This window comes from Leopardus geoffroyi, chromosome X, assembly GCF_018350155.1.
Source record: "Leopardus geoffroyi isolate Oge1 chromosome X, O.geoffroyi_Oge1_pat1.0, whole genome shotgun sequence".
NCBI lineage: Eukaryota > Metazoa > Chordata > Mammalia > Carnivora > Felidae > Leopardus > Leopardus geoffroyi.
Window position 1 is genome coordinate 114,655,778 of NC_059343.1, and position 72,089 is coordinate 114,727,866.

The window sequence follows — 72,089 nt, forward strand, 5'->3', positions numbered from 1 at the left end:
CTCACTGATAAAGCCATTTACCCTAGTGACAGCAATGATCCTTGCTGGGGTCAGTCTAGGTAATGAATGTTCCAAGGGACGCATCTGGTACCCGGTGCCACAAGCAGTGAGCTGCCTCCATAGCAATTATTTGGCAAGACCCTTGGCCTCAGAGTGCTGCACAGCAGACAGAGAAGTACATTAGACAGATCTCTATCATCAGGCGAGTTGACCTTTGGCATCCTGCCTATTTGAGATCCATTTGTTAATGTTGCTGAAAGGGTTGGAATCAGGTTCCAAACTTCCACGGCCTCCCACCCCCCCCACCACCCCCCCCCCGCCCAATTGTATAGCTTCTAACAATCCTCCAGGATCCTGGCAGGGTGTTATCTTCAACAAGCCCATCCCTTTTTCTCTCCCTGGTCCTAGCCAGCTCTTTGTACTCTCTGGATATCAATATTTCTGAGACAAATTGGAGCAAATTAATGTAAAGTTGTTTTTTTTTTTAATTTTTTTTTTCAACGTTTTATTTTTGGGACAGAGAGAGACAGAGCATGAACGGGGGAGGGGCAGAGAGAGAGGGAGACACAGAATCGGAAACAGGCTCCAGGCTCTGAGCCATCAGCCCAGAGCCCGACGTGGGGCTCAAACTCACGGGCCGCGAGATCGTGACCTGGCTGAAGTCGGACGCTTAACCGACTGCGCCACCCAGGCGCCCCTAATGTAAAGTTTTTTAATGATTCTTTTTTTCCCATTATTACTAGAAAGAAAAATGAAAAGCATTGATGGGCTTGACAACATAAAAATTAACCTGCATAACAAATTTATCACGAAGACAGTTAAAGTTCAAGTGATAAAAGAGGAAAAACTTTGGCCATGCACGTGATAAAAGATACAGCCTTGGGGTGCCTGGCCGACTCAGTCAGTAGAGCATGTGACTTTTGATCTTAGGGTCATGAGTTCGAGCCCCACGTTGGGCATAGAGCTCACTAAAACAAACCAAAACAAACAAGCTATTAGGCTTAATATATAAAAATCACTTGGAAATCAATAAGGAAAAAAGTAAACGTGCCCGTAGAGGAACAGATAATAATAATATAATCTGGCAATTAAAACATAATAAAGTAAAAGTGGCAAAAAATGTTCAACCACAAAATAATCAATGAAAGGAAAATTAAAACCACGAGTTACTATATCAAGGTGACACAGCATTGATAGTATATATAGTTTTGCCAATGTTGTATGTAAGCAAATGCGATCAATGCTATTATTATATACATTGAGTAGGACTGTGAGTGACTAAAGCTTTCTGGAAGAGTGTCCGTCTATTAATAAAAACGTCATGCCGTATCCATATGAGAGAATCCTAATCAGCCACTAAAACCCATTCCAGTGAAAAATATTAACATGGGAAAGTTTTCAAAATTGAAAAATAATGATAAGTAATCCGTTTCAGGTAAGATTTAAACATTTATAAATATGAAGAGAAAATATTTTTGGAAGGATATATAGCAAAACACTAATCGTGGCCTTCGGTGGAAAAAAAGGAGTATTTATTTCCTTCTTCTTTATGGTTTTCAGTGTTTTCTTCAGTGAACCACATGACTTTGAAATTAGAGGGGAAATGTTCATTTAAAGTAGACAATATGTATGTAACCCTTTTTTGATATCTGTCACAACGGATTAGTTTTATTTTTTTTGTAGGATTTCATATACATGGAAATCTAAAGTATCTACTCTTTTGTGTTTGACTTCTTCCACTTTTCGTAATGGTTTTGAGACTCCTTCATGTTGTTGCATATATTAGCAGTTAATTCCTTTTTATTGAGCGGTAGTATTTTATTAGATGAATATAATACAGATTGTTTCCCGTCCTCCTGCTGATGAGTTTTTACGTTGCTGTCATCCTTTGATGTTATCAAGAATAAGGCTGCTATGAAGGCTCTTGTCCAAGTCTTCGTGGACAAGTTTTTCATCTCTCGAATACAACACTAAAGAGTGGAATTTCTGGGCCATCGGGAAGATCTATGTCGAACTTTACAAGAAATTGCCAGGTGTTTGAAGAGGTTGTAAGTCTTTACACCTCCCCCATCAGTGTCTGAGCCTTCCAGCTGTATCACACCCTTGCCAGATCATTATGGTTCCCTCTGGGCTATCGACATTGAGCACTTTTTCAAGTGCTTATTGGCCATTCATGTATCTTCTTTAGTCAAGAGTCTGTGCAAGCCTTTTGCCCATTTTTGTTGGGTCGTCGTCTCATGTTTGAGTAGTAGGAGTCCTTTGTACATACTTCCCACGAGCCTTTTATCAGATAGATGTATTGCGAATAGTTAGTGTCTCCCACTCTGAAGCGTGGCATTTTCTTCCTATTTTTTGATGGGCAAAAAAAATTAATTTTGATGAAGTCCGCGTGGTCACTTAAAAAACAAAGTCCACGTTTTCCATTCAACACGAATACACAGTAGTATCCTCCCCCGACGTAGGTGGTTCCCTCACTCAGCTAGCAGCCCAGCTAGCTCACTCCTGAGAAGGTACACTGAGCCTTGCCACCCAGCATAACATGGGAACGTGTTAAAAAGGCACCATTTCAAGCTCCACCCCAGACTAGCTGGGTCGAAATCTACATTTTAACAAGATCCCATGTGCCTGGCAGGCACATTAAAGTTTGAAGAGTACTAATCTATGCAAAAGTCCCACAACTCACAATTAGCTTACAATTCCATCCCGAGTCTCTCCCCGACTGATGCCATGAAGAGATTCCACCAAATATGCAGTATTCACGTAGTTTTTTAACCTCTAACATTTTTTTAAAATTTTTTAACGTTTATTTATTTTTGAGACAGAGGGAGACAGAGCATGAACGGGGGAGGGCCAGAGAGAGAGGGAGATGCAGAATCCGAAGCAGGCTCCAGGCTCCCAGCCGTCAGCCCAGGGCTCGAACTCACAGACCGCGAGATCATGACCTGAGCCGAAGTCAGACGCTTAACCGACTGAGCCACCTAGGCGCCCCTAACCTCTAACATTTTTAACATTACGGCAAAAGAATTTATGTCAGGGTGTGGCTGGGTAGGTTTTCAGACTCAGTATTTAGTTCAACTCCAGACTCTACTGCAGCCAGAGAGCCTAAACAGAACAGCTGGGTTAGTTTATATATTTCAGAAAACCTGTTTCCTTACCTCTCCTGAGAGACCACTGAGGCAAGCAATGCCTTGTCCCCACCATCTGGTTACCTCCTGCACTAATTCATTTTGTCCCTGCTCTGAAAAAGCTGCATTTAAAACTCAGAATCTGGTTGGGCAATTGCTTTCTTTCCTTCTGTGTTCTTGGTCACCCTCAGGGGAACTCACTGTAATAATATACATTTTCCGCCCAGGAATTCGCCCAACAACACAGTCTGCATAGACAGGTTTTCTCTTCCTTTAAAGGCTTATTTATTTTTGAGAGCGACAGAGCGGGCACACAAAGGGCAGAGAGCGGGGGAGAGAGAGGATCCGAAGCACGCTCGGCGCCGACAGCACAGAGCCCGACGCGGGGCTCGAACCCACGAACTGTGAGATCATGACCTGAGCCGAAGTCAGACGCTCAGCTGACTGAGCCACCCGGGCCTCCCCTCATAGAAAAGGTTTCTAATGGCGCTGTATTAAACTACACCGGTACATCTGCGGTTGAAAACATCAAACGGATATAGTGCCATGCGAGGCAACTATTATCCTACTGGAGTGTTTGCTGATCACTGCGTGAGACCTGTACTTGCCTTCAGTTGTTCCACAGTGGGAGTTGCTAGAGCCTCGAATAACCCGCCAAGTCTTGAACAGGGTTGCCATGTTTTCTGTAGGCAGTGAAATCAATAAAGAATCTGTACGGTGGGTCAGAGCCACCTGGGCTACGGGCCAAGTTCTCCAGCTTACCAGCTGTGTGAACTTGGGCAAATTACTTAGACTCTCCGAGTCTCAGTTTCCCTCATATGTGAAATGGTGATAAAGAAAATGCGAGGATCAAATCCAATAATGTTAGGAAAACATCTTGACAGTTGGCCCAGCCCATAGTATGCGTTCAATAAATGCACGTTCTAATCATTGTTTCATAGGACACAGTTAGCCTGGTCTGATGCTTAGAACTCATCTTTTTCAAGCATGGAAGCGAAGACTGCCTTTCACGTAGTAGGAACGTATTTGGGATCTGGGCCATCAAGGCGAGACTTGAAAAGCCATAGACGACTGCTGAGGATTAGAACAAACAGACGTTTCTAATCATTGCACATCCCGTTTTTGTTTTAAGGATCTGTGCAGAGACTGCGGGCAGAAGTGCTCAGGGATGAGACAGGTTTTTCAAATGCCCCCGCTCATTAGGCCAGCTGAAGGGCCAGGGACAGATTGAGGACTTGCCATCACACCGTTTTTTTTTTTTTTTTTTTTTTGCTACTTTTTGTTTGCTTCTGCTCTTTGTGTGTTCATCGACGTATAGTTGACATGCAAGATTATATTCGTTTCTGGTGTACAACGTAGTGATCCGACATTCACGTACATTACAAAATGCTCACCGCGATCGGTCTGGTTACCGTATGTCAGCACACAAAGTTATGATGATATTAGTGACTATATTCCCCAAGCTGTGCTTTTCATCCTCGTGACTTATTTATTTTATAACTGGAAGTGTGTGCCTCTTAATCTCCCTCACGTATTTCACCCAGCCCCCTCCCCCCTCACGTCATTTTTTGAATGTGCTGTATCAGAAATCCTGGGAGATCTCTGGACGTAGGCTTAGAAAGGTGATAATTAAGCATGTGAAGAGTTTTCTCCCTGCCGGGAAAAGATGAAAAAAACCAAGAGTGGCTGTTGGGTCAGATACTATTCCGCATGAAGAATTGATTGGTAAAAGCACAGAGAGAGTTTTCATTTTCTGATACCAGCTCTCTGAGCTGGGCTTGTCCATAAGGCTCCTTAAATTCAGCCGATTCCTGGTAGGGGCTGAAAGGTCGTTGCAGAAACACGGGAAGGCAACAGACATTTTCCTGCTGTTTATTAGGACAGTGGAAAGTCAGAGACTGAAGTCCTTTAGGGTGCCACCTGAGTGAAGAAGGCCGCAGACCCTCCCCGCCCATATTCCCCTTCCTCTTCCCCCGGCAGTGCGTTTCGGGTAGGTTACACGATGTACCTGCCTGTTGGGATTTTATCTGAGCGTAAATTAGCGAGCTTCCATTGCAAAGGTAACGGCCTGATAGGCAATCAGCTTAATAGCGAAAGGTTGCTCTTAAATATTACATTGCACATTTATTTTTATGTCCACCCTGCAAAAGTGCTTTACCAAGGACGTGTGTGCCAGAAAGCACTATTGATTCGAGAGCCCTCTGCCGCATTGTGGTACGTAGTCTCATTAGGCCAGCATCTGCGATGTGATGGACTCTCTTCCTGCGGCAGGAACCGTGTGAAAACGGCCGGGAAAATAGCGTGCTAATGACATCACACCCTTGCTCCTGCTTTTTCGGTATCGAGTGCGAACTGTCTTGGCCTTTGCCTGTGTCGTTCCCGGGAATTCTGAGGCCAGTGGGGAGTGAGGGGATATTTATCGGCCCGAATGCTCTCAGCATTCTGCAGCTACACTGCCTTCTTTATCCCACCTCCCTCCCGGACTCTGGGTGGAGGTGATCAGGGGACTCTGGATGGAGGTATACATGCATCAGCACTTTTCGTTCCCTATCCTTGGAGGCAGCTGAGACCGTGAAAAGAACTATAACGTGAGGGGCGCCTGGGGGGCTCAGTTGGTTGCGCGTCCGACTTCGGCTCAGGTCATGATCTCGAAGTTCGTGAGTTCGAGCCCCGCGTCGGGCTCCGCACCGACGACTCAGAGCCTGGAGCCTGCTTCCGATTCTGTGTCTCCCTCTCTCTCTGCCCCTTCCCCGCTCATGCTCTGTCTCTCAAAAATGAATAAATGTTAAAAAAAATTTTTTTTTTTTTTAAAAGAACTGTAAAGTGAAACAGACTTGGGTTTTACTCCTGGACATGGCCGCTCGCTAGCTGTGTGCCCTCGGGCTAGTGACTTCATGTCTCTGAGCCGTGTTTTTCTGATCTCCAAAACCAGATAGTAAGAACTCAGAGAGCTGACAGGAGAATTAAATGAAAGAACGTGTCTAACATTTGGCACAGTATCTGGTACCTAGTAGTCCCTTTGCAAATATTACTCCTTACCCGCTATCTCTCTAAGCGCGAAGCAGTCCCCACACCTGCCCAGGATCCCTTGGATGCCCCAGAACTCCCTACTCCCCTGACCCACGTGAGGATTGCAGTGTATACATGCCATCTGTCTGCCTTCCCTAACCCTGTCTCAGGACTTGCTGCTAAGATTTCCCGTCTCAGCCTTGACCCTCCCGTACTCCTTCTCCATCAGGAACCCAAGGACTTACAGAAAATAATAGTAGCCCCCTGTTCTCACAATCGCTGAGGACTCTTGGCCTGTAGCTTCTAGAGATTAATTTTTTCTTTCACCCGGAACCCTCTTTAATGGAACCGATGCCTTTGGTACCTTGGCAACTGCTTTAAGCCCTGATTTTTTGTTTTTTCCTTGCACCGGCCGATCGTTGATTCTGGTTGAGCTGGTAATAAGGGAGGGGGAGGCATGCTGGAACTCATGGCCTCAACCAAATCTCTAACCAAATGCCACAAGGCTCAGGCATGGCCAAGACCCAGCTCCAAGGCAGCAGAGGCACTGGGCTTTATTTCACTCCCTCCACAGCTTTATGAGCTTTAGCTCGGCTAAGGCATGGCTGGGATCAATGTCAGCCTCACGAGGCCTCACGGGGGGCACAGCAGATCTCCTAGGAGCAGTTGCCAGTTTCCTGAGGCCGAAGCTCACGGGGCCCTGTGTTTAGACTGTGGCCTAGGCGCCTCGGGCCTGAACAACCTGAAGGCCCCCCAAACTTCACAGAGCTTCACAGAGCTAGGAGGGGGTAAACACATTCCCTGGACTTTACTGAGTTCCCCGGCTGTGTCTATACAACCCTAAACCAAGTAATAGAAGAATCCCTCCCTCCCCATAATTATCTGATTTCTTTTGCCTTTCTCACTACAGTCTCTGTAGTGCCGTCTACACTTGCAAGAGCCCAGGAAAGGAGCCGCTCTACCTGTCTCCCCCAAAGACATACTTTTGATATTATTGCCGCAGAGAATGGGGGCAAACAGGAAAGTGCCAGCTCTGCGGCCCCCAACAAGTCTTTCCCCCACAAGCGCGGCTTCCTCGTCGAACAAGGTATGTGATGATGCGTGTTCACCGAACGGATGAATACATGAATGTCCCTGTTCATTTCGGGCCGTCTGCCCTCAGCGCCTCTAGAGACTGCCTCCCACGCAGCTCGTGTGCGCATTCAGACGGCCAGTGACTCAGGGACAGTGTCGACAGGGTGACGGCAACCGCAGCCAGACGAGAAGGGGGTCTGGAGGCAGAAATCGCTCCCTGAGCCCAAGGTTCCCACGGATGCCCGCTCTCAGCAGGCCGAAGAGGTGCAGAAACCAAAGCTCTTAGGATATTTCGAGATTCCTACTCATGTCGACACTGCCAAATCAGGGAAATCCCCGCAGAAGCACACCTGCGTGTTTACACACGGCAGCCGGAGGTTGTGAACCAGGCGTCAGGTTTCCCGGAGAGCTGATACGTGCTCGGTGATGTTCTGGGAAAATGGGGGGGGGGGGGTGGCAGGGGAGCCGCTGGTGCCACGGAAGACCACCCGGCCCACCCTGTGTCAATGAAACGTAGCCCCCTCTTTGGTCTTGGGCTCCTTAGCGGCTTCTCCATGACTTGCTTCCTCCCCACATTTTTTCTGGCCTCTCTGACCCTCTCTGCGTCGTTATCTGAATTTTCTGTCCTCTCCTTTCCTTCCCTTTTCGTGAACTCACTTCTTTGAGGGTTTTTTGATGTCCGCCCCCCAGAACATGTTGTTTATTCTCCCGTGTCCGGTGCAGCCTCCAATGGGATCCGCCAAATTACCCGTGATCTCATCCAATTCCAGAGGTCGGCAGCCACAGAGGACGTCATTGGAGAAAACAAGACGGCCCAGGCGTTGGACTGGCACGAAAAGTAAAGGAGGAGGTATACAAGCAGCAGCTCAATGGCTCGCTGATACAGACGTTGGAGGGAAGGGTTGAAGAGCTCGTGGAGTCTCTTAAGAATTCTGAGATTCTACACACTTCAGCAAGACCAACGTTCTCATTTCTCAACTGACAAAATTAAGGCTAGAATTTTACAGGGATGCAGGTCAGTACATGAACAGGGAGAAGAGCCTCGGCGTTAATGACTTCTAGTCAAGGGTTTTCTTCACTGGTGCCCCAACCGCACCTTCAATCTCACTCCTTCTGGAAAGTTCTCTTTGATTAAATGCCTTTCAGACTAAGCTGTATTCTACCTCAAGTTTAACACCTTACCTTCCAAAAAATTCCGCCACCACTATGAATGACCCCTACTCACATACCCATAATGGGAGGGGGGCATTCAATTTTTTTTTTTTTTTATCAAGAATGGTCTTTGTGCCAAGCTGACTTGGAAGGAGGTGTCTAGGGAGTTTAGCTAATACTTTTAAACTTTCAGGTGCTGTGGATGCCTCCCTTCTTGATTACTTATGGTTACTTAGGCAAAAAGCTTTAACTGAACTCGTGGGTTGACCCTGCCAATATTGTGCAAGGCGAAGAAACCCAAAAGGAAGTACTCAGTCTTGCCTTTGGGGAGCTGGGAGGCTCATTGGGAAGACAGCACTCATGTGAGAAAACGACTTGAGAACAACTACATGGTAACATGGCAGGGGGGAAGAACAGAGAGAGAGGAGAGAGAGAGACGGAATCCCACGCAGGCTCTGCACTGAGAGTGGGACAGAGCCCAACACGGGGTTCAGTCTCATGAACCGTGAGATCGTGACCTGAACAGAAACCAAGAGTCGGACGCTTAACCAACTGAGCCGCCCAGGCGCCCCTACTATGACATTGTAGGAGATGACAATGAAAACCCCAACTGTGAAAGACCACAGATGACATGTTAAATAAGGAGTTGGTAGTTTATCTACAGCCACTTGGGTACCACTGAGGATTTGTGCAGGGAAAAAGGGACGGATAGACTTTGCAACAAGTTTTTTAGAAGCATTCATTTCGGGGGTGCCCGGGAGGCTCAGTCGAAGCGTCCGACTTCGGCTCAGGTCATGATCTCGCGGTCCGTGAGTTCGAGCCCCGCGTCGGGCCCCGTGCTGACAGCTCAGAGCCTGGAGCCTGGCTTCGGATTCTGGGTCTCCCTCTCTCTCACTGCCCCTCCCCCGTTCATGCTATCTTAAAAATAAATAAAACATTTTTCAAAAATTAAAAGAAAAAAGAAGTATTCATTTGACTTCCAGGTATGATATGTTAGTGCGAGACGGTGGGGGAATGATCACATAGCTGTACGTACGGAGCCACAGCCTGGAGATGTAGATTTCAGGGAGAAGAAATGGGAAAAGCTGGAGTCCTTGTCTCAGTGTGGGTATTTATGGAAAACAATACACTACATTTTAAACACAAAGATCAAAGAATGGTGTTTACTTAAAATCAATAGGCAGTTCCTCAGTGATTTGGGGGTATTTGACCTCTTCTTCCAGTTTCATGTTTGAAAGGAAATATAAGAACAAGGTGAATATTGATTTCTTCTTTTAATTATGCATGAGTATAAGTGTCTTATATTCCTGTGAATATCTTGACTTCTTTAAACCCAAATACACCTCAAGCACCATTTCTTGCTAAATTAACAATCCTACAACATTAAAGTGAGCTTAAAAATTTTCTTTTAAAGTTTAGTTTTATTTACTTATTTTGATGCTTAACTGACTGAGCCGCCCAGGTGCCCTAAAGTGAATTTTTTTTTTTTTTTTAAATCAGTTCTTGCCCCTGGCAGTAAGCCCTTTTTGTTTTCCGCCTTCCCTTCCAGACTGAGTCCCTGTATCTAATTTCTTTCACATGATTGCCATTGCGGTTCTTTATGTATCTGTCCTTAAAACCGACCTATTAAATGAATGCATTTTCATCGGAAACGCACAGAAACAAAGGCATTGCAAAATGAGTTTAAAACACAACGCTATGCTGACGCAATTCGGTCATGATCCCCAAACGCTCTCTGAACTACACCCGAAGTCACGCAAGCTGTTAGAAACGCCGCTCGTATCTCACCAGCCTAAAACTTGTCCAAAGAACATTGATATTTTGAGGGATCATTGATCTTTTGGATCTCGTTTGATGGAACGTTGAGATTTTCCAGGATCATTAGAGATAAAACGGGCTGTAAGGGAGGTAGGTTGGGGGGATGGGTCAAAGTAAAGGGGATCAAGGCGGGTACTTGTTGGGATGAGCACCGGGTGAGGGATGGAAGCGGTGAATCACGTCTGCAACTAATACGACACTGGATGTTAACTAACTAGAATTTACATACAGACTTTAAAGAAGGGGCTTTAAGATCTGGCCCTAAAAGCAGCGAGGCTTACTTCATTCTCCCAAGAATAACAGCAGTTGCGTTTATTGTATACTTACCATAATGCCAGGCACCGTGCTGAGCAATTTGCATACGTTAATGATCTCGTTCATCTCTTACAACATCCTGGCGGGGTAGGAATTAGCCTCATTTTATAGAGAAGGCGGCTGGATGCTGGAAAGATTAGTGACTTCTCCAAGACCACAACAGTCTAGGTTGGCCTCATTCCTGGGTCTGAACTCTCAACTGACACTCAAGATAACTATTTTCAACTTTAACAGGAAAGAAGCTATTTCTGTTCCTATTAGGTGTCTCGCGCCCAGCTCCCATGTCACTTTTCCTTTCAGTGGCAGCAACCCTATAGAATCCTTGATCAGAGCCATCCGTGGGGTGACCAGCCCCGTGGCTGACTTCAAATGCCTGAATCCCAGGGAAGCCGGCACGTTGAGAACTTGCCCTGGCCGAGCCTTTGGAGGATTCTGCCTCGTGGAAAATTGTTTTCTTCCCCCAATGATATTGACCTCAGGTTCTAAGCTGCTGAGATCACTTACCCGCAGAATCCGTCTTCTCATACTTCCGTGTTACAAAACCTGCTGGGCTTAGGCGGGGGGTGGGGACGTGACAAAGCCCACCCTCCATCCTGTTAGGCCTCTGACAAATATTCTTTGAGTGCCTCGCCTGTGTCTCGCATCATATTTGATCAGCCTTTGTCTCTCTCATTTGTGTTTGCACAGATGTCTTGTTTCTTTCATTGGGGCTTCATTTATTTTGTTTTCATCTTGTTGCCTGTTTTCCTCTACTGTATATTTGGAAAAATAGAAACTTCCTCAGCAGTTTGTCTTAGGCCCTCTTGGGCTAGTTTTTCTTTCTTCTTTCTTTCTTTCTCTTTCTTTCTTTTGTCTTTATTGAGAGAGAGAGCGCGCGCACAAGTGAGCATGAGGGAGGTGGGGCAGAGAGAGAGAGGGGGAGAGAGAATCCCAAGCAGGCTCCACCCTGCCAGTGCAGAGCCCGACAAGGGACCCCATCCCACAACCCTGGGATCATGACCTGAGCCGAAATCAAGAGTCAGATGCTTCACCGACTGAGCCACCCGGGTGCCCCTAAGGAGCCTTGCATTTTCCTTTTACACTTGGCCCCACAAATTGTATAGATGGTCCCAGATGGGGCCCTGGCCCACTGCAGCCAGGGGGAGCTGTGCTCACACAAAAGATCCTTCCCAGGCTCACCTAAGTCCCTCACAGAGGATTGGAGGAGAGTGGGAAGCCGAATGGCCAATTCCCTTCACTCAGTGGAAGTCTACTCTCCAGTATCCAGCGGTTGTGGGACTCAAACGAGAGAGTGTGTTTGCCTAGCACTGAATGCCATCCAAGCTTTTGGGATCTGTGTGCTTCTTCTTTCCAAGGGTGCTGTACCGTAGCTGAAAAGTCCCGTTTAACAGAGCAAGTAGCAGTGATTATTAAAGATAAACTGCAAGAGGTAGGAAAGGCACGAAGAGAAAGATCAAAAGAAACAGAGAACCTTGCAGAGAACGCCTGACGTTTTCTGTGGCGGAGGTTATCGAAGTGACTAACAACCATGATATTTGCAAGTTCCGGTCGCACGCCTCGTTATCTCTCAGTAGCAATTAAGAGCTCAGGAGTATCCCCTCTCAGCTGCAAAATCTATGGTGTTCCTGCGCCTTGGGGGTTACGTGTGCCTACTTGTCTAACTTCCAAACGCCTCGTACTCCTCTTTCTCCTGTCCTTCGGTTTGTTGACAGCTGATATTAAATTCTTGTTGTTTTTTGAAAGAAATACTTAAAATAGGATCTCTCCTGCATGTCAGAAGCCACCGTCAATCTCCCCCTCCCCCCCTCCCCCCGCACACCCCACCTCCATTTCCAGCCAGGGATGGGCAGTTACCTGGTACCACTCTTAAATAAGCTTCCTTTAATCTTCCCCGGCTGTTCCGACAGTTTTCTGCCAAGTTGGCTCTTCCGATTTATACAGTGAGTTCATTTGGGGGCTCGTTTGCCACATTTCCAGAGTAACGTGCATCATGTGCATTCCTGATTTACAAGCTGGGCTCTGTATCTATTTCTTGTAAGTCTAGAATGTGCTTCTTGGTTAAAGACATCATATTTCCTAGTTAGTAGACAACTAGATGGGCCATATGCGGCTCCAAAAAGTTAGGGAGGGGCTATCTCACCGTCACCGTGGGAGTTACTTTCTCCCCACCCCCCCTCCCCGGGCAGCTCATTTCGGACGAGGCAGCCTTGCCTAATCTCTGCATAAGTTATCCCAGCATCCAAGCCGTCCGTACAATTTGGCCATTAAGATGGCCAAAAACACTGATCAACCATTTGTGGTCCTGTTTTGCTTAGCCTATACACATGGCTACACAGTGTAAAATTTAGAGTTAAAAAGCAATTTTACAGTTCCTTATACTTCATTTCCTTTTTTCATATCACCAAGAGCCATTCATAAAGGCATCTTCATATTCCTGTGGCTTAGCCTCCAGTCTTATCACAGATTCTGCCTTAGCACTTTGGCTGTTTTTTTTAATAAAGGCAATAACCCTCCTGGATTAGTGTCCTGTGAGGTGTTGCACTAGATTTGTTGACCTCGCTTGCCCCCTGATACTCCAAGGCTGATATACTGGAGTACTTTGAAAGGTGCATATGTGTGCAGGTTTAAGCAAAATATACCCGGATTCACAACATTAACGACAAAGGAGAAACAAAATGGAACGATTCCAATTCCTCATCTACAACAGGAGAGGTTTGGGGTCCTCAGAATAGTGGGCTTTGGGGGCACCTGGGTGGCTCAGCTGGTCCAAGTCTTGATCTGGGCTCAGGTCACGATCTCACAGTTCATGAGATCGAGCCCCGTGTTGGGCTCTGTGCTGTCAGCACAGCGCCTGCTCGGGATTCTTTCTCTTCCATTCTCTCTCTCTGCCCCTCCTCTGCTTACAGTACCTCTCCCACACATAAAATAAACTTTATTTAAAAAAAAAAAAGAACTGTGGGCTTTGGTAAGGAGGCGCTAGGTAAGAGACTATAGAGGACAGTGACAAAGAGCATGGGCTATGGAGCCGGGTTGCCTGGGTTCAAATTCTGGCTCTGCTGTCTCCTAGTTGAGTGGCTTTGTGGAAGTCACTTAAACACTCTGTGCCTCAGTTTCCCCCTCCACAGACACTCGACAAGTAATAGTGCCTACTTCCCAGCACTGTTACAAGAATAAAATGCGCTCATACGCGGAAAGAGTGCAGCACAGTACATGGTAAACGCTCAGAAAGCCAGAACTAAAGAGGCCAGAGACAGCATGGTGGCGTGGAAGGGGGCTGGCCTTGCGCTTGGAGGCCTGGGCTTCTGGTCCTGCGAGGCCACCTGCCTGCTGGGTGACCTGTTCGCATCTACTCGCAGGAGGCTTGTTTTTCCCTTTTTAGACAGAGAGAGTTGGACTAGATGTTCTCTAAGGTCTCTTCCAGGTTTGATATTTGGTGTTTCTCCCTAAAGCTTCTCTGTCGAATATAAAACCCATTCTAGAGTCACACACTCTGTCCCCAGGCCTGGGCCAGTGTTTCGTTACCAGGGGAAACCGGCAAGCGGAAGTGTGTAAGGGTCCCTCCTGTCCTCACCAGCCGCCACACGTATGTCTACACTGCTGATGGTGTCACAGGGTCACGTTTGCGCCGGGCGACAGCATATTTGTATTATTGCTTGGCAGTGGGTCCTTCATGACTGCATTATGTGCTCCCACGGTCAAGGACACTGGCGATCTGATCATGTGACCTGGCAGAGGCGGAGGGGCTGGGTGAGATGTAAAGTATGGTAGAGGCAAGAGCCGTTCCTAAAATAGTAAAACGTTTATCCAGATGGCAATAGTGATGTAGCACGGTGGTCAGTTCTCGCCATTTTTGTTGAAATAGGAGACTGAAATTCACATCCCCCTTAACCACAGGAAGAGAACCCAGCCTGCTGTCTTTGCAAGCTCCTCCTTACCTGAGTGAGGGGGAAAGAAATCAGTTATCCAGCCTTTATGTTCCTGGGGCACTTTCAGGCAAGCTTTCAGACCTCCCTTAATAAGAAAATGCCAGCTTTCCTAGCCCGTAATCTGGTTATCTAATACCTTGCTAAAGTGATTAAAATTGATTAAAATGAGGAGGGAATATGCTCTTTCGAAAGAAGCAACAACAAAAAAATGATTGGATTTCTATGCTTTAGGTTATACTTAGACACAGATTAAATTAAGTTGATCTTGATTGAATAAAGGACACTCTAAACTTATTCCAAGTCTGAACATTGTTTTCTGGGATGCTTCAGCACAAAATGTCACCGTCACTTTTGTTTCATCAGCACAGATATCTTTGAATGCGTAGGTAATGCGCTTTATGGAGGCTCTAAAAGCATTCGCACGTGCATAGATATTTATTTGCAACTATTTCTGCTAAGCCAAAATAGAAAAAGGTTTGGTTGACTTGTAAGCACTTGCATTTTCAAATTTGAATGCAGAGAATTATGACTGCAGAGCACCTCATTTACATAACCAAGACGTGGTAGTATCCCATCCATTATGTATTCACTGCACCATGTATCATTTAACAATAAAAAAGTGAAATGTGTAAATAAAGATATGTGACAAATATTTCTGTCCCTTCTAAATGGCTGCATCAGTGATAGCCACTAAAAAGCACTCATTACAGTGTGATGTTTCCTTGTAAACAATCACCACCTCCCCTCCCTCCCGCCCCCACAAAACCCAAAGTTACGAACCACAATTTATTACCACCAGTAATCATTTGTTTTCTGGTAAAACATTCACCTCCTTCATAAATATAGATAAGAATCCATTTAAAAAAACAATCACGAGACTCCCCAAAGTAAGGATCTCTATTTCTGTATAAAAAGCAATTTAGAGGGGCAGCTGGGTGGCTCAGTTAAGCGTCCGACTTCGGCTCAGGTCATAATCTCGCGGTCGGTGAGTTCGAGCCCCGCGTCCGGTTCTGTGCTGACAGCTCGGAGCCTGGAGCCTGCTTCGGATTCTGTGTCTCCCTCTCTCTCTCTGCCACTCCTCCACTCATTCTCTCTCTCTCTCTTTCAAAAATAAATAAACATTAAAAAAATGTAAAGCAATTTAGTTAGAGAAAGACAAAAATCATATGACTTCACTCATATGAGGACTTTGAGGAAACAGATGAACAGAAGGGAAGGGAAACAAAAATAATATACAAACAGGGAGGGGGACAAAACAGAAGAGACTCATAGATGTGGAGAGCAAACTGGGGGTCGCTGGAGGGGTGGTGGGAGGGGGGAGGGGCTAAATGGGTCAGGGGCACGAAGGAATCTACTCCTGAAATCATTGTTGCACGATACACTAATGTGGATGTAAATTTGTAAAAATAAAAACATCAAATAAAAAAAAAGCAATTTAGAAAAAAGAAGTCAAAGAGTGGAATATAGATCAACAGCCTCATGCAAACTGATTATTACTACTAATTAACTATTTGAACAAACTCTCTTGGTTCCTCCTCCCAAGGTTGTTTTGAGCATCTGCTAAATTATGGCTTGTGGCTTGCGACTTGGGTTACAGCCCAATTAAATTTTACCTAAGCGGTACCTGAATCTGTTCTGTTGGATTTGTGGTTCTCTAGTTCTAACCAGTTGCAGAGATCAAAAACCAATAACAGCAGAAGCAAAAACCATTTAAAAACTTGAGCCCATGGGGTCACCAGTTTCCTATAAAACTACTCTTAGTAAAAAATCAATACCATAAATACATCTGAGCAGAGATAGGTATCTGGAATAGAGGTTCTTAGAAAAATAGTTTAAGTAGGAATTGAGTACTTTACATTTGGCTTGACAGAAAGTCAGGGAGACCGAATTTTCCATCGCTCGTAGGAAAATATGTTATTTTAAACCATGAACTACATTATGCAAGATTTCTAAAGGCCCACCAGCCCTAGAACTCAGCCATTTGGGTATTTGGACATATTTTGATGTTCTTTGGACATTTCTGTCGCCGATTACAGGCAGCACTCAATCTAGAATGTTTGTTGTACAGGTTCTAAAAGTTAACAGACTTCAAGGGCATTTATTTAGAGCGTTAATGACACACCAAAATATTATCAGCTTTCAATTTCCAGAAGAGTATCCAATTGATTAGACATGAGATTGGCAGCTCTTACTGACACAGGCACTTTTTTTTCATATGTGGCACAAACAGCAAACACTTTCTCAATGGGTCTCGACTGAGTATCTAGTGTGGGAACAGTTGATCTACGGGACAGGACTCAAAGAGTGTATGCGAAGACTGTGTTGTAGGATGACAGAGAGCAGGGTTGTGCCAGGGGGCGCAAGAGTAGATCAGATACTCCCAGTGACTTCAAAGCAGAACAAGGGTTTCAATTCCTGAAAAGGGGTGGGGGAATTAATTTAATGATTGTGACGAGTCTTTCAGTTTTATCACTTTGTGGAATAATTTCTAGTCTCGATTTCGTTCTTAATCCAATTTGATGCATTCTCTTGTCATTTCCCACAACATGAAAATTTTAAAAAAGTGTATTTTCGTGTTTTAATTGAATTCCTATTCTCTTCCTGTGTAGGAATTATGTGCCTGTATCATGATATTCGATGCTTCATCAATCCCTCACCTTTCTCTGTACACAGACACCACGTGCTCAGAGTTTCCCCCCCACCCCATCCCTCTGTTTTCCCTACTAAGAGATTTCTTATTTCAGAGAAAAGATGTAGGTTGGTCAAGACGATGGGAAAAGCAACAAGAATGATATCAGCATATATTTATTTACAACAGGCCACATACTTTGCAGTGACTCAGCTTGACTTTATGCTTCTGGTTGGTAGCTTCCCTTCCAAAGTAGAGCCTGGGGCTCTCTCCACACACAAACTCGCATGTTTCCCCCACACTAGCTATAGCGTTTGGCTCTGTCCTGTAAATAAAGGGCAATCCAGGAGGAAACATGCTAATGTCAACCTTCAAACTCCAAAAAATTCTTACCTGACCAATTTCATCAAAGGAGTTGAAGATCCTGCCCATACAGACACGCAGATACAAATGATTCCTTGCCAACACTCATACCATCAAAGCACCATGGATAAAATAGATCCTTTTGGATTTCATAGACCCTTTAAAGCATGGTGCTGGTTGAGAAGGGAGAGGACTCTGGCCCTGGACATTTGCATTCAAAGGGACGAAGAATTGAAGACTGATACCTAAGAGATCCAAAAAAAGTGAATCAGAAGTAGTAGAATTTCATACACGTTGAAAGACACTGTCTGGACTAGGGTGTAGACCTAAGAAGGCAGAACATTCTTTTTCTCAGGAAGAAAAAGGCTTTTTGGCACTAATGCCCCATGAGGCAGAGCTATCTACAAAAGACTGCAATTAAAGAAAACTTTCTTTTACTTTGTACCAGAGAAATGATTTCTCTCCTAGTCTCCAAAGATTAAAAAGCTCATGTGCAAAGATAGAGACATGTATGCCTTGAATTATTAAAGTTGTCAGTCCCTATTTTTAAAAAGTCAAATTAATGTGCAGTTCTGGAGGTCTGTGCCTCACTTCCATTTATGGGAGGCAGTAGCAAGGATGCTAGCTGTGTCTCTCCACTTCTTTAAGTAATCTACAATCCAAAAAAATGAGTTATTTGTAATTTGCTTATCCATTAAAAAAAAAAAGACATGTCTAAGGACAAATCCAATCATCATCAGTTGAAGTTTGGGTTCGGGAACAAGCTTGTCTTGGGAAAGCTAACTATTAAATCTCATCTACTGGTGTGGGCATTAGAAATTTATTGCTAACTCTTCTGCTGGGCTTTGCTTTGTGCTACACTACGCAGTATATTGCTGTTATTTATAATGAAAGAGCTTGGTGATACGGCCTTACCTCAGAGGTTTTCTGTTCAAGCGTTGTGCATGAGATGGTAATTTCAAACAGAGTAAATACACAGACGGAGTCAAAACTCCGTCAACGTGACCTTGGACAAGATGACTTCACTTCTCATGCCTCAGTTTTCTCTTGTGTAAAATAGGATGTCTGATTTCTTCATCCCACAGGTGTTTCTGGGTACCTATTATATGCTGGGCACTAAGGTTGTCATGGTGAACAAGACAAAGCCCTTGCCTTCATGTTGCTTATAGTCTAAGTGGAGAGACAGCCAATAAATAGATAAACAAATAATATAATGTCTTTCAGAGGATAGTATGTTCTATGAAAAAAATAAAGCAGAATAAGAGAATAGAGAGGCATGGATACAACGTAGTTTTGATAGAATGTTCCATGAAGACTTCTTTGAGGCAGGAACTTCTGAGCTGAAACCTGAATGAAATAAGGAATCCACCCATCCAAGATTCGGGGGGAAGAGCTTTCCAGAAATAAGAAGACAGCACAAAGACTCTAAGGTGAGTACGTTTAATGTGTTGGAGGCTGGAACAGAATATGGAAAATTGAGAGCAGTAGGAGATATGGTAAGGTCATAAACAGCCTTCTAGGCCATGGTAATGATTTGGGGTTTTCTTCTAAGTGTGATGGAAAGCTCTTGGGGGGTTAAGCAAGGAAGTGATTTGATATGACTTTTACAGTTTTAAAAAGGTAACACTGTCTGCTATGCAGAGAATGGGTTGTAAGTGGGGCAAGAGTGGAAACAGAGAGCAGTTAGGAAGCTATTGCAATACTCCAGGCAAGAAATGATGCTGGCTTAGATCCAGATTTTCAGTGGAGAATCGGTCAGATCTGGACATATTTTGGAGACAGGGCCAACAAAATCTCTTGATAGATTAGATATAGTGTGTGAGGATGATCCTGAGGTTTTAGGCCTGATCGAGTGGAAGGTTCAAATGGACATCCACTGACATAGGAAAGACTGAGAGACCACAGTTTTGCAAGGGGGCGGGGGAGGATCATAAGTTCTTGTGGACATGTGAAGTTGGACGTTCTTACTGGCTATTTAAATGAAAATGTCAAGTCAGCAGTTACATATACGTGTCTGGAACTTAGAGCTTAGATATGGAGAGACAGGTTCGCAAATTTTCAGTGTAATGGTGGCTTTGGAAGCCCCAGAAATGGAAATATCAACTCCTAAAGGAGAAAGTGTAGGTAAAGAAGAAGAGAGGTTCCAGGACTGAACCTGGGCTACTCCTACATTAGCAGATTAAGTAGATTAGGTGGAATCGACAAAGGAAACCAAGAACGAACCGCTAGTGAGGTGGCAGGAGAAGTAAGAGACAGTGGTGCTTCAGAAGGAAGCATTTCAAGGAGGGGGAGAAGTGGAAAGCCATGTCAAATTTTGCCGAGAGATTAAGTAAAATGAGGACTGAGATTTGGCCAACAGACCTAGCCATATGGGGTTACTGAGAAATATAATAAGGTTGGTAGCTGAAGAATGTTTGGGAACGTCCGTTGAAGTCAGTTGAGGACACAATGGAAGCTGAAGAAGGATTGGCGATGAGTAGACAACTCTTTTTAGGAATTTTGCTATGAATAGGAGCAGAGAAATTATGTGATAACAATGCTGATCTTATACTTGATAACGAAGGTGCTTTGCAAACTGTCAAGTTTATACACAAATAATTAGGCTATGATAAAAGGCCATCACTTCCTAATCTCCATAGCTAGAAAATTCACTTCACACGTTTCTATGCATTCACACTTTAAAAGGGTTTATTGACATTTTTTTCTGACCACCTTCACCTCTATTTTAAGCACGTGACAGTCTTGACTGAGTCAGGGACCCCCTGATATGAAATCCAAACCTTTGCCACATGCTTATTGGCATCATAGATTCCCTTGTTCGCTAATAGCCAGAATCTGAGAGGATGTCTGTAAGTTTTCCCATCAGCCTGTGTATCCCTTGACACGTACTACCCAGAGAGATTACACTTTCTCTTCAGTCTTCAGTAGATACATAAAATCGCGGGGTGGCGGGGGGGGGATAAAAGAGAATGAGTCAAAGTCCTAGAGAGTGGCTTGAGGTCAGTGTCATCGTTATGGAAAGAGGAGCATCAGATTAGAGAACAAAACATATCTTAATGTATTTTTGTAACATGAGACAGTCATGGAAAGGAAAGGGAAAGAAAACTTGGGACAAAACTTTCAAAACTACCTTGAAGGATAGACATGTGATTGTTAATTTTTTTCAGTCCAAGGTATCCACGGAGTTATTTAGAACTTGAACCCATTCATTTAAAAAATGGAGACAGAGAAGGAGTTCATATCATACGTGGCTGACAGTATTAACTAGTTCTGGAGGTCCTGGCCATCATCAATAGTCTCTGTATTCTAAAATGGTAGCGAGAGTAAAAGAGAAGCAGAATTTGACCTGAGGCAAAGTAAATATTGACTTGCCATCTCAAAGGTTTATCAGGCAGCCTTGGTAAAAGCTAAGAATCCCCAGTGTGCCAAGGAGAGAACGGGATCTTCTCTCCAAGTACAGAGTCTATAATCATCACTTCCAGCCATTTAGGTTAGAAAAGGGGGCTCTCTAAATTCAAACTGGATGAAAGACCTAAACATGAGATAGGAAAATATCAAAATCCTAGAGGAGAAAACAGACAACAACCTCTTTGACCGTGGCTGCAACAACTTCTTACTAGACATGTCTCAGGAGGCAAGGGAAACAAAATCAAAAATGAACTATTGGGACCTCATCAAGATAAAAAGCTTCTGCACAGCAAAGGAAACAATCAACAAAACTAAATGGCAACCAATGTAATGGGAGAAGATATTTGCAAATGACATATCTGATAAAGGGTTAGTGTCCAAAACCTATAAAGAACTTATCAAACTCAACACTCAAACAACAAATAACCCAGTGAAGAAATGAGCACAAGACATGAATAGACACTTTTCCAAAGAAGACATCCAAATGGCCAACAGATACGTGCAATGATGCTCAACATCACTCATCATCAGAGAAATACAAATCAAAACCACAATGAGATACCGCCTCACACCTGACAGAATGGCTAAAATTAACAACTCAGGAAACAACAGATGTTGGCGAGGATGCAGAGAAAGGGTAACCCTCTTCCACTGTTAGCAGGAATGCAAACTGGTGCAGCCACTCTGGAAAACAGTATGGAGGTTCCCCCCAAAATTAAAAATAGAGCTACCCTATGACCCAGCAATGCACTACTAGGAATTTATCCAAAGGATACAAAAATGCTGATTGCAAGGGGCACATGCACCCCAATGGTTACAGCAGTGCTATCAACAATAGCCAAATTATGGAAAGAGCCCAAATGTTCATTGACTGATGAATGGATAAAGACGTGGTATATATATACAATGGAATATTACTCGGCAACCAGAAAGAATGAAATCCTGCCATTTGCAACAATGTGGTGGGTAGAGCTAGAGTGTATTGTGCTAAGCGAAATAAGTCAGGCAGAGAAAGACAAATATCATATGATTTCACTCATATGTGGAACTTAAGAAACATGACAGATGAACACAGGGGAAAGGAAGGAAAAATAAGATAAAAACAGGGGGCAAACCATAAGAGACTCTCAAATACAGAGAACAGACTGAGGGTTGCCGGAGGGGAGGTGGGTGGGGGGATGGGCTAAATGGGTGATGGGCATTAAGGAGGGCACTTGTGGGGACGGGCACTGGGTGGCATATGTAAGTGATGAATCCCTGGGCTCTACTCCTGAAACCAGTACTCCACTGTATGTTAACTAACTTGAATCTAAAAAAAAAAAAAATAAATTAAACAAGAAAAGGGAGCTCTCAGCTTGGAACACAGCCTACACACACACACACACACACACACACACACACACACACGCACACACAAATACACGCAAAACACGACCTTTGTGCCACCCAATAGTCAAAGAACAACTCTGGACAATGTTCTTCATGAGGAGAGCAGGAAGCAGACACCAAACTCTGTTGACATATTTAGTCCCCAAGCTGATTGTGTTAATTTCCCAAAACTCTTGCCTTGATGAGAACTAGTGGGGAGGAAAAGGCAACAAACTCTATGGCGTTGTATAATTATACCCACATTTAAAATTTTCTTTTTGTTTCTCATCAAGATGCAAGGCTTAGCATATATCACTGTGCACTGCCAGCTCTAATAGAAGAGAAAATAAAGCAAACAATTAGCCTTGGGGAAAAGATCTAAACTAATGCACAATTCATGAATTTGCCACTCATTCATACCTGCTGTGATTCTAGCAGAGTTGATGAAATACAACAGTAAGTGATTTTGAACCATTTTGATTTAATCTTCTAAAAAAAAAAAAAAAACCTTGGTGTTGAGATTATTTGAAATATGACTTCTTCTTATGGATTGTAATGCAGAATGGTCTTTCTCTGACAGAAATTAAGTTGAATGGTATAATTTGGTACAACCTTCGAAAAGAGCCTGGGGTGATCAAGGCAGTAGTCAGAACTCTGAGTAGCTTCCAATTCAAGCCAGTTTATGCAAAAATGAGAATTTATTGGTTAAGGTTACCAAGTAGAGAAGAAGAAGGGTCCGTATAGCTGGTTATCAGCGATGACTGGAACCAGGAACTTTATCACCCCCTAAATGTGCTTTGTCTCCATTGCCAGCCAGTTCCGACATCAGTTTTATTCCCTCAGGTTAGCTTTTTTTTTTTTTATTATATGAAATTTATTGTCAAATTAGTTTCCATACAACACCCAGTGCTCATCCCAAAAGATGCCCTCTTCAATGCCCATCACCTACCCTCCCCTCCCTCCCACCCCCCATCAACCCTCAGTTTGTTCTCACTTTTTAAGAGTCTCTTATGCTTTGGCTCTCTCTCAGATTAGCTTTTAAAACAGGAGGGAAGAGAGCCCATAGGTCCAGCTTGTGTGTTCTTCCCACTCTTACACCCAACGAACGATCTTTTGAGTGCTACGTCTGGGAGACCGAAGACCACCCATGCCCCCACGAAGCTTGCGGAAGCCTTAGAAAAGTGGTTTCTGGGTGTATGCCAGTCACCTAGCATTACCTGGACTAAGTCCAGGAGAAGTAGTTACTACCCGCCTGGAGTTTGGAGCCCTTTGTATTTCAAACAAGATTCACGGAAAACCAAATGAAAGAAAGGGAAAGAATTTACAACCATACTAATCTCCCTAAGAAATCAAATGGGCTTAGTTTTGCTAGATTCCCTTCTAGGCCCACAGGCACCTGTGTTGGGGTTGGGGGAGCTCACTACTGAGGCTTTTTTCCTTCTTTCTAAGCAGCTGAGAAATCGACATGGGGACCGGCTGAAAATTATGTATTTGTTTGTAGCTGGTAAAACAGGTTGGAAGAAGTGGTTTGGACCGGTTGCCCAAGGGGAGGTTCCATATCACTTCCTCTCGAGTCTATATCATGGGACCTACATGAGAGTTGGGTCTGTAGACCAAGCATTACCTAGTTGGCCACATGGAAGGTCATGACTTGACGTATACCCTGGAGGAGCAGGAGTCAAAGGACAAAAAGAAGGGAGACTCCCAGTCTTACCTGCAGAAGCTAAGTCCTGAGTCCTGAGCCAGCAGTCCTTAGCACATATGGAAGCAGGAAAGAAAAAGCACCCCCAAAGGGAGCAAGCAGGAAACATATGTATGCATGTACGCAGTGATCCTTTCCCTATCTCGTTAATCATACACATAGTTTTTCCTCCCTAGGAACAGAGTCCACACCGACAAAATATTTTTCATAACCCCGGCTGCGCTGTAGTTATATCCTTACTTTATGCTTTTTTTCACTGTTTATGTTATAAACATTTTCCGTGTCACTTACGCTGTCTTCCAAATCATAATTATAACTGCATAAATGTCTCATCGTTTAGATAATTACTGCTTCACCAGATAATTTACCTTTATTAAATATTTAGGCTGTTTCTTATTTTTCTATCCTAGATAAACTTAAATGGACATTTTTATGACCATGGTCTATTTTCTCCTTTTGGATTATTTCCTGAGGTTGAATTCTCAGAAGTAAGAACGCTATGCCAAAGGCTGCACATATCCAAACCCAAAATGTTCATTCCAGTCTACATTGCCACCGGTGACACAGGCATGTGTCAATTTCACCGCAACATTACAGACATCGTGGATAGTCAATAACGTTTTGGTTTTGAATAATTTAATGGCTATAAAAAGCACCTCATTAATGTTTTCTCTTCTATTTCTTTGACTGCTAGAGGGTTTAAATATTTTCCTGTAGGCTTGTTTACTAATAGCACTTCCTTTTATAAACTGTTCCTCTCCATTGTCCATTTACCTATTGACTGACTCAATGTTTTTCTTGTATAAGCTTCTCAGATTATATAGATATTAACCCTTTGTCATGTGTACTGACAACTTTTTCTCATCTGTGGTCTGCCCTGCTATTTTAACCGTTGTTAAGTGTGTAGAGAGGTTTAGTTTTTACGGCGTGTACATTATCCATTTCTCCCTTGTAACTTCTTCAACAGACCCAAAGCTAATAATGTCACTAGCCTCTTGTCCTGATATCTTTGGGGGGATACAGTCATATATATTAAAAAACAAAACAAAACAAAAGAACAGACATGTCACACTTCCAAAAAGGTTTCATGAGGATCAAAGCAACGTGGAACTCAATCACAGTTTGTAAAAGAATTAGTTAAGGCTCAAGTTGATTTTTCCTTATTCATGCTGAAAAAGATTTTTTCTCTTTAAGCGACCAAATATGGATCACAGCGGGAAGTATTAACTTCTAACACTTTCCCAAAGAGCACAAACCTTCTGTTATTCCATTCACATAAAATACCAGTTGACAGATGGTATTTGCCAGAAAATAAGGAAGAAAAGCATTTGAACAGAGATTTAGAAACTGAAAATTCTTTCAAGAAAAGTACCTGTCTATTTGGTTGGATATTTAAGAGATAATAAGTCTAGGGCCAGTGTAGGAAAATGGAAATGTAGGGAGGAAAAGAATTTTGATATGAAGCCTGGTTCAATTTTTAACTAGCTCTGTGACTTTCATCAACTATCTACCCTCTCTGAGCCTGAGTTTTCTCACAAATTTAATAAGGAGATTGGACTGGATAATTTATTAAATCCAATTTGGTGCTAACATTCTATGATGCTTCACTCATTCATGCATTCAATAAACATTTCTTGAGCCCACGTGTGGCCAGCACTCGGCGAGTTGCTGGGATTAAATATTAAATAAGAAAGAGCCCTTAATGGGGTGCTTGGGTGGCTCAGTCGGTTAAGCACCCGACTTCGGTTCAGGTCGTGATCTCACAGTTCGTGAGTTCGAGCCCCGTGTGGGGCTCTGTGCTGACCGCTCAGAGCCCGGAGCCCGCTTCAGATTCTGTCTTCCTTTCCTTCTGCCTCTCCCCCACTCATGCTCTGTCTCTCTCCCTCTCTCTTTTTCTCTCTCAAAAAATAAACAAAAAAATTAAACAAAAAGAAATAGTCCTTATCTTCGCTGATCTTTAGTAAGGAGGAGAGAGACATAAGTAGAACATTGACATTCCATGCAGTTCTATCATGGTGGTAGAGAGGCAGAGCGATGCACCAGGGGCTGAGGGACCACAGTAGAGGAACACGCCTCCTCACGCCTTTCTTAGCACAAGCTGAGTTGTCAAGGGGAAGATTTCTGTGGGAGATGACACCAAACTGAACCCTGAGTATGAATAAGATTTAGTAAAAGGAGAGAAGAGGTGCGAGCTTATGAGGCAGTCCATGCGGAGGAATCGGTAGGCAGAAAGGCTAAGAAGCACAAAACAGCAGGAAGCACAACTTTTGATGGGCAACTTAGAGCGTGAGGCACAGACCCCAGTCTAGGGGATGGGGCTCAGCTCTTGGAGGACCCTTTGTGTTAAGCCAAGGATCTGGAATTTGCTTCTTTAAGAAATGGAGAGCCATCACACGATTGCAGGCATGAGGATACCATGGTCAGATTTGTATTCTGATAGAAGCATGTATGGTGAGTTGAAGGGGAGTACAAGTGGAGGCAGGGTCAAGTAGTATACTGAAAAGCTATTGTCACAATCTAGGTGTGATCCCACAGGCTTAAATGAGGACAGCACGGGTGGCTGAATATGGTTGTTCAGGTTGTTTACTGCACCAGGGTGCCTGGATGAGGGGACAAATGGGAGCTGAGATGTAGTCTGTGCTCTAGCCGCCAAGTCTGTGCCTTGGTAAGAGCCTTTACCCTTCTAGAGTAAGAGGCACTGTGTTCTAATTCACAGCAAGAAGTCATAAGGGCTAGCGCTGACCCTAAGGGTAGTGGTCATAGGCATGGAAATAGATTATATTTAGGATGGATATAGACAGGACTTTTTAAAAAGTACTGTTAGTATTGAAGAATCCAACTATTTGGTATTTCGAAATATATCATCTTAAAAAATAAAATGTATTGGGTGGCAGTTATCTTTCTCCTCATTAAATTTGCCTAAGTTCTGAAGTATATCAAAATGAAGTTCATTTATTTAAGAAAAACTACCAGAGTGCTTCATGGTCTTTTAGTGCATTCACTTGCTTTGTTGCTTTTGATTTTCACACAAACCTTCTAATGAAGGCAGAGCAGACGGCCTTATTCCCTTTTTGTAATTGGATAAACTTGGGATCACAAAAGCGAGGAAACGTGGCTGTGGTCATGCACATAGACTCCGATACGACACGAGAACCCAGTTCCCAGGGTCCGAGGCCGGGGCTAATCATTCATAGCAACTGGCCTCCGTGACTACTCTGCCTATTGTAATCTCACTGCTCAACTAGCCTGAGAGATACCATAGCTGAAAACGCCTATAGCAACTTTCAGTAATCAGCATGTAGACGTCATACTGATACGTAGAGTTCATGAGTTAAGACCGTTTTTTCCACCAGAAAAAAAGTCCCAAGTGTCCGTCCCATTAGACTAATGAGGCTGACTGAATTGGAGGAAGCACCATTTCTCTGGCATTCATGGCGGCATCGGTGCCTTTGGCTCCTGCATTAATGGTTTCCCGTTGCGTACACAACTCACTCCAAACCTTAGTGACTTGAAACAGCCAATAATCATTTATTATTGCTCGTGGCTTCTGGGGGTCAAGAACTTAGGGCACAACGAGAATAACTGATCCCTTCTCTGCAATGCCTGGGGCCTCGGCTAGTGCTTGGTGCCGACTGGAAGCCGATGGCCCAGCTGTTGTGCTCCACCAGAACACGACCGGGTAGCCTGGGCTTCCTCACAACGTGGTGGCTGAGCCCCAGAGAGAGAGACAGACGGACGTAGAGAGACACAGATAGAGAGAGGGATGGCAGAGAGAGAAAGAGTAAACAATGATATTGTGTTTATAAGCTAGCCAAGGAAGTCATAACGATGGTATCATCACTTCTGTCATAGTCTGTGGGTCATGGCAGCCACAACCCCCCCCCCCCCATATTCAAGAGAAGGAAACCTCTTGGTGGGAAGAGTGTCAGTCACGTTGTAAGAAGATTATGCGGAATGGGATAAATACATGGATGCTGGAATATCTAGGAGAATACAGTCTACTGCCATCCTTTATGGCATTTCTCCTCCCACCTTTCCTTTCTGTGTTCTAAGGACCGAGTAGCTAACGTCCCAGAGCCAGAGCCTCTAGCGGTCTATCAGCTGGCATCGTGGGACTATATCAAGAGATGATTTGGGTTCACTGATGTTCAAAAGCTAAGCCTTGATTTCCAAAATTGGCTGTAACAATGTCAATTCTACTAGTAAAGTAGGCTGTGCAAATCCACATGCGTCCTTCAATTTTCCAAAAACCCAAACTGAGACCATTCCAAAGCCAATGAGGAACCAAAGCATAATATGCAAGTTTCACTTTGCTCTGTCCTGAAACAAGACGTGAGAATGGCCTTGAGGCCTAAGCAGACTGTAGTTACGACGGAATCATCATAAAAGGCAGACAAAATGTAACAAGTGCATGTAGCTGGATAGGCAACAGGTTGTAACAGTCTACATCACCTTCGAAGTTGAGAGCTCTTTAACACAAGGGTTGTAACTCATCCGGATGATGATGATATTAATAACAGTAAAAATACCTTGTATTTACTCACATGGTCTGATTCATCTTAATCTCCACAGGATCTGGTACAAGCCATAGCATTCAGTAGGTGTGTTGGTTAAGGTTCTCTAGAGAAACAGAACCAACAGATTTTATGTATTTTATGATTTTGCAGATATGTATATGTGTGTGTGTGTGTGTATACATATATACATACAAGATATTGATTATAAATACATGTTTATAAAAAATATATAAAGAGATTTATTATAAGAAATTGGCTTACATAATTAGGGAGGCTAAGTCCAAAGAGACAGTCAGCAAGCTGGAGACCCAGGAGAGTCGATGATGCAGTTCCCGTCCAAGTCTGAAAGCCCAAGAACCAGGAGAGCTGATGGTGTAAGTTCCAGACCAAAAACCTATGGCTTAAGACCCAAGAAGAATTAGTGTTTCAGTTCAAGTCCAAAGGCAGAAAAAGACTGATGTCCCAGCTCTGCAGTGAGGCAGGAAGAGCTCCCTTTTACCCATGAGAGGGTCAGGTTTTTTTCTTCTATTCAGGCTTTCAACTAATTAAACAAGGCCCACCCACATGATGGAGGGCAATCTGCCTTAGTCATTCAGACGGTAATCTCATCCATAGATACCCTTACAGCCACACCCAGAATCACGTTTGAGTAAACATCTTGGCATCCCATGCCCCACTCAGGTGGACACGTAAAATTATCACAACAGGCCTACCACAAATAATTATGAAATTAATGGATTCAACAAGCAGTCCTCAATACCTACTATGTGCCAAGTGCCGCACAAGCTGTAAGACATGGCTCCTGCCCTTATGGGTCTCACAATTTAGTGGGAAAGGCAAACAAGCCTATTAGAATAATGGACTATGACGAAGGCTTTGGTAGGGGTAAGCCCAGCGTGCTCTGGAAGGTACAAAGCATGTGAGCTTCTATCTCAAACTCTGTGGTGGGGCGGGGCGGGGGGAGAATGAAGAAAGTCGTCACAGAGGAGGTGACATATCATAATCCTGTGGTAGAAGTCAGTAGACCAAAAGGAGGAGCAAGGGGGAGGAAACAGCATTCCTGGTAGCCAGAAAAAGAAGTGCAAGGTCTAAGAATTAATAGGGTGTGTGTGTGTGTGTGTGTGTGCGCACGCACGCACGTGCATGTGGGGGGGGGGGGAAGAGAGGATGAGAGAGAGCGAGCGAGAGAGATTTTAAGGAATTGCTTCCTACAGTTGCAGAGGTTGGCAAGTCCAAATCTTCAGGGTATACCAGCAGGCTGGAGACCCGGGGAAGAGTTGGTGTGGCAGCTCAAGTCCAGTTCAAGGGCAGTCTGCTGGCACAACTTCTTCCTGCCCAGGGGATGTCCGTCTTTTCTATGAAGACCCACCTATGCTATGGAGGGTAATCTGCTTCACTCAGAGCCTACTGATAGAAGCTTTCATCTCATGTCAAAATACCTTCGCAGAAAAATATAGAATAACGTTTGCCCAAATACCTGCATACCGTAGCCTAGCCGAATTGACACTGAAGACAGAGATAGGTGATGGTAAACCAGAGATAATTTGGAGGTAGAGGTCCCAAGAACCGGTCACGCATTTGATGGGTTCAGGAGGGAGAAGGAGCCTAGAGTGACACCCAGTGTGCTGGCTGGGGCCCTGGGTGGATAGAGATTTCCTTGGAGGAATCCTGGGCGGAGGAGGAAGTTTGAGGGGCATGACGACAGATTCATCTTGTACCTGTTGACTTTGAGAGCCTATGAGACGCTAGCTGGAGGGGCCATGCGGTAGACAGGTGTATAACTCTATCCTGTCTAAAACAGTGAAAGGGTTTTTACCCTAGCGTGATTCATCTGCCTTTTCCTCCTCATCAGGAAAGTACGCTTGTTGTGAACTCCTCCTAATATTACTATGATCTGATGATTGCCCTCCTCTCTGGATTCACTATGGATGCGATCTAGAATGACACCACAGAGCTGCCCACGCTAGTAACAATCACAACAATTTCCTGAATCCCCTTGAAATTTTGAGATTCAAATAATAGAATATGGGGGCACCTGGCGGGCTCAGTCGGTGGAGCATGGGACCCTTGATCTCGGGGTTGTGAGTTCGAGCCCCACGTTGCGGGTAGAGATTACCTAAAACGAAAATCTTAAAAAAGAAAGAAAGAAAAGAAAAAAAAAAGAATAGAATAGAACATAGATTTTTTTTCTTTCTCTAGATTCCAAACCATTCCCGTTGTCTCCAGAGTCCTGGAAAATTATTAGACTCAGGTGATGTCAACTGGGCTCCCAGGGTCCTACATTTCATCAGTACAGAAGCCAGGGGGCCCTTTTTAAATGTAAATAAGGTCGTTAGTCCTGTGCTCGAAACCCTCCCCTGGCTCCCCATTTCATTCTGAGTAAAAGCCAAAGCCCTTAATAATGACCCAGAAAAATGACCCAGAAGTGACAGAAGCTCCGTCCCCAAGCTAGTCCTCCAATCTTATTCCACTGTGCCCCCACTACTTCTGCTCTAGCCTCAGTGGCCTCCTTGCTGCTTCACAAATGTGCCGGGTTCGCGTCTATCTCTGGGTCTTTGTACTTGCTTTCCTTCAGCCCGGAATGCTCTTCTGCCAAACAGCGTCCTAAATGCTTTCAGTCTGTATGCCCATGTCACCTCCTCTGAGAGGCCCTCCCTGATTGCCCTAAATAGATCTTGCCTAAGTGTGTCAAATTCAACACCTCTCCCTCTCCGCCACCCCACAAGCATGCAGATTCAGTCATTTCTCTCCGAAAGGAGAGTTCCTTGGCAGAAACCGATGTTATTTAACAAAAGGTCTCCTGGGATACAGCGGTCTGGTGGGATGGGAATAGGGCTCACCAGTAGAAGGAGGATGGAGTCAGCCTTCTTTGGGGCAGAGGTGGCCTGGTCCTGCCTGGACCTCATTCCCACTTCTAGTAGCTTGTCTTGTTCTAGCCCTTTCACTGAGCTTCCCCAACACTGGCTTCTCCCGTCGGAATGGCAGGTCTCCGGTTCTGCCTCCAGCTCCAGGTCCTCTGCGCAATGTCCCTTCACGACGAAGGAGCCCTGACCTAGTTACATGAGTAGAGGGGGTGGTGTCCTAGAGGGAGTCAGGACCACGGGGCCTCCGGTTCCTCTTTTTTCTCCCGGAGGCCCAGAGCCTTATCGCTTTCCTCGGCACTGTCGTAATCATGTTTTCATCCATTTGTAGTTCTTCAAACAGAGGAGGACACAAGCTATCCTTCGAGAGGGGTGCCCCAAATCTCCCTGGAATGAAGGGTGGTTGTCCCGGCTCAGAAGCCATTTGGGGGTTGTAACAGGAGAGGGTACCACCTCTGGTCTAGCTCTGTCACTCACCATCTCAGGAGGCTAGGTCTTATTTCCCATTTGAGCCTCTGAAAATAAATGTTCTCCTCTCGACTCCTAGAGAATATAGGTCTATTCTTTAGCTGACATTTATGTTCCCTGCCAACAACTCATTAGATATGCTAGAGAAAGAAAAACAGAAAAACAGGGGGTGAGGGGGGAGGTGGGGGGGGGCCGCGGGGAATGGGCCAAAAGGATGGGCTGTCCTGGAACATTTCATTGGCGTTAGGCTCTCTTCTCATCAGGTATCCTCTCCCACTGGACCCCCCCCCCCCAGCCCCATCATGATCCCTGTGACCTCAGTCTAACAAACACACCATTATAATCGAGGAGCTTTTTACAATTGTTTGAGCGCATTAGGAGATGGCTTAACAACTTGGCTATTACATTCAACCGAGACTATTCAAATTATAAATAATGCTTCATCCCTAGCTCTTTCCATTTTAATTTCTCACACACGTATAGTATCTCTGCTTGCCCGAATGACAGCCCGCTATCAGTGAGCACACACAGGTCGGGGAAGAAAATACCCAGAAGAGAAAATGAAACTTGCCGAGAAGTTCAACACGCATGCCTCCTTGCAGAGTCTGATCTTGGAAGAGGGAATGCTTTCGGTTCGAGTTGGAAATCTAGGACAGTGCGTCTCTCAGAAATGCCAATGCCACATCCCGCAGCCAGTTGGCTTCTCCAAACTAGTCAGCTGCTTTATACCTCTACGGTTTTCCCAAGGGACTCCCCGTACCTGGAGTGCCCCCTCTGGAGTGGCCTCCCTTTTCTGGTCTACCTAGCAAACATCCACTTTTCTTTTAAGACTCAAGTCCTGCCTCCTCTGGAAAACCCTTCAGTAATCTTCAAAGACTGGTTTTATTTTCATGCACCTGCCACATTTTAAAACTTCTCATTTTGAAATACTTTTATATTGACAGAAGAGTTGCAAACATAGTAGTTTCCATAAACCCTCCACTCAGCTTCCTCTCAGGTTGACATCTTCCGAAGTCACTGTGCAGTCATCAAAACTAAGAAATTTCCACGGTTATGATACTTCTAAGTCAACTACAGAGCTTATTCTCGTGGCACCAGATTTTCCACCCGTGTTCTTTTTCTGTTCCAAGATCCGATCCAAGGTCCCACGTTAGCTGTCCTGTTTGCTTAGCTTCCGCCTATCTATGACAGTTCCTTGTTTTTCATGACCTTGACACTTCTGAAGAGTCGTGGTCAGGTATTTTTCACAATGTCATGTTTCTTCACTGTAAAGTTATTATCTTTCCCTTTTCATATTACATTCATTAGAAGTAAGTCACTAGGTCCAGTCCACACTCAAGAAGGGAGGAATGAAGTTACTCTTCCTGGAGGCAGGAGCATCAAATAGTTTGTGGACATTTGTTAAAACCACCACAGTAAGGGGCGCCTGGCTGGCTCTGTTGGTAGAGCATATGACTCTTGATCCGAGGGTCCTGAGTTCAAGCCCCAAGTTGGGTGTGGAGCCTACTTTAAAAAACCCACCACTGTAACTGACAAATATCCGGGGGGATACTTTGAGGCTATGCAGATACCTTGCTTCACCTATTAATTAACTTTAGCATCCAGCATATCTTGCCTGCGGCACATATCACTAGAATGTTCTAATAGCGATTTTACATTTCTCTCGTTCCTTCCATGTATTTATTTTTTTTAATGTCTATTTATTTTTGAGACAGACAGACAGAGCATAAGTGTGGGAGGGGCGGAGAGAGACGGAGACACAGGCTCTAGGCTCTGAGCTGTCAGCACAGAGCCCGACAAGGGGCTTGAACCCACGAGCGGTGAGATCCATGGCCTGAGCTGGAGGTGGACGCTTAACCGACTGAACCACCCAGGCACCCCAGCTTCCATATATTTCATTGGAATCCCTCTGTAAGGAAGATCTGTCCCTTTTCCCATTTATTTATCCAATCATGTGGACTTATGGGTATTTGGATTATACTCTGGGTTATAATCCAATACCATTGCAATTTATTTTGCTGCTTAAATTTTCATGTGTTAGACATAGGAGCTATGTTAGTTTGGTTCTTGCTTTATTTTAACATTACCTATAACATTTTTACTACATTTGCCTGGGTATGTGTCCATCTCTTCCGATTAGCTTGTAAGTCCTCGGAGACATATTGTCTTATTTATCTTTGTGTCCCTAGTAGTGAATACAATGCCAGATACATAGTAGGTCCTTGATCAAAGCCTGTTCAGTGAATCAGAAGAGCCATGAAATGGGAATGGGAACATTTTCTAACTAGTGAAGGAATCCACGATTTGAGTCCCACGTAAGCCTATCCAAAGCCACGGGAAACGTGGATCCAGAGTTGTCTGTAAAGAGTTCATCGGTTTTAATTGGATATCATCTAACATAACCGTTGACCAATTTGTGAACAGAGGTGGTTTTGTTGAACGGATCAGCAGAGATCGAATGTCTGAAATCGTACAAATGCCATCACAATCATGGCCTTCCCGGTCGGACACGTGCTTTGTGAATAGCGCTCAGAAGCCATCTGTACAGCTTCCATGAACACGGGGCCCTCACAAGCTCCTTCTGACTGGACATTTGTCACTGGCGCCCCAGACAGGATCGGGAGAGTGGTATAGATTTTAAAGGAAGGCTATTCAGCCAGTCAGAACGTTTGGCCAAGAGACTTCACACTTGGAGGTAATATCCCCTACATATCCACATTGCAGCGTTTCTGACCTTAATTTTCATTTTTGGTTTACATTACTCTGGGAGAAAAAAAAAAAAACAGAGAGTGGCAGAATTTTGGAAAATCTCTGATTCTCATCCATTTTTGTCTTTGGTGAGGACCACTGATCCAGACTTCCTGACAGAAAGCTTAAAGCTCCTAAAGGCAAAGCCGTATGAAACTGGGCCAGGGCGTTCTTGGTCCCTGCCCAGGTATTAAAGAGCTAGAAAAACCTGAACTTAGGCCAACCCACAGCTACTCTAATCTTTCAGCATCCAGAAGAGGAAGATAACCAACGATCTTTGGGGCAGTGGGAAAACCTTTTGAGAACAGTAGCAGACTATGGGAGTCAGTCAGAATTGAACTGGAATCTTCTTAACCTCTCGCTTGCTGTATCATCTTGAAGAAATCACTTACCTCTCAAAGCCATAGTTGCTTCGTATATAAAATGGTGATGACAAGTGCCAACTCCTAATGGAGTGCTTGACTCACAGTAGGTGCTCAAGGGATGACACCTGTCATGAACGTGTCCCCGAGGCTCAACACATATTCTCCCGGTGCTCCCTGTTATGATTTCGAGTCCTTATCTAATCTGCAATAAATACTTGGGGATGTAGAAGCAATTAGCAAGCCTTCCTTCATACACTCCCCACCCCTCCAAAGCCCCCTGGCCTGCAACCTTTTTTTCTAGTCTCGGATCATGTTCGTAACTCTCCGCAAAATGGCTCCAAAAAATCGCCAAGTTGGTACCGGCTGCAAAAGCCTCCAAAATCAGCCTCCCGCTTGCATTTATTGTCCTCTCTCCAGACCATCCTGTGGCTCTTTTGACAATACACCGCGTCCCCACCGCTTGTTCTAGTACAATGGGGTGAAGTCTCTGGTGTTTGCCCTTAGGTAGCCATGTCGCTTCCTGATCAAGTGTTACAAGTTTTGTTTTGTTTTGTTTTGTCAAAGGAGAGATGGAGAGAAAAGGCACTCCTCATCAGCCAGAATCCCAAGAAGAGAAATCCTTCCCCCGCCCCCCAAGGGGAACTTGGGGAACCTGGAAACCTGATTAGAATGCAATGATTAGTCTGGATTGTTGTTGACTTCTGAGTAGCACGCGTCTAAGATCCCAGAGCTCTAGCATGCATTTCAGTTTCTTCTATACCCAGTCCTCTGCCCAGTCAGGCTGCTGGAGACGAATCTTCAGGAACAAGCCTTCAGGTCAGACTCTGGCTAGCACAGCACTGAAGATCCCATAAGCTGACGATAAATAATAAAAACACATCATAAGCACCTATAAAAGTTACATGGCCTGACCTCATGCCATGCAAGATAGAACTCCTGTAATCAGGACCCAGTTAGCCATTTTTAGGACACGAGTTCCCTGCCATCAATCGTGTCTCCACTACTGTGGTTTGATCTGTGCAGCTGAGAAGAAAGTTGGTAAATGGCAGGATATCTGTCTCTGAATATCGGAGGAGAAACCATAAAAGGAAGAGCTAGAAATTATTCAGTGTGGTCAGTGGGGCAAGAAAGAGATTACAGAGCTTAAATTGCGTTTTTCCAAGCGTCAGGCTAGCTGCATCATTAATGAAAACAGCATGTAACAAAAGGTGAAACAGAGGGCATTCTCGAGGCTCATCATTAAAATAATTTCGCCACCTTATATTTGGAAGGCAAGTTAGTGAGGGATAGAAGGCTACAAGCTGCCTTGTAAGATGAGTCTCCAGAACTGGGGGACAAGGTCAGGCAGTGTCACTCTGATTGGGATAATAAGAATTGAAAATGAAATAGATGGGGTTAGCCATCTGTGGAAATCTTTTCAGAAGCAACCAACCCTAAGAGATGCCTTGAAAATGTGTTGCTAATGAAATGAAAGCAAGTCCCTAAAATTTCTTCAGGAAGATGCCAATCAAAATGTCACGCATTTAGGATCTGCTGTGGTCTCAGAATTGGTCATTAGATTGGGAGTCTGTAAGAGCCGGAAGCCTACACGTACTTGTTGAGTGACCTTGGGCAAGTTCTCTGACCTCTCTGAGACTCATTTCTTCATTTGCAACAAAGTAAAGGCCAATACCTACCAGATAGACCTGCTGTGTTATAGGAAAACATTCATTCAAAAATGCCTTGTAAATTATAAGGGCCGTAAAATATTCATTGGAGGAGGAGGAGGAGGAGGAGGAGGAAGAAAGTGACAAAATGGCGAACGGGCGTGGGCTATGGGAAAAGAAGAACTACGGTGGATGTTCCTTTTCACCAATTGTGACCCGGCTTCCCTGCCCGATTCAGGAATATCTGAGGACACTTCTGTCCCCTGCCTATCTCCTTTAAACCCTCTTGGCCACAATTACCAGTGATTTGTTGTCCAAAGTCCCCACTCATTTCAGTCATTCCTTCCCCCTGGAGACAAGTGTGTTCCCGTGCTGTTCCAAGGCCTCCCCTCTTGTACTTTCTTTCCCACCTTTCCTCCTTTTCTTTTCCCCCACTATTTTCCTTTTGCTTATTCCTCCCCTAAAATACATATGCACGTAAAATAAGTCAGGTCAAAAGTATGTGCCTTTGGTCAGGTCAATAATCTTCGCTTTTGCTCGGAAGTCCCCTCAGCCCCTGGTGGGGTAGAGACCCTTCTAGTTCGTGTATTTTGTTTGGGGCTGACGGTGCTACAGTCGCAAGAGATCACCAAGTCTCTCTACAATGTGATATTTTTTTAAATTTATTTTGTGAAAGTTTTTTTTAAAATGTTTATTTTTGAGAGACAGAGACAGAGTGCAAGCAGGGGAGGGGCAGAGAGAGAGGGAGACACAGAATCCGAAGCAGGCTCCAGGCTCTGAGCTGTGAGTATGGAGCCCGATGCGGGGCTCGATGCGGGGCTCGAACTCCTGAACCGCGAGATCATAACCTGAGCCGAAGCCGGACGCTTAACCGACTGAGCCACCCAGGCGCCCCCCAAGCGTGCACACATCTTCTACCCATGCTTACATCCTGACCAGGTCTTTTGTAAGTCCTGCTGTAGATCTGTCGAGATTGTCAATACACAGAATTTCCTTTGAATATTTTGGAAAACCCTCGAGACACGATTCGGCGCTGGAAAGAGCATGACACCAAGAAATCAGGGGAACTGGGTTCACGTTCTCAGGATACCAGTAACTAGCTATGTGACCTTGGGCAAATCACGTTATCTGTTGAACCTGTTTCCTCACCTGTAAAATCGGGATGGTCCCTGCTTCCCAGCTTGTGTCACAGAGCTCTTGCAAGGATGTTACAGCGTCTTACACGTGTGCCTCTCATAGCACGTATTACATTGTGCTTTCATTTTTGTTTTTATTTATCGGTGTTTCCTGAGGGCAGGACCCCACCACACGCCCATAACGTGGCAGAAGGCCAGGCACACAGTAGGTTCTCAGTGATATTTGTTGAAAGAACGAGCACATGAGTGCATAAGACAATGATGGTGAAAGTGCTCTGTGAATATAAAAACGTATTCGGGGCGCCTGGGTGGCTCGGTTGGTTAAGCATCTGAGTCTTGATTTCAGCTCAGGTCACGATCTTGCGGTTCATGCGATCGAGCCCCGGGTCGGGCTCCATGCTGACAGTGTGGAGACCGCTTAGGATTTCCTCTCCATCTCTCTCTCTGTCCCCCCTCCTTGAAATAAATAAATACACAGACAAAAAAATAACATTCAAAATGGCGTCAGAATATTTTAGTGAGGCAAATATCATAGGTATCTGCGTGCCCATTTTACAGATGGATAAATATACGCAGAGGGACAAAGTCCAAGGTGACACAACGAGCTGGCGAAGGAGGAAGGAAGAGCCCCCACCTCTTAACACCTCGTCCAGCTCATTTTCCACTCTAGTTCGCTGTCTAATTTTGCCAACAGTATTGTTATTCTTACTGGTTGGAGTTTTCACGTATCCTACCCTGGACCTTGTGGGATGACTGTAAGGGAAACCATCAGGCCAGTGCAAAGGGACACAACTTTTCTTTTTTTTAAATTTTTTTTAACGTTTATTGTTTGAGAGACAGAGACAGAGTGTGGGCGGGGGAGGGGCAGAGAGAGAGAGAGAGAGAGAGGGAGAAGCAGAATCCGAAGCAGGCTCTGGGCTCCGAGCTGTGAGCACGGAACCCGACACGGGGCTCGAACCCACGAACCGCGAGCTCACGCCCTGAGCCGAAGTCAGACGCTCGACTCCACCCGAGCCACCCAGGCGCCCCTTTTAAATAATTACTTAAGGAAATAACTAAGGTTGCAGGGGTGACTATCTGCGGATAATCAGACAACGGACAGGAAGCCAGCCTCTTGTAGCCATTTCTCCCCTCCTCAGGAAGCCAAGTTGCTTGCCTTTATTTTATTAAGAAACTGTTACCCTAGGATTTTTTTTTTTTCAGCTAGAATGGATGCTAAAGGAGCAGCAATCACCTTTATGAAACAAGTGTAGGACAGCTTTCAGGAGCCCTGCAATTGCAATGTGGTGTCTCAATCAATTACATTGAAACAGCAGCAGCTGCAGAGGCGTTGTTGCCATAGAAACACAATAAGCGTAGCTTATAGAAGTGGACAACAGGACCTAAGCGCCCCACGCACTTCTATGTGAAGATGGTTCAGAGCATAATTATGCCAACTCATGCCACACTTAAGTACGCGTTTTAATACACCGCCTAGTCCCCGAAATCTTCCCTCCCGTTCCCTTTTGCGACCCTATTACAGCAAACAGACTGAGTAGCCCAACCTCCGTGGGCTCCAAGAAAACCCTGTGTTGGATTCAGTTCCATACTCGAGCACATCATCCTTTCTGCTGCACTGTCATCCTCCTGTCCTAAAGAGGCCCTCACCTCTTCTCATCTGCGCTCTCGCCATAACCCCTTGGGGGTTCGCCCGCTCTATTTTTGCAGCACCTACAGCCCTTCCTTCACCCTGTTCCCTGAGTGAGTGATCTTTCTGAAAATCAAATATTTGCTCCCGGGCATTCACCATGCATCCTGGTGTATCGGGAGCTCTGAGAAGAGTCCGGAAGGAGGGGGCACCAGGGCGGCTCAGTTGGTTGAGCGTCCGGCTTCGGCTCAGGTCAGGATGTCAGCTGTGTGCCACTTTCCAAAACAGGGTTGGGTAAGATGTCAGCAGCTGATTCATTTCTTAGACCCAAACAACCTTCAGTTCTTATAGTTTTTAGTTTGTGTACTTGAAATTTTATTCATGAATAAACTTGATTTTATAGAGAAGTTTTCGATTCACAGCAAAATCAAGTGATAAACACAGTTCCCACATACCTTTGCCCCCACACATGTACAGCCTCCTTCCTACAACATCTTGCACCAGAATCGTACATTTGTTACAACTGATGAACCTGCATTGACACATCATTATCACCCAAAGTCTGTGGTTTACATTAGAGCTCACTCTTGAGTGTACCTTAAATTTTCACTGTGAATTAAAGTTCCCTGTCAGTTTCCAAGCTCTCGTGGGATGGTTCTTTTATTTAAAATAGGAGCACCAAGCAATCTATTTTAAGAATCGGGTTTTCAAGACTCAACAGAGGCTTTTATGAAGAATCTGACTATACTGGGAACCTGTTCATACAACGACACCTTAGGGAATCGGTTGATTCCCACTTCCCACAGAGCTGAAGGTTAATCCTTTGCTACCATCAAGAGCATGACCCCAAGGAACAGTACACAAACAGAAGAGATGTGCGCTGAGAAGGGAAGGAACGGCACGCGCTATGGACTGAATTGGGTTCCCCGCAAATTCATGTGTTGAAGCCCTAACCCTCCATGTGACGATACTGGAGACAGGGTCTTCAAGGAGGTGACTGAGGTTAAATGAGGTCTTAAGGATGGAGCCCTGGTTCAATGGAACCCTAATAAGAGAGGCAGAGTCCCCCACACACTCTCCCACAGGAAGACACTCCTCACCGGAACCCAACCATGCTGGCACCATGATCTCAAACTTCCGGCCTCCAGAAACCGTGGGAAATACATTTCCATTGCTTAAGTCACCCAGTCTATGATTTCTTGATGGCGGCCCGAGCAGACCAATGCAGCATCCAAGCAGAGAGAACAGCCGATACAAAGGTAAAAGCATCATAAGGAAAGAGTCTGCAAAGAGTACTGAGTGATGAGGCCAGATGGTGAAAACCCTTTATATCATTCTAAGGGGTTTCGAAAGCCTGTAGAATTCAGTCCAGTGTGTCCTTTTCAGCAGTAGTTATGGAATTTTAGGAAATATTTGTAAGAAAAACCAGTCAGGAAATGGGGCTGGAACCAGTGAAAGCTCCAGGAATTAATTGATTTTTTTTTTTAAGTTTTTATTTTAAGTCCAGCAGAGTTAACACACAGTGTAATATTCGCTTCAGGTGTACAATATAGTGATTCAGCACTTCCACACGTCACCCGGGGCTCATCCCGACAAATGCCCTCCTTGGTCCCTGTCACCTGTTTCACCCATCCCCCACCCCCTCCCCTCCGGTGACCATCGGTTTGTTCTCTATAGTAGTCTTCTTGGTTTCTCTCTCCTTCTCTCTCCCTCTCTCTCTCCTTTGCTCATTTGTTTTGTTTCTTAAATTCCACGAGTGAAATCTTACCGTGTTTGTCTTTCTCTGACTTATTTCGCTTAGCTTAATACTCTCTAGCCCCATCCATGTCGTTGCAAATGGCAAGATTTCATTCTTTTTGATGGCCGAGTAATATTCCATTGGATATAGGTACCACCTTTCTTTATCCATTCACCAATGGATGGACATTTGGGCTGCTTCCATATCTTGGCTATTGTAAATAAGGCCGCCATAAATATCGGGGTGTATGTGTTCCCTTGAATTAGTGTTTTTGTCTTCTTTGGGTAAATACCCAGAATATGCAGTAGTGCAATTGCTTGGTCATAAGGGAGTTCCATTTTTAACTTTTGAGGACCCTCCCTACTGTCTTCCACAGTGGCTGCACCAGTTCGCATTCCCAACAACAGTTCACGAGCGCTCCTTTTTCTCCACATCCTCGCCAACACTTGTTGTTCAGGAACTGATTCTTTTTTTTTTATTTTTAAACGCAAGCTTGATAAAGAATGTTCTGATTTTCAGGAGTGGAATCTTCAGGGCCCACATCATCTCTGAACTGAGTCATCATGACAGCTTCTTAACTGTTCTCCCCACATCCAGTCTTTTCCCCTCCCACGTCTGACAACCCATTTTGTTCTATTGCAGCTAGTGCTGGAAATCAATGGTTCTCAAAATTGAGTATGCATCAGAATTGCCTAGAGGGCCGGTTAAGACACCGATTTCCGGGCCCACTCCCACAGGCTCTGCACCAGCCGGTCTGGGGGCAAGTCTGAGAATCTGTGCTTCTAAAAGCTCCCAGGTGATGCTTTTGCTGGCAGACCTTGGACCATACTTTGAAGACCCCTGATAGACAAATCTGACCAGGCACCTGCTAAAAAACGCCTCCATGTTTCCTGAGTGCCTTAGGATAAAGTCCTTACTCTGGCTAACAAGGTTCTAATCATCCTGCCCTTGCTCTTTTCCTCTGCCTCATATCTCATCCCTTCCCTTGTTCAACTGCTTGATGGTCTCTATTCTGTTTGTTTCATGCTTCCATGACTTCGCATGCATTTTTCCGTTGGTCCGGAACTCCCAACAGAAGCCTTTCTATTAATGTCAAATTAACCCCTATTTGTGTTCTTAAGTGTTTATTTTGGAGAGAGAGGGCGCGCACAAGCGGGGGAGCAGCAAAAAGAGAGGGGGACAGAGGATCCAAATCCGAAGCAGGCTCTGCGCTGACAGCAGCGAGCCCAAATGGTGAGATCGTGGCCTGAGCCAAAGTTGGATGCTCGACCAACTGAGCCACCCAGGCGCCCCACTCCCTATCTATTGTTAAAACCCAACGTACTACAACCTACATGAATCCTGCTCTCAATGATAACAAATCTGCCAGAGACGCCCTTGATCTGTTGTACTGACCATGTGGCAGGGTAAATATCTATTTGCACGTTTGCTTCCTCCTTTGTTTTTTTTAAGTTTATTTATTTACTTATTTATTTTAGAAAGAGTGCAAGAGCAGGTGGGGGAGGGGCAGAGAGAGAGGGAGGCAGAGAGAATCCCAAGCAGAGCCCAGAGCCCAACGCGGGGCTCAAACTCATGAACTGTGAGGTCGTGACCTGGGGCCGCGACCAACAGTCTGATGCTTAGCCGACTGAACCACCCAGGCGCCCCGGTTTTCCCCTTTAGAACATGGGCACGTTGAAGGACATGATCTTGTATTTCATCCATTTATCTGTTTTCCCAGTGCCTAGCACAGTGCCCTCCACGTCGGGTGAGTTCAAGGAGAGCAGGGTAAATAAGAAAATAAATAAGTACGTAGGCTCGGGCTTTGGTAAAGACCACACTCCACTGCTCTGATTCATCTCAACGACCTGTGAGGTAGGTGCCATTAGAAGACCCATTGTACAGATGAGAAAACTGAGTCTCAGAAGTTAAGTCGTCTGCCCAAAGTCACGCAGCGAGTGAGTGATGAGCCATGGCTGGGACCTACATACGTCTGACTCCAACGTGTGCGGTCTCAACCACTACCCTGTACATAATGTCCAAATGACTGGCTACATAAGAAACCAAACATCCTGCGAGCGGCACCCAAGTAGGAACTAGAAGAGGCTATTCCAGAAGCCATATACGAGATGGCGCTTACGGCTACTAGGCCCTTGCAACGGGTCTGAGAAACGCTCCTTTCCCTAGGACATCAAAATACAATACACACACGGACATCCACAGACAGGCACACACACACAGTAAAAATGTCTCTCATCGTTTCCCTTGGTCAGAATTAGAGCCTCGCAGAGAACTGTAGGTAGTTTTTTTCCCAGAGGTTTGCCTACCGCATTCAGACAAACCCAGTCTGTGGATGCATTGCTGTTGATACTTGTAAACACCAAATATATAAAGGTGGGTATGAATTTCATCAATTAGCTAGGCTTTGGGGGGTGGGTGGGAAATAAGTCAGCTCTCTGGCTCATTAATTCAAGTGTTTCAGCTATGGCTTATTATAGCCCCTGAATGGGTGTGTGCACTTTCAGCAATGCAGAAATACAGCTGTTCTAGAAAATAAATTTTATGGGTGGTGTTCAGGCCTAGCAACGCAGACCTAAGACCACATACCCGAGAAATTCACAGCTCCTTCTTTCTTGCCATGAGCCATTTAATGAGGACCGGGTTAGTGCCTTGTCAGTCTGCCCCTTGCCACCCTCCCACGGCCATCCCGACCAAGCTAGGAAGCCAAGTCAACAATGGAGGTGAAGCCCAGGAGACCAGGGAGGCCAAATATTTGGTCCTGCCCCCATTCTGTTTCTCAACAGTGCCCCTAATCACCAAACAGCAATTCCAAAACAGGAAGCAGGCGGTAGCACCGAAACCCTTGTTGTGGCAAGCACGACGTCACCGTGGCTCCAATGTTCACTCCCTTACCTGGGATCGGTCTGTGGAAAGGTATTCACCTGCGCGGTGGAAGAAGGTGAGATAGGTCCACACGCGCGCGCGCACCCGAACTGTTAGGGCAGCTCTCCGGAAGCACGCTTTGGGACAGACTCTGCTGTGAGCGATGTTTAGGCTTAGCACTTTTGGAAGAAAAGGGGATCGTGCAGAGGGAGAAGTCTAACAGCAGGTCCAGCAAAGCCTCCGGCAGCCCTACGAGGAGCCCTGGAGGGAATACTGCCCGACAGAGGGATCTCTGGTTGGCCTGAAAGGGCCAGGCTCTATACTCCCGCCTCGTTCAGTCATCGGATGTGGGCCCCCGGAGAAAGGCATCAGCATGGGTGAGGTGGCTCAGATGAAGCGGGCCCAGGAGGAGCCGGCCGGTGGCGGCAGTCTGTCTCCTGTACCCCCAGTAGCTGGGCAGTAAGACTTTCCTTGCAGGGGGATCTAGGCTGAGCATCTCTGTGTCCATCGAGGTCCACCCTTCTGCCACTGGGACCCACTTCACAGGAGTGAGGAGGAGCTCCCCCAACCATCTGGTGTTTTCTGCCTGAGGAGAAACTCAAAGGGAAAGGAAGTTCGGGGCGCCAACTACGGTACCGGCCCCCGAGTTAAGTTCAGAGTTGCGATCGACACTCGTTTCCTTTTCTCCACTATCCATCCGATCTAGATTCCTCTCATTGCCAGCTACCACACGTGCTGGTCTTGGCGGCTTCCCTGAGGGTATAAACTTGAGCCTCCTTGATGGGGGGGCGGGAGGGAGGGGAAAGTGGATGGTGGGCATGGAGGAGGGCACCGGTTGGGACGAGCGCCGGGTGTTGTATGGAAACCAACTTGACAATAAATTTCATACTAAAAACAAACAAACAAACTTGACCCTCCTTGAGTGATCTGAGCCCTGGCCACCTTACCTTTCTCTGGCTGGGACTGCTGCACTTGTTCCCTGTGAGTTACAATGCGCATGCGCAGGGATCCGGAGATGCTCACGCTGGTCACCTGTGTTCCAGAAGTATTCACACTGTTGCCATTGTGTAACAACCCTGCCTTTTCCTGCTGATTAAGGTCAGCGACTCCTGCCCAGACAGTGACTCCTGTCTCTAATGCTCCAAGAACACAAGGAGCCCCAGGTGCTGTACTGCTAGTCGTGCCTTGTAATTCATTGTCACCTCTAATGAGTCCCCTGGTCAAAGTATGCTTCCTGTGGTGACACGGACCTCAACTCTAATGGATGAGCCCACAGTTCCAGGGACCAGAAGCACACAGTTTCCCATTAGGGTGGACACTCCTACTTTTATATCTATTGTCTCCCAGACCATATATGCATCCTGTTGGCCCAGAGAACCATATAGAGGTCTTTGATTTTATTCATATGCCGCATCCTAGAACGGGGGACCCCATACTTTCAGAGTGTTATCTTCAAGGGGGCACTTCAACCACATCTTCGGCAGGCCTACCAGCATTCTATCGGGCTGACAACTTCGGGGTGACGCAATATGTGAGACAACCGGTGGGACTCAGGCTTTGGGCCCTACTCCCACACTCCTTTTCTGGGTGCCATTTCCCGATGATGTGTTATGTGGGATCCCGTTTTGATGGGTCCCTTTAGGAGCCATCAGATAATGGTGTTGGCTGACACCCTGCAGACAAAAAAGCTAAACTTGTACCTACTTCTGAAAATAAACCACTGACCCTTCCACGATGGAAAGGGACCAGTTTGCCACACCCATGGCCAAATGACATCCTCAAGGAATGGCTCCATATTGGAAGGTGAGTGTTGGCATCTATTGGCGGCCAGTTGGACCTTTGACACCAGCAGAAGCTAGATAGGCCTTGATGAATGGAAGCCCGTCTATAGCCTCATTTTCTGCCTCCGTGTGTCCATCATGCCAGTCTGGGGGTGGCTGATGTCAAAGGCTAGCTAGTATCAACCGAGCAACTCGTTTTATCAATGTGGTTGTTCAGTGCCTCTTTCATAGCAGATGCTCTCTGGTGTATGTTAAAATATGGAACGGAGACCTTCACACATCGTGCCCGCTCAAATATGTCTGTCCGCACGGCTCTTCTTCTTCTCCCAGACCTTTCCATCTTTTTCTTTACTGGCCCCCACTGGCTAGACAAGCCATTTGCCACTGCTCACGAGTCTATAATACAGCCTCATGTCTGACCTCTTCTCCTTCCACAAACGGGGGACAGTACGGTGTCCTGCCTGAAATTCCACCCATTTGGACAACTGTCCCTTGCTGTTGTCTTGCCTGGCCATGCCTGGGATTGGAGTGCAGCCACCTTCCATTTTCAGTTCACATTCATCTACCAAGCAGACCCATCTTTAAGCCAAGCTTGATATTTTTCAAAACTCGAGCATCCGTCGATCATTTGGGCTCCCAACATCTCCATAGGCAAGGCTGAGGGAGAGGTGATGGTGCAATTGTGGTAGATGACACTGGGATCTGGGCTACCATAATGCAGCTTGCTGGGACGCTCTGGTTCTCCTTGCACTTGATCACAGATGTAGTACTTCCATCTTACGATGAGTTGTTTCTGGGCTCAACAGACCTTATGACTGACACGTCTGCCAGAACTCAAATCATAACGGGAGATTCCAGACGCACGGTCACTTGATGTCCTCGGGTTACATAATCTGTCTTTGCCACTGTCCAGGACCATAACGAGAGTCGTTTCTCCAAAGGCGTTAAATTCTCTAATGCATATGGCATGGCCTTAGTCCAGAACTCCGGGGGCTCCCGTTGTAATCCCCCCACTAGGCTTTCCACAAACGCCATGTCACATCTTCCCTCCTCCCCACTGAGATCTGTAAAACCATATGGCCTGCAGAATCGTAAGGCTCAAGAAGCAGGGCTGCTTGCACCTTGACCTGCTGCAGAGATCTCTCCTGCTCTGTACCCCACTCAAAGCCGGCGGCTTTGCTTTTGACCTGGTATATGGGCTGGAGCAGCATGGCAAGATGTGAAACATACTACCTGAGGGATTTTAGATGGCCTACTAAACACAGTGCTTCCTTCTTTGTGGTAGGCAGAACAGGTGCGAAAATGTGTCTTTTCCTTTGACGACAAGGTCCCAGCACACTCGTGACGACCGGAGCCCTGAAAACTATACGGATCTGGCAGACTCCCGAATCTTTTAGTATTTATCTCCTGCCTCTTGGAGTGGACTGCATGTGTCTTACCAAGGTCTCCAGCGTGCTAACCAGCTCAAGCTGTTATGGCCTAATGAGCGTGAAGTCATTGATTTAAAGGATCAATGTGATATTCTGCAGGATGTACAGACTATCCAGATCTCTTCGGGCTACTTTGTATCAAAGAGCCAGAGATATTACATAACACAAGGGCAAAACTGTAAAACTCTATTGATTTTCATCCTTGAGAATGTGAACTGTTTTGGATCCTCTTGGCCTAGCGTAGAAAAGAATTTGCCGAAAGTTCGGCCCCATGTCACGTACCTGAGACCATATCCATCCCTTCTAACAAGCACATCTGGCACTGTGGTTGTGATTTAAGCTACCGCTTGCTGGAGATTATCGTAGTCAATGGTCATCATCCGGGATCCATTCCTTTTCTGCAGGGATCAGACTGGTGAATTAGAGGGAGATGTGATGGAAACTACAGTCTCTGCATCCTTCAGATCCTTGCTCGTGGCACTAATTTCTGCCAGGAATGCATACTGGTTTGAATTTACTACCTTCATCTGGGGTGGGGGTGGGGGGTAGACAGCCCTTAGACAGTAGGCCAAGGTCCCAGTGTGTGGATTGTTTTGGATTCCAAGTATGCCAATCCAGTTATACACGTGGGACGAGGGAAATGACCATTGGATGGGGTTGTGAGCCCAGTAGACATACACAGTAAGCAAACGTTGGCCAGGGTTTTGTCTATTATCCGGCCTCTAAGAAGAGTCATGATTTTACATCGCCCCTTGTTTCCCAGAACTGAGTCACATAGCCACTCGTGGCTGCAAGAGAGCCAGAGCCTAAACAGATGGGTACTTTTAGTATTACGAGTGGCTTGGCAAATTGTCAATCCAAACAAAATCTGATTTCCGTAAGTAAGGAAGGAGTGGAAAATGGATGTTGAGCAGGTAACTGAATAGCTATGTCTGTGACAGCAATGCCTATTGAACCCAAGAAATTTTATACTCGAGGGTTACATAACTGGTCAAGAAGAATTACAACACTGTTCGGTATTATTCCATTTACAGTAGTGTTCACAAAATACTGGGGTCTCAAATACGGTGGGTTCATGGACTATAGTAAGGCTGTATCCTCAGAATAAGCACCCGCATGATTCCGAACATTATCTGTCTCCACCTCTCCAACTTTCCAGAATCACATTTTCCTCAAATGAATATACATTGTTAAAAAAACACTTTGTGTTTTGTGCTGCCCAGTCTCGGATTACGTCCCTCCTGCTTTTTTTTGGTAGTCAAATTACCTCTTTTGTGATGTGACAGTGATAATCGCCGGCAATTAGATCATAATTAATTCGCTTAATATCTTCACTTGGAAAAATCAATTTGTCCAATATACGTAGGATCAGATTTTAACCCTTAAGAGTAAAACGTGGAGAGTGACACAGACCCTAACCAAATTCTCTTACTGTCTGAGGAGTCCAAAAGAACATAAAAATGTTCTCTACTTTTGTCTATATACTTTTACATCATTTGCACCTTGTGCGCAGAATAAAGACTGTCTTCTCAAGACCTTTCAGCTCATGCCAGCTTTCCTAATGAGCGCGACGTCTTCATTCGGCCCTTTCAGCTTACCAACCATTTGACCAACCCTTTTCCATTGGGGAGCAGCCTCTTCCTTTGGAAAGAGACCACTCCGTCTCCCTTCTCTCTTATGTAGCTACTTAGACGCACTGATTTTTCCTCTTGCCCTGTGAAAAGGGTTATCAAGCATTCTGATCCTTGGACACTTGACAGATTGCTTGGTGTATTAGAAAAATGGAAGTTTTAGATTCTGAGGGATAAAAAGGCAAGGCGCCAAAGAAGCTGTTACCTCTGTCCGCCTTCAGGGCGGACTATCTACAAAACCGTCGCATATCTCATATGCCCAAGATCAAACTACTCTTGGCACTTTCGCTCTGCATTCCTTAGCCGAAAAGGATTTCTAGTTCGTTCTAGAAACTAGAGTTGGAGTTGGAGGACCAGAGAACCATTTCAGTTATTCTGGCCTCGACAAGCTTCGTACACCCACAAGGAAAGCGGGAATAAATCAAAAAATGCACCGCGTCATATCTATGCCACTCCCTGCCTCGAATACATTTTTGAAATCCGATAGGTACAACGGACTGCGGGTGTGAGATAAATGACAGCAGACTTGCACCACGTGGTTACAATCATCTGTTCCGTGGAAATGCCACTTGAAAGTCACAAAGGACCTGCTGTTGCCCATTACCTCATTCGATTTTCCTTGACCTCTGATGGTGACACGTGAACGTGGTAGTCGTTAGCACTACTCCCAAGTGTTTACACGCTCTCTCCTTTCCGGCATTTCCCGGCGCCAGTTTTTCAGCCTCATCCGTGCTTTGACGCACTCTCTCTTCCCTGTGTCACCACCGCCTCCCTCCATCTCTAGCTCTCTCATTCATTCCCTCGCGCTTTCTCTCTCTCTTAGTCACTCGCCTGCACCCATCACGCGTGTTTGCCTCTACACTCCTGCGTCACCCTTTTCTGCTTCGCTCACCATTTCCACACGGCCCAGCATTGCCTGCCTCCAGCACGCGGCAGCGTGCGCCCCCCACCCCCCACGATCCGGTTTCCAGAAAAGAGAAACTGATCGTCCAAGCTTGCGACGGGGTTTCCATCCCCGGAACATTCAGCTGCGGCCCCGGGGCCCCAGGTCGTATGGGAAGTGGGTTGCTCAGGGTGTGTGATGGGTTACGGCGGGTTCTCTAAGAGAAAGGACAAGAAACAGAGTTCAGGTGTTCTGACCGATAGATAGTTCAGGGTTTTACCGACCACACCACCTGCCGCAGCTTTGAACGTTTGTATTTGAAAGACATGATTGGGCCTGGCCTCTCTTTGAACCCACGCACGATGATACTTTTGGTGACAGGGCACGACTATACTTTGTAAAAATAAGCACACACAGCAACCCTCCTTGGGTTTCCAGTTGTACGATATTTATCGTAAGTGCTCCTTTACCTTGTCTTTTTCCCAGCGTTTCAGTCTTGAATGATCTGTTTCCATCCTAAATCCACCTGGAAATAACTTGTCTTTGAGTCTCTTCTCCAACGTCCATAGTTTATACGTGTTTTCCATCCAGGTAGTTTGGGCTCAGTTTATATGCTCCCTAAATCAACATTAACTCTTTAACAGTTAATGTTCCCTAAAGGATTTGTACCCGCATTCAGATGAATTTACTAGCTTGTTTCCCCCAAATTAATAAATGCTATTTTTATGACTCCTCTGCTGTTACTGTCGCTAGGTGCATAACGTTTACAAGTTAAACATGCAGAACGCCATCTCCTCCGAGGGATTTTTGTGTCATTTGGGTAAGCCACCATACACCACATGAGCGATGGCAACTGAGTCACGATTCTGCGAAGAGACCTTCCCCTCCTAGATTGGTTCATCCAGAGGAAGGATGACAATTCTCCCATCCTCTGTAACGAAGTAAGAGATTTATCTCTCTTCACTCTTCTCCACCTTACCTATCGTATGTATCTCTGTACCGGACTGCGGCATAAAATATTTTTATCGCACGTCCTCCTTAGCAACCGATAATTGGGCTGTGTCTCCTAAATCCGGAGGTCAAAGTTATCCAGGTATTGGCTTAACCTAGGCTTTCTTTTTTGAGGCAGCATGGTGTGGTAGAAAAAGCTCAATCCAGGTTGAGAAATACAGATTCTAGTCCAGGCTTTGTCCGTGTATTTAACAGTGGCCAACCTTCTACAAGCCACTCACATTCCCAGCTTTTCCTTTCTTCCTTTGGAAAGGATGTGTGATGTGTGATAATGCTGTTCAGTCACTTCTCAGGCCCACTGAAGGCTCAAAGGAGAGGCATGTGGGAATTGTTCCGGAAACTGAGACACAATATGTGAACATACCTCTATTATCTTCCAGAGTCGTCTCTTCACAAACCCTTCAAAATCACAAACCCTTCAAAGAGAAAACTTAAAAATAATCTTCAATAGAAGGATAAGCAGTCCCTGACTTAGCATCTGAGTCATAAATGATTCAGAGGTGCAGTATGCCACGGTTACCCCAACTATTGCTGTCAATGTAAAAACAACCGGAACCTTTAGACAAGCTGGAGGTTTGCAAATGGCAGGAGGGAAGACACTGTTTAACGAAGAAGTCGCTTTCAGAAGAGACCCAATGACAGATTCATAGTCACACCCTGTAGCCGATGCCATGGTCGTAAGTTTCATGCCCACCCCCTCAGATTTTTCACTGCAAGAACTACCGGTTAGAGCCTTCATTGCATTCATATGCATCTTCTTTGAAAATGTGAAAACTTCCTCTTAACCCCTGCTCTGAGAGGATGGAGATTTGGGTTGAGATGAGGAAGAAGGGAGTTTTGTGGCCTGGAGTACCCCTGCCACAGGACGAGGGAAGCACTGGGGAGGACTGGACTCTGAGCATAGGGAACAGGAGGCAAGAGGGGAGAGGGTCATCAATATAGCCTTCATTTATCGAAACAAAACACCAAAGGAGAGCTCTGTCACCCAAAACGGAGGAGACGCCGTCTCCTCGGCTTTCTGCTTGTGCTGTTGCTGCTTTTTCCTCCCCCTCCTCCTCCTCCCCTCCCCCTGCCCCTTCTCCTCCTCCTCCTTCTTCCTCTTTCTCCTTCTTTCCCTTCCCCTCCGCCTTCTCCTTCTTCCAACACAGGAGCCCTGCGTCAGAGCTGCAGACACTACATGGTTCCTGGTATCTAGGAGCTCCCTCACCCCAGCCCTACATTTCAGGAACACGGCTCTCAGCCCAGAGAGCAGACAGACCAGTGGTGTTAGATCCAGATTTCTGGTGAGCTGAGGGTGGAGAGACAAGCCACAGAGGAGGAGCATCATGGGGACATCGAAGGTATTGGCAATTGTTGTAGCAGTCTTTAGATGGTGCCTATCATTGGGGCGCCTGGGCGGCTCAGTCGGCGAAGCGCCAGACGGCAGCTCAGGTCATGATCTCCCGGTTCGTGGGTTCGAGCCCAGCATCGGGCTCTGTGCCGACAGCTCGGAGCCTGGAGCCTGCTTCGGATTCTGTGTCTCCCTCTCTCGCTGTCCCGCCCCTGCTCTCTCTCTCTCTCTCTCTCTCTCAAAAATAAATAAACATTAAAAAATAAAAAAATAAACATAAAATAAACCGTACCTAGCATTATACAGGCCCTTTGTGTAGATGATAGACTTCACAGTTTAAAATGCAAAGGAATGAGTTTATTACTTTATTTAGCAAACATTTAGTGAATGCTTGCCATAGGCTAGGTGCTGGGGATACGGTAGTGAACAAAAAGACAAAAAAAGATAGTTCTTATGGTGCTTACATTCTAGCCGGGGGAGACAATGCATAAGATCAATCAATACAGTCACTTGTATTCTACAGAGTGATGAGTGCTAAGGATAAACCATAAATCAGGGAAGGAGTTAAATATGGAGGGTGGGTGGCAGGGAAACCCTCACCCAAGAGTGCAGGAGTAAATGAGGTCTGAGAAGTGATGGGGATAGGATTATATAAGGCCTTATAGCGAGGACTCTATGGTCTTTATTCTAAGCGGGAAGGGAAGGCATTCTATGGCGGGTGCTAAGCACAGGAGTGGATATGATCTGGCTTATATTTTAACACGATCATTGTGAATCAATGCCATATCATCTGCATAAAAACCACCACGGGTGTTGGGGCACCTGGGTGGCTCAGTCGGTTGAGCATCCGACTTCAGCTCAGGTCATGATCTCACAGCTCGTGGGTTCGAGCCCTGCGTTGGGCTTTGGGCTGACGGCTCACAGCCTGGAGCCTGTTTCGGATTCTGTGTCTCCCCCTCTCTCTGCCCATCCCCTACTCATGCTCTGTCTCTCTCCGTCTCTCAAAAATGAATAAACGTTAAAAAAATTTTTTTTTAAATACCATGGGTGTCATAATTGTTCTCCAGCAGTATAACCAGGACGATTAGAAACAAAGTGTTGAATGCAACAGGGCCAAGGCCCTAAGACATGGTAACTATAATTACCTTTGAAAGGTGTTTTTTTTTTTTTTTTAAGTCTGATTGATTTCAGTCATCTCCGCACCCAATGTGGGGCCCGAACTCATGACCCTGAGATCAAGAGTCGCATGCTCTTCTGACTGAGCCAGCCAGGTGCCTGCTTTTGAAAGGCTTTGAGCCTAACGGTAATATTAAGAGAAATCTAATACTTAAGATGGGCATACAGATGCGGGGGGCTAAAAAAAGTTTCGATTCGGCAGCTGTGACAATAGCCGACGTGTAAGATGGCGTCGACGCCGTAATCGGTGTTACAAGCAAGGCCTCGGGGCATTGGCTGCTCAAGCCTATCCTCATGCATGCATCTGGCATTGCGGTCACCCTTTCCCGTAAAGCCTTTCTTTCACCTCAAAATAATTGCAAAAAGAAATGACTGTCAGCAATCCAGGTAGGAGCTACATATTGTCCTGTGTAGATCACGGTTCCTCAAGTGACATTACCTGCCAAACCGCACAGCTCTTCATTACTCAGAGCCTGAGACCTCTTTGCATAGCCGAAATGCTAAAAAAAAAAAAGAACACACCTGAAATATATGAACCACACGAAGATGTCCTTGCAGAGAAGTCTGAAAAGGAAGTGCAGACGTAATGGTAAGGTTGTCTTCTCACTCTCACAGGCCCATCGAGGAAGTGAGTCCACAAGCAGATGCTCCACCGCTTGTTTACTTCCATCTCAGAAGACACCAACATGTGAAATCTTACACGCGAGAAATTTGGGAAAGCTCAAAATGAAAAGACGAAAGTATAGGCTCACCAAATACGAGGATCCGTAGTAACGAGCATCTGCTTTGTTAGGCGGAATAGCGATGCCGAGTGACCCTGTATCATTAGACGCAGACAACACAGTGACTTAGCATTTTCAAAGTCAAGTCTGATTCAGCTAAATGCTAAGATGCGAGGAAATGACGCACGGGAAATATCAAATATGTAGAGGGAAATGTGAGAGTCCTCTTTGATTTGATTTCTGCATCCCTAAAATTAGGTACTGCACGAAGAAAGCATGGGAAAGATACCGATATTAATTTGACACGGAGATGTTAGGGCAAAGTAAATATAAATGAGACGCGCATTCACGCCACAGGAAATTGCTACCGGCATAGAGACCTTTTGTCTTTGGGCCATTGGTTAAAATCAAGCTGGTGCGGGTCAGCGCTGCTAACGTGTCCTCTAGGACACTGGCCCTGCTACTTTCTTGCACAAGTACTTGAATGCACTTAATATTCCTTAGAATACCTTAGCCAGAATCTAGGCTTTCTAGTCTTTGTTACACAGAGATTGGCGTTGGGTATGGCGGGGGGGGGGGGGGGGGGGGTGGTGCAGGTGATAAAAAATAAAAACTGAGTGTTCTATTTTTCACTTGTGGATTAGTTGGGTTGGACACGTTTCAATGTAGACTGATTTAAAAAAAAAATTACTCAGAAGTGAGTCAGTTAGAAGCACTTGGTCACAGGCAGCCGTTCGGTATATACAAGTAGCAAAAGAGCCAGGGAAAATGGACTAATTTGGGGTCTATGCAAGGGCCAGCCCTTTGCCTTATGGGAGACTGCCCCCAGATACCTGAAACCAAGGCTCTCCTGACGATAGGAAAGTGTCACATATGGGAAATTCAGCAAAAGGAGGCTTTTCCTAAAGGAATGAGTGATGAAATAAAGTGAGCCTGACATTGAACCCTGCTGAGACTTACAGAGCTGAAACTGACCAAGAATTGACCGAGGGTGCTCAGGGCCACCTTATGTCAAGTAAATTACAAATTACCATTCCTTTTTTTGTATTTATTTTTGGTTCCTGAGTCGGCTACTTTATTACTTTCAACATACAGTGCGCTAAGCTGAGTGGCTGAGTGTTTTGTTTGTTCGTGCTACACACATTTATTGAGCAACGATTATGTAGCCGATAGTTTACTTGGTGCAGGAATAAAGTGATGAACAAAACAGACAAGGTCACTGTACTCGTCAAGCTAACAGTCTAATGGGATAAGCAAATGTTCGGCAAATGCATCTATAACGTATGAATCAATATTTGCATACAAATTGAGATCAGTCCTCTGAAGGAAAGTAATTATGTGCAATAAGGGAAAATAACAGGGGTACTTGGGTGACTCAATCAGTTAAGCGTCCGACTCGATTTTGGCTCAGGTCATGATCTCGCGGTTCGTGAGTTCCACCCCACATCAGGCTTTGCGCTGACAGCGCGGAGCCTGCTTGGGATTCTCTGTGTCCCTCCCTGTATGCCCCTCCCTCGCTCAAATTCAATTGCAGGTGCAGCTGTATAGTTGTGGAACTCTCTCCACCTGTTCCAGAAAATTGGTTAAATATAGTATCAGGCTAGGCAGCTTATAGAACCGTTCTTGCTAATGAGGCACCTAGCTATATATATATAGATCAAGTATTTGATCCAAATAGCAAGGACAACAATAGGATAAAATCAAGCCCTAGAGAACAATTAGTAGGACGAGAGCAAAAGCGAATAAGATAACCCCCAAATCACAGAGAACATTAACAAAAGCAAAAGCTGATTCTTTGGGGGGGGGGGGGGGGGAGAAAAGAGAGACAAACAGCTGGCAAGAGCTAACGTCGGGTCCAGGAAACATTTCTTTACATTCTTCCTTGTCAAAGGTGCCCTGTTAGGCTAATTTCGTTTCTCCCACCACGAACAAAAGGTAGCAACTTTGTGATTTCCCACGCTGCCGGGGCTTTTCCGTTTGTATTGAAACAATATATATTTTCTTTCCTCTGCAGTTTCTAATATAATTTCTGTAGTGCCAGCTACATGGTTACTCTGGACCCTACCCCTGTGGCTGAGAACTCATCTCAGCCAGATGGAATCGTGGGACCACACGGTGAGCTGAGGCTCCACCGTCTCTCCTGAATTCACTTACAGAACATAATTTCAAGGATAAAATTATGAACACTTTCAAGACTGCAACCACAGAGCTTCAATCCCCAAGCATGGGGCCCTTCTGAGCACAGGACCCTGTATGACTGCACTGCTAATATGCTCGTGAAGCCAGCCCTGGTGGATCGAATGATCGTTCATTACATTGGGACGTCTGCCAATTCTGCTTTTATAGCTTTAATAGGCAAACAGACTGAGCTAATTCCACTGGATGGTACATTCTCGAGACTATACCGGTAGAAAAATTCTTCCAGCTCCAGGCTACTTGTTTCACTTTTAAAAAATGGAGCTGTGGAACTATCAAATCAATCAACAAATATTTGAGCTACCACTGTGCTTTGGAGAAAATCAATGACGGTGGAGAGAGCCAAGCTTCTTGTCCCCTCAAGAGCTCACGATGGAGTTGGAGAGGCAGAAACGAAGGATAATCAATAGATGTGTATCTAACTTACTTTTCTTAATAGCTGCATAATTTCCCATCATGTGCCACTATTTATTCAAGTTGTATCAGTTAGCTTTGTAAAAAAAAAAAAAATATGTCAGTTAGCTTTTGCTGTGTTACTAACCACTCCCAACTTTAGTAGCTTAAACAGCAGCATGTATTAATTCCCATGATTCTCTGGGCTGGCGGGGAAGTTTTTCTCATCTGGGTCAACTCAGCTCATCTCTGCTGGGTTCACTCTTGTTTCTATGAGATGCTGGCGAATTAACAGCAAGTTGGATGTCGAGGATGGCCTCAGTCACATCACTGCCGGTTGCCAAGCTCTTGGCCATACAGACAGTTGGACGCAGTGACAGGACTCACAGGTACACGGGTCTCTCGTCATCTTGCGTGCTGGCTAGGTTCATTCCACATGGTGGTCTTAAGCTTTCAAAAAAGCAGACAATAAAGCTCCAGCGCACAATTTTGATGCCTTTGGATCAGGTCGGCTAATAATGTCCTATTGGTGGAACACGTCACACGGTCAACCCCAAGGAAAGGGAAAGAGAAATAGAATCTACTTACCGGAAGAAGAATTTAATCACTTTTACAATATATCACACCAGGGTTTTTCTGACACTACATAATATGCTATCATAAATATATTTATATAAATATGGTGGTTTTATTTCTGTAAGATAGGTTCCCTAAAGGAATCAAGCTAAAGGGTGTGTGATTTTTTGTTATTTTAATAGGTATTACAAAATTGTTTCCAGAAAGACTAGTAATTTATATTTGAAGATCCAGTGGAGGAAAAACGGTATCTCATTGTTGCTTTCATTTGTATTATCCTGACTACTAACTAACGTGTGGTAAACTTCAGAATGCAGCCATATGATATATTTGTTGAGAGATGACATATTAAGATGATCGGGGACAAGTCGGGAGGAATACTCAAGTGATTTAGACATGGAACCTGCGGATAGTGTAGTTGTTGAGATAAGGCATATACATAAGTCCAACACTGGTCCTTGCTGTGAACTACTGTAACAGTACAGAGGGGGTTTTGTCTCGCTGGGGAGATCAGGAAGGGTTCCTGGATGAGGTGATATATGAAGTGTCATTTCTTGAATCATGGGCTTGTTGTATCACATGTTTTGCATATGAGTCTTGCCTTCATATCCCTATTTTGCTTAGGCTATTAGAGCTAGGCATAAAAGAATATGACATACGCCGGGGGTGTGTGTGGTTGGTCGAAACTGTACATCATGAAAATTTCACCAGAAAAAAAGTGCACATAGGTGACAGAGATGATCAGGAATTTCAGGAGCATGGGCATTAGGCTTCTGGGATTGATCCTGGAAAAAAACGAGCCTACCATTGCTTAGTTTTACACTAAATACTGAGTGCTTTCTGGTGAAGGTGGTGGGGTGATCACTTGTTTATGAGTTTCTTCTCATCCTCAACCTTGCGGTTGTGTTGTTTATGCTAAGTTTTGTCACAGCCACAGAACACCAAATCATCCAAGGACTAGCTGTGTTAAATTCATAATCCTCTATAGCTAATGAAATACTAGATAAGCCAGAAGCTAAAAATAAAAAACACACTGAAGCCATCCATGCCTGGGCATTAGCGCAAATGTTTTCAAAGCTTATAATGAGCCACTGACATCTGGAATTTCTTCCCATATATCTTAGTTGGGATTAAATTCTTTGGCTACCCAAAATTCTCTCATAGCTCATTAATAAACACAAAAAAATCCACTTACTGCTTAGTTTATACTTTTTTGTGTTTCAAAACTACACTAAACCTCTTTATTATAGGATCAACTAAAAATCAGTCTCTGCAGAGATAATTTTTATACGATAAAGGAAATGAAAATGGCAATAACCTTATCTCCATTCCTCCAGGAAATTCAATACAACATTTTAATCTTTAAACAAGACACATAGAATGAACGCCTATAAAGAAATTAATGATAACTTTGGCTAGTGGTGATTTGTTGCCCAAATCAACCAAGAGAACATTCACCATGTTTACTAATTGATTAAACTATAAAACCTTAAGATCACCAGAGTCCTCTGAGTTCTGAGAAACGAGATGGCTGCCATCCAATATCAGAAACGTGTGGCTAAAAAACAAAATAAAACAAATCCAATCCACAAATATATCCTGAGCACTTACATTATAGACAATGAAGGGAGTACAAAGAACATAGCTGTTTTCCCTTACGTCACTCACAATCTAGTTTGGGAGACAAGATACGTACGTATACGGGGATCATAAATGGCAATATCACATGGTCGATAAGTAGTGAATATGTAAAATGGACAATATATAATGAAATGGAAAAGCTACAGCCCCAGGCTCTAATCCGATAATTCCCCAAATAGCGATTTCACTCTGAGCAAATCATCTCCACTCCCTGATTATCAATGTACTAGTCTGTAAAGGAAGAAACTGGATCTCAACTCTGGTTACACTGTAGAATCATCTGGGAGATCTTTTTTTAAATCCCAATGCCTCTGTCCCAGAGATCCTGTTTAATTGTGCAGAAGTGGGTCCTGGCCATTGATATTTTGAAGTACTAGGATTTCAGAATTCTCCCTGGAGTTTTCTACTGTGCAGCCGATGTTGAGAACCACTTAGACCAGATGATCTTTGAGGTCCTTTCTGCTCAAACAGTTCCAAACACAGAATTTCCATGAAGGTCCCGGAGATGAACAGTCACTTCCATCCAGGGGTAATGAGAAAGGATAAATTTGTGTGACCTTGGTGGGTGATTAGTCTTAGCAGCTAGAATCGAGAAGAAAATGGGCATGAGAAGCCACAGGGGAAGAAAAGCACAACACGGGTTCAGGTAATATTGTTATAGATTACGTTTTCTTGAATGGTGTAATAACATTTGTAAAAATGAGTTAAAGTTCAATCTAAACATTGTTGTGCCTTATCCTGTGGGTAAGGGGGTGGGGGTGGGGCTGTAGGAGGTACGTGACCAGGGCAGCAGCATGATCCATTTACCTTTGTTTTTCAAAGGGAAGTATAGCAGAGCCAGCTACATAATGGTACCTACACAGATATCTCCCTTTTGTCTGCAGCCTCTCGACTTGTCATGGTGTCTTATATTCGCTATTGAATGCCATCATAAGAAGGGAAAAATTAAATTTTTAAACTCTCAGCATGAATTTTACCATCCATCTTTATATCGTGCAACGCCAGCATACATGCAAATACCAGGGCATTTAACACGTATGCAAAATGGTGAACATGACACATTAGTCAGTACTCTGTGGCTTATCCCTGGAGGGTTCCGAGAGCTGGCCAGACGAGAAAAACGCAAAGCACACTCGGGAAGGCTGGAAGGAGAAAGAGAGAACACCCTCAGGTTCGGAGCTGGCTGAGGGAGCACTCCTGGGCACTGGGATGCTAGCAAGTGGGGTGCATACCTTCACGGGTGCCCAGAGGCCTGGCCTCACGGCATGAGGCTTGCTCCCACACCCACTCGGGCCTGACTGCCGCTGGACTGCCTCTCCCACCAGCCACTAGACCTATGCGCTATACCCTGGATGGGGGGAGTGGTCTGGGGAAGTCCACTTTGGCATCTCACCAACCCAGGGCAGACAAGTGATTCCCAGAGCTCTTTAAACCTCTGCGTTGGGCTGTTCTGGGCACTGGGATTGGAGGTGGATAAGGAAGAGGCTTGCCCTCACCAAGATGGAGGCTCAGGCTGGCCACCCAGCAGCCATGCCGTGGTGCCACCAACCTGGAGTGGGGACGGCTGCCGCTCTGCCCCACCCTGAGATGCCGCAGGGCACGCACAGCCAACTCCAACCCTCCCCACCCCTGTGCCCAGGTTCTTGCTCAGAGAAGAGAGCGGCAGGGCCTAGGGAAAGAGAGGAGACCAGGCAGGGTCCAGGGTGCCAGAGGGTTAAGGGAGCAGATAGCCAAGAACCTATTCTGCGACGTCGCCGAAGGTGAGATCTCCTGTGAGCCAAGACTCCAAGCCTCTGATGCATGCCCCATTGTCCCATCCGACTTAACCTACAACACAACGAGACGAAAATCACTTCTGAAGTTTACGACAGCAACCGCAGAGCGTTTATGAACATGGCGCCCTCTGCAACTGCACTGATCACACGGGAATGAAGCTGGTCCTCGTGGGAGGAACATGGAGGGGTTAGATGCAAAGGATGGGTCGAGTTAAAGAATGGATTCGACTGTGAGGCTGTTGTCATAGTTTGGAGAGCTGACCCCTCCTATTCCTACTTCAGTCACCCTTCTCACTTCCCCCCTGCCACCTGTCTTCACACCTTCACAAATATGATCATCTCCCAACAATTTCGTCCCGTTTACTCGCTTCTTAGCATTTGCACGGTTGGTGGCACATCTATTACTCCTACACACGCTACAAACCTCATTAGATGGGGTTATCACTTTCACTTTAATCAGTTGTCTTTCAACTGCACGTGAGAAGAAAAATAAAACCTACTATTTTATGGTCACCCATTCATTTGTAATTTCTGGTATTCCTCTTCCTTTTTTCAGATGCTGTTTTGTATCTGGTGTCATTTCCCCCTTTCGCTTGATGAGAATCCTTGAGCATTTCCTGTATTACAAGCCAGATGCCGAAAATTCTATCAGTTTTCGCTTATCTGAAAATGCCTTTTTTGTACCCTCATTCTTGAAAAATATTTTTGTTGGACGTAGAGAGGTTTTATTTTTATCACTTTAGGTACTTTAAAGATGCTGCTTCACAATCTTCTGGTCTACAGCTCCTGATGAGAAGCCAGTAGCCACTCTTACCGCTGTTCCCTATACGTAACGACATTTCACTTTAGAGCCACCTCCATGATCTTTTGCTAATTTGCGGCTTAGTCATTTGATTATGATGCGACCAATTTTGATTTGTTTATGGCTTTGCTTGGGTTGTTTTTTTAACCATTTGGATCTATGTCAATATTTGCTTATTTGGGAAATTTTTTACCATTACTTTTATACATTTTTTCTTCTCTATAACTACTCTCTTCTGCTTCTGGGATTCCAAATACAAGTATGGTGTATCTTTCAATATTATTCCACAAATCTGTGAGGCCCTTTTTATTCTGTCAGTCTTTTTCTCTCCATCTTTCAGGTTGGTTAACATCTATTGTTCTGTCTTGAAGGTCACTGATTCATAATTCTACTACCTTCACTATGAAATCCGATACTATTCCTTTCAGTTATTGTGCTTTTCACATCGAAAAATTCTATTTTTATGCTTTCACTTTATCTGCTAAAATTATCTCTTCATCATTAAGGTCATGCTTTCTTTTAATTCCTTAAACACATCTTTTAGTTCTTTGAACATTTTCATAATAGCTGCTTTAAAGTCTATCTGTTGAATGCAAAGTCTGAACTATTAGTAGGTCAGTTTCTACAGACTTTTTTTTTTCCTTGACTATGAGTCACATTTTCCTACTTCTCTGCATGTCTACTAATTTTTGTAAAAAAAATTCTGTCCCGGATATTGTTGATGACACATTTTAAATCCTCTAGATTCTTTTATTATTCTTTTATTTATTCTTTTTTTTTCATCTGGAAAGTGTTGACTTCTTTTTTAATTACTGACTCGTCCTCTCAAACTTGTGTTAGCTTAGGCTTACACATTGGTCGGTAAGATCTGGAAATTCCACTGTGGTTTCCCAAGCTCCTCTTGGTAGAACTCAACTTCCAAACTTTGTATTCAGTACCAGTTACTCCATCATGGTTGGAAATCACATTATTTTTCATTCAACTCCTTTCCTACTGGTGCTATCTGTAATCACCATGCTTCTGGCCAGAGACATGGGGTATGATTCTGGGTCTTCAAGTAGTCTACTTTTAATATACTTCCCATCACTTTATAAAATTACATTTTAAGGCCAGAATTAGTGAGTTGATGGTAGGGAGACAGTGTTAATTATACTAAATATAGCACCAGGACAGGTCCAGCATTTGTGCTGCTGTTTAATACTTCATCAATTAGCGGTTATTTTCAAACTATGCCTCCTATTTCCCTTCACATTAGTGAGCTTTCTAGTTTTTCATACAACTTACATTTATTGAACCTTTACTATGTAATACACACACATGCACACACACACACACTCAGACACACACACACACTACAGTTGATTCTTGAACAATATAGATTTGAAGTGCATGTCTGTTTTTTCTCAATTAATACAGTAGTGTAAATGTATTTTCTCTTGCTTATGATTTTCTTAATAAAATCTTCTTTTCTGTACCTTACTTATCATAAGAATATAATATATAATACGTGTAACATACAAAACACGTGTTAGTCAATTGTTTATGTTATTGGCAAGGCTTCTGGTCAATGGTAGGCTATTAGTAGTTACGTTTTTTTTTTTTTTTAATTTTTTTTTCAACGTTTATTTATTTTTGGGACAGAGAGAGACAGAGCATGAACGGGGGAGGGGCGGAGAGAGAGGGAAACACAGAATGGGAAACAGGCTCCAGCCTCCGAGCCATCAGCCCAGAGCCTGACGCGGGGCTCGTACTCACGAACTGCGAGATCGTGACCTGGCTGAAGTCGGACGCTTAACCGACTGCGCCACCCAGGTGCCCCAGTAGTTACGTTTTGAAGGAGTCAAAAGTTATATGTAAATTTTTCACTGTGCAGGGGGTCAGTGTCCCAAGCCCTACGTTGTTCAAAGGTCAACTGTCCTGTATACTGTGAAAACAGAGATTAAATGCAGTCCTTGAAGAAAATTACTGTCTAGTGAGAGGAGCAAACAGGCAAGTAGATTATTAACATAATGCCCACGTTGTTGGAATTAGTATAATACCTGGAAACTGACAAACAGAAAAATGTTGAGACCTTTCTCAATTCCTTGCCATCTTATTTTTCCACCAGCTCGTGCATAAAGCTGTGTGTCATTCAAAAACCTCCCCGGGTATTTGTTTAACATCTACAAAGTTAGTTCCCTTAATTCCTGCTACACTGAGTAACACAATATAAGCCTTTTCAGATTTTCAGACATAACATTTTAGACTCAAACATAAGTTCATAAAGTTTTAGATAGATGTTCTGATCAAACCTTATAAATATGCAGTCACGTTAGTAGGAATAATGACATACAATTTTATTGCTCGTTTCCCAGAAAAATAATAAAGCCATCCATTTAATACACAGTACTCTTTATGCTTAACCCACAGTTGAAGATACTATAGCTGGCTTCTCCAAATGTATGGTGAGACAGAAGGCATTGAGAGGAAGCACATAAAACACCTAGTCCCTCTTTATTGACAGGCTAAGGGTTGGAATAGTTCTATTTGATGGGTTAAGTACTGACCTATAAAAGTGGAGAAAATAGGCCAGGGAGGAAGAGGTAAGCCTGGTGGAAAGAAGTTGAAGTGTGGTTGCCATAGAGTTATAAAACTCCTAGACCCGATGAAAGAAGAGGAAAGCTAAAGGGGTTCTTTCATGTGCTGGAATAGGAAGTTTCAGAACATTCTTATGAAAAATAAGCAATGATCTTGCTTAACTGCTAACGGGGCTTCCTGGAGACTTTTTCTGTCCTTTTATTCCAACATCAGCAGTTTAATCAGGTTTATGAAGAGAGAGGAGAGCCTGTTAAAACTCCTGCTTCAACTTTTCTTTTTTTCCCCCCTCTTTCCTGTATACTGTTCAGGACCCACCAACAAATGAAAAACCTACATGGTACCGTCTCAGCTCATTAATGTAAAGGGAAACGAGAGGCAGAGTAACTGCTAATTGATGAAGTGCAAATGATGAATCTTTCCTGGTGCTATATTTAGTACAACTCGGATTCATCCATAAAAACGTCATTTTAGAGGAAATGGGGAAATTGAGCTTTAGAGAGCAAAAGTAAGTTTTCAAAAATGAAGAGGAAGTAAATGCAGAATATCCAAACACTCAGGAAGATGATAGGACCATGAACCTCAGCGATAATCCGTTCGTTTCTCTTGTTTCTCTGGGATAATAGAAGAAAAATGAATAGCTTTTCTATTTTGATTGCTAAATTTCAACACAGACAACAGGACTAGTATATGTTTGTGGACAGAAATGCAGACACTTTTAGAAATACCATGAGTGATTGATTGCTTAATCAAAAGATCAGAGTAGACTTTTCAGATACAGGTTTCTGTATGGCTTTTGCTTTTAAGATGGATTCTGTATGAAAATTCGTGATCTGTGGAGCCACACGAGTTGAGTATACATCACATCTCTCCTATCTACTAATTTAATCTCTCTGTGCCTCAGTTGGTTTTCCTTTAATTTTTTACTGTTTATTTTTGAGAGAGAGAGAGAGAGAGAGGCAGAGAGAGAGGGAGACACAGAATCCAAAGCAGGCTCCGGGCCGATGTGGGGCTCGAACTCACAAGACGTGAGATCATGACCCGAGCTGAGGTTGGATGTGCAACTGACTGAGCCACCCAGGTGCCCCTATTTTTTTTTTTTTAACTGGCAGTGAATATCTTTCTTTTAGTGTTGTTAGCATTTAATGAAATCATGTGTACAAAGTGCTTAGGATGAGTTCTGGCATACATTCATGTAAGTTACGTCATTCACCAAAATGGAAACCCTGTGAGGGTATGAACGGTGCATGATTTGTAACTGTACCCCCAATACTTGTGTAAATGCCAGGCACATAATAAACGCGAAAAATGAGTGTTGAATGAACGCATGAAACCCAATCCCCCTTGCAGAAGACCATAGGGAAGTTGGTCACATCGAGGATGGTGCCGGCTGTTATTAGTGAATTCTCATTGAAAGCAACCAGTGTAGACGACAGAGTCCTGTGCAGGAAAAGGTTGCTTGAACCTGGCCACTCGAGGGCAGAGAGATGGTAACCAGTTGGAATAAATGAAGGGCACGCGGCTTCGGTTTTTAACCTTTGGGTGTTTCTCTTTAAATTATTTCATCTTACCAATGACGCATAACAATGTCCCCGATGGGTAGTAGTATGTCCCTGAAAATGTTCTTCCTGGATACCATTATTTAATCTATGTTGGTTTCAGACTGTTGGGTATAGCAGAAAAAGGCCTTCACCGAAGGCATTTAATTTTTTTCTTTTTCTTTCATGAAAGTGTTCGCACGTCCATTTGATCCTCGTTGATTGGATTAAAAAGTGCTCATAAATATGGTGATACTGCTCCGGTCCCTTTCATTGTGAATTTCTTTCTGGGTTGAAACAATTCCTCCAGAAAAATATTAACATAAATGAAAAATTCATAATTTATAGCAGTCAAAGAAACCACAAAATGAAGGGAGAAAGGGCAAGCAGACGCTGGTAGCAAATTGTAATTGTATAAAACTGCAGTAAAAAAAAAAAAAACCTCATATGAATTAGAGCAGAAATAATCAGCAACCTTCCAACGTGTACACGTTATATGGGCAAGGGAACTCTGGTCTATGTAATAAGGAGTCAGCCAGGCCTGAGCCTTTGAAGATTACCATGGTTGTAACATTTGGATACGATCTGAAATTTACGGCATTCTTACCAGAGTTACGAAAGGGTTTCCTTTTTCAGTATGCTTTTCCGACCCAGTGACACAATAAATGTTTTAGTCTTTCCATCACATAGACATATATGCCACTTACTAATGAAAATCCGTGGGGGGCATTCTGATTGTGAAATTAGCTTCACTTAATGGGGAGGCTGCATAATGCAGTAGATAAAAAAAAAAAAAGGCAGGTGTTGGAGTCAGGACGATCTAGAATCAGCATCAGTCTCTGTTAAAATCCTCTTTTTTTTTTTATCCATTCTAACCGATCACATAAAGAGACAGAGGGGAAGTGAAGGGTGCAGCTAATTTTGAGTTTTAGATATGGGAATTTTTGGATTCTCTCGTCGGTTGCTAGTCGGTATAATTAATTACATCTCACGACTGCACGGGACTTTTCCAAATTAGTAGAGAAAGTAGTGAATACCGTCACTGCATTTCCGGAGACAAGCAACATACTCACCATAAAAAGTATTCGCCAACATGATGAAATGTTCTTTTTGAAAGATTGCAACGTAAGTAATATACTCAAGTAGCTTTCAGTGAGTAGAAAGTCTAGCTGTGTCACTTGGTTTAAAGAACTGTAGCTATCTTATTTTAGATTAGAAGTGTGGTGGCTAGGACTCCGTCCTGTCTCTCAAAACTATGCCATCTATGTGTAAGGGAAATGTGGATGACTGAGCTCACTTAGATAGGCTCTCAGATGCCTGTCACTCACGGACCTGAGTCCTCTGTCAGAACGAGCGCGACTGGAGGAACTGACCTATTTCACTTCAGGCTGCATCAAGAACCAGAAGCAAATATGCAGCTATTAAGTAAGTGTACAAATGAGTTTGGGCCAAATGAGGGGAGGGCAGAGGGAGGCAGAAACTGAAAGTTAAAAGAAAAAAATGACAAGAAAATTGCTATTCCCTCTAGAAGCAAAACTAATGCAAATGACTCAATTTTTAACAGTTATATCCAAGTATAATTCAAGAGAATCCAGTTTTATCACACTCACGGTGTTCTGCAACCATCATCATTATCCAATCTTAAGAAATTTTTCATCACCCCAAAGAGAAACCCTGTACTCATGAAGCTGTCCATCCCCATTCTCCCCTCCCTCCCCAAGCCCCTGGAAACCACTCATCTACTTCCCGTCTCTGTAATTTTGTCTCTTCTGGACATGTCACAAAATGGGATCATACAACAGGTGGCCTTTTGTACCCGGCTTATTTTGTCTAGCATAATGTTTTTAAGGTTTATCTACGTTGAAGCATAGACCAGTACCTAGCCCGTCTTCTTGCCTAATAATACTGAATCATATACACATACCAAGTTGTATTTGTCATTCACGATGCGACGGCCATTTGGGTTGTATCTACTTGTAGGCTTTTATGAATAATACTGCCATGCACATTCATGTAAAGTTTTGTGTGGCCATACGTTTTCAATTCACTGGGCTATATATGCCAAGGACCAGAATTCCTGGATCACATGACACCCATACGTTTAACCTTTTGAGGAACTATCAGACTGCTTTCCAAAGCAGCTATACCCTTTTCCTTCCCGCGAGCAGTCCCTGAGGTTTTCAATCCCTCCACATCCTTGCCAACGTTTGCTATTACGTATCTTTTTGATTATAGGTATCCTAGTGGGTGTGAAGCGGTATCTCATCACGGTTCTGATTCGCCTTTCCCTGATGAACAATGATATGGAGCATCTTTTCATGGGCTTATTGGCCATTTGTGTATCTTCTTTGGAGAAATATTGATTAAGATGCTTTAACCCGTTTTTAATGGGGCTATTTGTCATTATCTTGTTATCAGAATTTGTATATCTCCTAACAATAAGTCTCTTACCAGATATATGATTTGCAAATGTTTTATCCCAATCTGTGGGTTTACCTTTCACTTTCTTGATGATATCTCTTGACCCACAATTTCAAAGATTTTTCAGTCCAATTTATCCATTTTTTTCTTTTGTTTCCTGTGCTTTGCATGTCTTATCTAGGAAACTGCTGCTTGATCCAAGGTCATATGATTCATTCCTGTTTTCTCTTCAAAGCTGTATAGTTTTCGCTGTTAAATTTAGGTTGTTGATCCATTTTGAGTTCATTTTTGTATATGGCATAAGGTACTTTATGCGTCCAACTATATTCTCTCGCATGTGGGTATCCAGTTGTCCCCAGAGCATTTGCTGAAAAGACTATTATTTTCCTGTTGAGTGATCTTAGCACCACTGTCAAAAATCAAATGCTCATAGATGTATGGGTTAGTTTCTAGATTCTCAATTCTATTCCATTGATCTATAGGCCTACCATTAGGCCAGTACTACACTATCATAATTTTTCTAGCTTTGTGGTAAGGTTTTCCAGACTGTTTTGCCTATTCTGGGTCCCTTATATTTCCATACGAATCTTAAGACCAACTTGTTAATCTCTACAAAAAAAAAAAAAAAAAAAAAGCAGCTGGGATTTTGATAGGGATTATGTTGAATCTGTAGATCAATTTGGGGATTATTGCCATCTTAACCATATTAAGTCTTCCGATCCATGAACACAAGACATCTTTCCAGTTGTTTGGTTCTTCTTTCATTCCTTTCAACTTAGTAATCTTTAATAACTTAATTCTGTGGAAGGGAAAACTTCTGGAAGGGATGGTCTTTGGCAGTCAACCATCTCCCATCACACAGTGACACCTCTTTCTGGTACCCACTTTGTCCCATGGTTTAGATTTTTTCTTGGAAAATGTAATAGACTTTATATTCAAATGGACCTTTGTTCAATGCCACCTCTGTCACTTAAGAAATGCAAGATCACGGGAAAATTATATTCTTTTCTATGCCCCAACATCCTCCTCTTGAAAATGGAGAAAATGCCTGCCTCAGGATTACTATAAGGAATCAATAAGTTTTGGAAAATGTCTACATGGCTCTGGCACATAGTGGTCATGAAATAAATGTTACTCTTTCTTTTACTCCTTGCTCACCTACAGCATAAATCTTTCCTTAAGATGAGTACCAGTGGATAATGGGAAAACCAATCACTGATACTGTGCTACCCCTGTAGGTATTAGATATAACTTTCTTAAAATGGGAGTCATCTCAAGAATTCTTTGGGTGACATTTTAGGATATGTGCCTTTCCAATCACACATTACAGACTACTCCCCGACAACTGTATTGTGTCCTACACACATAATTTTGGTAAGAATTGCAGGTATAGGGGGGCACCCGGGTGGCTCCGTCGGTTAAGCAGCTAACTTTGGCTCAGGTCATGATCTCACAGTTCATGAGTTCGAGCCCCGCGTTGGGCTCTGTGCTGACAGCTCAGAGCCTGGAGCCTGCTTCGCATTCTGTGTCTCCCTCTCTCTCTGCCCCTCCCTTGCTCTGTCTCTCTTTCCCTCGCAAAAATGAATAAACATTTAAAAAATTAAAAAAAAAAAAAAAAAAAACGAATTACAGGTATAGGGACACCTGAGTGGCTCAGTCACTTAAACACCCAACTCTTGGTTTTAGCTCAGGTCATGATCTCACGGTTTGTGGGAATCAAGCTCCGTATCAGGCTCCATGTCGAAGCGAGGAGTCTGCTTGGGGATTCTCTCTCTCCCTCTCCCTCTCTCTCTGCCCCTCCCCGCTCATGCGCATGCGTTCTCCCTCTCAAAATAAGTGAACTTAAAAAAAAGAATTACAGGTATAATTACAGAGGATCCCAAGCGGGCTCTGAAATAGAAGGTAAATTACTGAAACTAGCCCACAGAAATCATTCTAGAAGACACAAAACTCCTTCTGTTTAAGTCATATTCTGACTTTTGCAAAGAAAGCTAGCAGATCTGATTTTCAAGAGCCCCAATCCCTGTAACAGGTTCATTTGCTACAGCGCCCTCTAAGCTAGGCTCTTTATGTGTAATCTTAATTTCTTCAAAGGCCGTGACACTTTCATAGGTAGCACAGTACGAGACCTGGACTAAAAATCAGAACAAATGAATCCAACCGTAACTCCATCTTACAGCTGTACGGCTTTGGGCAAGTCGCTTCATCTTGTTGTTTGTTTGTTTTTAATTCCTCAATGCAGGGTTTTTAATTTATTTTTAAATTTATTTATTTACTTAATTTATTTAAAAAAAATTTTTTTAACATTTATTTATTTTTGAGACAGGGAGACACAGAGCATGAACAGGGGAGGGGCAGAGAGAGAGGGAGACACAGAATCCGAAGCAGGCTCTAGGCTCTGAGCTGTCAGCACAGAGCCCGATGTGGGGCTCGAACTCACGGACCGCGAGATCGTGACCCGAGCCGAAGTCGGCCGCTTAACCGACTGAGCCACCCAGGCGCCCCTACTTAATTTATGAGAAGAGAGAGAGAACACATGTGTGCAAGGAAGTGGGGGAGAGGCAATGGGAGAGGGAGGGAGAGAGAGAGAATCTTAGGCAGGCTCCACACGCAGCTTAGAGCCTGACACTATTTCACTTCTCCCTGGCACAGCCACATGGTTCAACCAAATTGAGCACCCCTCAAAGCAGGGCATTTAAAAAGAAGTTTATCTGGGGGCTCCTGGATGGCTCACTCGGCTAAGCAGCTAGCTTCGGCTCAGGCCACGATCTCACAGCTTGTGAGTTCGAGCCCCACATCGGGCTCTGGGCTATCGGTGCAGAGCCCGCTTGGGATCATCTGCCCCCCTCTCTCTCTGTCCCTCCCCTGCTCGTGCATGCTGTCTCTCTCAAAAACAAATAAGTATGTTTAAAAATGTAAACATAAGTTTATTTGCTGGAAGAATTGATAAAAAATGCAAAACCAGAAACGAGGCCAATCGCTCAGGATTTCCGCCTCTCACTGGCCGCAGTTTGGAACGCTCTTACGGTTCGGGCATGTCCCACCTCGGGGATGAATATTGCTCACAGTGGACGATGTCCACGGCTCCTACTGGCCCACTGCCTCAGCTGCACGAGTATTCTGGTAGCACCCGGCCCTCATTTGTTTCCCCATCCCTGGGAACCCCAGTGGATAACAGAGTTGGTTCTGGTGCGTGGATGCTTGCAATACCTTTTATAATTCCTGCCTATCTGAGAAGAACCAACCTCCCACTGGTCCTTCTCCCCTAAGCCGGGAACACTAGAAGTGGGGAGAGGCATTTATGACTCATTGGTTTATTGTTTCCCAAAATACAGACACAGGAGAGGAAGGGCCAGCAACGTTGGTCTGGCTCTATTGCCTTTCAGGAGAAAATTGTAAAAATTCAAACCATTCCTCTGACTGGGTCATTCTGACCAGTACAAAGTCATCTTTTGAACCTTAAGGTATTCTGAAAGCACATTAAAAAAAAATACTGTTAAAATCTGAACAGTTTGGCCTTTATTTAGTGTGGTTACAAAATGGGAAAACTCACAGGCACAGTCTAAAATTTACTTCGCCATTCTTTAGCCCAACCGCTGAGATCAGATAATCATAAATAGAACTTTCAGAAACGTTCTCTACTGCCCCTCGTCCATCTATCGCATTGAGGCAGATGTGTGTAGCAATCAGCCTTTGGAGCCTCTGCTTTTATCTTTAAACGTCACAAATTCAGGCTACAGAAAAGGCCAACAGAACAAACTAGGTTTCACGGAACACTGATTATACGTGTGTTTACCGTTGAGTTGTCGGTCTTTGTGTCTGTAAGGGGGTGGAATTAAGTCAATAGATATAATATCTTCCATTTTAATTATTTCTTCCCATAAGTACTTTTTCCTTAAACCTCTGGCACTTGCTACAACACGCCTGCTAGGGAGTACTCATAGATAACAAAAGCTAATTAGCAAATGGAAAACAGGGACTGACAGAAAAAAAGCGAACACAAATCTTATCCACCCCTCCCCTCCATCACATTAGTGTGGCTTTAAAGTGTTTGGTAAAAGTTCTCAAGTTCATTTGCCGGGCAAGTTTTTCTTCAACATACGCATTTGTGATCACTCTCAGCTTAGGCCCCTTTTGAGAACTTTCATCTAAGTCAGTGTTTGATCTTCAGCAGAAGCTCTACCCTGAGAGAAAATAGTGAGTACCTTCTCCCGAATATTAGTAGCTTGAATCTGACGAACTAATCTGAGTAGAAATGACACTTCAGTGAAGCCAGTCTCCCCCACCCCCATTTCTTTTTGCAGAGCTACACCTGTCCCCAGAATTTGAATTCCAGTGAACTGAGCCCACAC

At 44.4% G+C, this 72,089-nt stretch overlaps 1 long non-coding RNA gene across 1 annotated transcript; it reads right to left on the reverse strand.

The window, feature by feature from the left end:
* Nucleotides 1–26,877: 26,877 nt before the first annotated feature.
* Nucleotides 26,878–29,495, reverse strand: LOC123595000. The gene is made up of 3 exons (XR_006710974.1): nucleotides 28,668–29,495; nucleotides 28,434–28,509; nucleotides 26,878–27,597 (listed from the first exon to the last, which is right to left on the reverse strand). It is a non-coding gene; the product is annotated as an uncharacterized LOC123595000 (long non-coding RNA).
* Between the last annotated feature and the right edge of the window lie 42,594 nt (nucleotides 29,496–72,089).